Raw genomic sequence first — 72089 nt, 5'->3', positions numbered from 1 at the left:
TCGGGCCGTCGGCTGCCACTAATAAAAATGGCGCTGATGGCCCTTTGCCCTTACCATGTGACAGGGTATCCGTGCCATTGGCCGGCCCCTGTCACATGGTAGGAGTAATGGACATCCGGCGCCATCTTTAAAAATGGCACGGGCCATCCAGTAAAATGTTTTTGGGGGGGTTGGGAGGGTGGGGGAAGCAAAGGGATTAGTTTGAAAGGGTCGGAGTGGGTTTAGGGGTTATTTTTGTGTGCCGTTTTTCCCGCCCTCCCCCAAAATGATAAGAGAACCCCCATGATCAATATCGTGGGGTTTTCCTATCGTTTCGGGGGAGCCCCTGATTTCTGACGATTTTGAAAATATCGACAATATTTTCAATCGTCCGAAGCCCGATTCACATCCCTACTTCCTGATGCTGCTGCTTGATCTTAAAAGCAGCCCTGCGCTTTTTCCCTAATGCTTGCGTATCAGTACCCTGGACCGTAAAAGTCAGGGCCCAGCGCTGATTGTCTCAATCCAATTCCCCTTCCCCTGCCGTTGAAGCGGAGAGTGATGCTGCATTTGCGTCAGAATCATAGAAGCTAATTAGTTAAGGACAGGAAAGGTAGTAGCTGCTGCTACATGCTGGTTACCCCATGCAGCACTCTCCTATTGCTGCTGCTAATATTAATTTAAAAGACTGGAAAATATTTTATGATTTGCTCTAAACTACTTTAAATACTGCAGTTCCATGTTTGCCCTTACCAAGCTGCTCTCTGACCTTCAGAAGGATGGATCCAATTTGTGAGCTGCCCCAGGGAATCTGCTCTCCAGTCTAATTAGAACCCATTGAGCATTTGAGAGTAGTTATATAGTTACCAGATAACTACAGGTCATTGAAGATTGTGGCTTCAGTCCTGGGTTGTTGGGTTTTTTGTTTTGTTTTTTTTTTTTAACTCTTTGGTGCCTAGATTAACATTTTTGAGCCTTTATAATGTATTAGAACTAACTAAAAAGTCTCTAAAGGGTTATTTTTCATATAAGCTACATTTTGGTCATATGCAATGTCATTAGTTTTATTGTGTGGCCTCACAAAATTCTAGCCTAAATACGTCTCATTTTGTGTTGGTAGAATCCCCATGCATTCACTGCTTTCTGATGTTCTGTTGAAAAAAAAACAAAACAGTCTGTGAATCTGAAATTATATTGGTTTGGTGGCAGCATTGATTGTTGCCATGTGAGAGATCCAGGCTGGCTGGGGTTCGGGGTGCTGTGAAGGTAGTGTTTGTGGCCCCTTGGGTGATAGAGCACCAATCATCACACAATGGTGACACTTCTGCTGGTCAGGCTCATGGTACATGTGTACTTATGACCTGTGGACCTTGGCCAAGGACTGTCGCTTTGATGATTCGGCTAAGACAAATGAGGGGGAGGGGGTTAAAAATGTGAGGAAAGAAGCCTAGTTAGTTATAAATGAAAGCTCATGGTGCACAACCCCCACTAGAAGCCAACTCCATGTGAGATGGAAGACCAAGGGAGCAAGAGAAACTTTCGGGCTGATACAGTACAACACGCTAGCATTACCCCTTATTCAGTAAGGGGCCGAAAACGCGCGTCCAATCCCCCGAACCTAATAGCGCCTGCAACATGCAAAATGCATGTTGCAGGCCCTATTAGGTATTCCCGCGCGATTCAGAAAACCAAATGTGCAGCCAAGCCGCACATTTTACTTTCAGAAATTAGCGCCGACCCAAAGGTAGGCGCTAATTTCATCAGGCACCGGGAAAGTGCCCTCCGACTTAATATCATGGCGATATTAAGTCGGAGGTCCCGAAGGGTAAAAAAAGTAAAAAAAAGAAAAATTTGAAAACGGCCCGCGGCTGTCGGGTTGAAAACTGGACGCTCAATTTGCTGGCGTCCGGTTTCTGAGCCCGTGGCTGTCAGCGGGCTCGAGAACCAACGCCGGCAAAATTGAGCGTCGGCTGTCAAACCCGCTGACAGCCGCTGCTCCGGTCCAAAAGGAGGCGCTAGGGAAGTGCTAGTTCCCTAGCGCCTCCTTTTGCCCGTTTTTAAATACAGAATCATGTGCACAGGAGAGTGGCCTGTGCGCGCGCCGGGATCGGGCGTTTGCTTGCTCTCCCGCTGATTTTACTGTATCGGTCCGTATGAGATAAAAAATAAATATATGAGAAACTCTCCCAAAGTCATAAATAGGGAACAAACAAGTGGCTAGAGGATGGAAATGAAGAACCATTGAAACATAGTAACTTTTGATGTAACATTTCTGCATGGCGGCAACTTGCATGGAGCGGCATTTACAACCCTAAACAGAAGGTGAGCGGCAGTTATAAACAGTTAGTGGCGCATTCAAGGTATCCATCTGGGGATATCTTATAGTTAACATAAAGGTTTAGTTATCTAACTGTTTACCTTACATCAACGAAATTTCATCAAGTTCATACTCTTGATGGCGGTTTGGCAGGGCAGTCAGCTCTTGTGCTTCTATGGCTGAGGCAGGTCTTCTGTGTACTGAATGAATAAAGTTGAGAGTTAGAAGGTCTGGCAATCACCTGTTTTTGTGGCTCAGATGGAGCGTCCATCTGAGCCATCTGTTTGAACATACAAACAGTTGAAAAGGAAGGAAGGTCTGACCTTTATTTGTTTTTATGGCTTGGATGTGACCTTCTAATCCTTAGGACAACTTGCAAGGAGCAGCAGTTACAACTCTAAACACCTTGCTGGACAGGCTAGATCAGTGATGGAGAACTCCAGTCCTCGAGTGCCACAAATAGGCCAGGTTTTCAGGATATCCACAATAAATATGCATGAGAAAGATTTGCACGCACTGCCTCCATTGTATGCAAATCTATCTCATGAATATTCATTGTGGATATCCTGAAAACCCTGTCCTGTTTGTGGCCCTCGAGGACTGGAGTTCGCCATCCCTGGGCTAGATGGAGCAAGTTTGTCTTTGTCTGCCATCATTTACTATGTTGCAATGTTATTATATACAAAAGAATTGCTTATCTAGATATGGAAGCATATATTAGAAAAATTACAGACGGTCAGTTTTGAAAAGAACCAAATACAGTCAAACCATTACATATTTTTGTGTGGCACCCCTACCGGGCCTGGCCACTAGATGTCACTATCCCTGTCCTTAGAAGACACTTAGAAAGGGAGCCATCCATACCCTTCAGTCCCTCCCCACCTGGAGAATCTGACTGGATGAGTAAATGCTATTTAGCCCAGCCATTGTAAGACTCAGGGGTTCAGTTAGAGGAAGCAGGTGCAGAGTAAAGATGTATTTTTTCCCCAAGTCCAAAGGACTTTTCTTTTAGCAGAGACACCTCCCTGTGCACTCCCTGCCAGAGGGTCCTTCTTATAATTTATAGTGAGATAGACTTTTAAGCCTGATAGCCTTTGGGGCAAGAGGCTCTCTTCAGGGAACCAAAGTCTTGTGAGCCTACTCTACTCCCTAGGTAGGCAAGCACCAGTAATGGATCCTGCTGCGAGAGACAGTGAGGGCAGAGAAGCTATCCAGATTAAGACTTAATGTATTTTTTGGAACTTAAGAGTAGTGGGGAAGTTTTTTTCCATACCCACTGGGGCTTCAGTGCCGAGAATAGCCTGGTCCCCAGATTTTTCCACCAGAGAAATAATTTGCAATAATAGCTAAGGAAAATGAACAATTGAATGAAAGGAAGAAAGGAAAGAGAAGGAGATCCCATCCAGATTTCCACCTAAGGGATCAGGACAGGCTCAGTGTCCACGAGAAAGAAGATCTCTAAAGGTAAAATGGGAACTCTCTCACTTGGATTCCATGGGACAGCCGCCGGGAGAGTAAGCGCATTTAAAATCACCATGGGCTCCACCCAGAGGTCTGTAATAAGGACACCTGCCTACAAAGAAAGAAAACCCTGCAACTACAGTCAGATGTACACTCATCATTTTGGACAAATGGACTTTAACTTTAAGAATCGGTAAACTTTATTTTAACACCCAGACCTGGTCCTGTCTGAGTTCATACAGCCTCTCACCTCATGGGAAACACTTAAAGTACAGCACACACACTGGTGACCTCCTTTCATCGTCTGGGCCATAAGTGAGTCCCTCCCTTCAGGGATTAAGAGTCAGCATGGGAGTGAATGCTTAGCTGGAGCAGCCCTGGAAGATATAAATAAGATTGTGTGCCTTTGGGTCTTATCACACCCCACTAAGGGTTACTTTTGTTAAGTAAATGTGGAGCAGAGGATTAACCTAGTGGTTAGAGCAGCTAGCTGAGAACTAGAGATGCTGGATTAAAATCCCGCTGCTGCTGCTCCCTGTGATCTTAGGCAAGTTACTGCACCCTCCGTTTCCTCAAGTACAAAGCTGTGTTAGACAGTTTAATATGTGGTAAATGGCCTAATGCAAATATAACATAAGGTATTTCAAATGCCTCATGCTATTCTGCTGCTGGCACTGCAGGTATTATAATGAGCTGATATGCATGCTAATTAACTCATTAATAGCCTAAACAGTGCAAATCAAATAACGTGGCTTGCTTCAGAAATTGCAAGCCAAATTATTTGATTTGAGTTATAGCTAACTTCCTCTGGGAGCATCAGGACACATCCTGATGCTCCTGGGGCCTAGGTTTAAACCCCCGCCACCACCCAAAAGTTAAGAAAAAAATCCTTAGCTGTTACTGCAAGTGTCCCCAGTGGGTCTATGGATCTAGACCAGTGATGGTGAGTGCCAGTCCTTGAGTACCATGAACAGGCCAGGTTTTCAGGATAGCTACCATGAACATGCATGGGAAAGATGTGCATGCACTGCTTCCATTAAATGCAAATCTATCTCATGCATATTTTTGGTGGATATCCTGAATACCTGGCTTGTTTGTGGCAGTTGAGGAGTGGAGTTTGCCATCACTGATCTAGACAATCACCTAGAGCACAAACATTTTGGGGTGTCAAAATCCTGCTAGCAAAAGGTCCAGAGGGTGCTGTGCCAGAGTCAATAATGCAAAGAAGGGAGTACTGTATAACCAATGTCTCCAGTAGGAGGGAGTGCTGTACTGGAGCTGCCACTAATAAGTATGCTGGGGGAAGGGGTCATGGTCAAAGGTTTGCCTAGGGTGCCAAACATTCTTGCACCACCCCTGCCTGTCCCCTGTCACCCTGGTGGTGGTAGTAAGACAAAAAAAAATGAAAACAAATTTTAAAGATACTCAGTTGGATGCAAAAAAATGCCACTTTGTTGAAATAAGCCTTTGTGTAGCAGCATGCTTGATTATTTAATTCATTTATGCCATAGATGGCTCTTTTTTCAGTAGCTGTGCGTCTTCACTGATGCAAGATCGTTCCTTTGCACAATATGAGGCGAATGCGTCAACCGTAATGACTTCCAACAACTTTTCACTTACAGCCTCCCTTAAAACAATTCCACTGAAATTTATACTTTCTCAGTGGGGATTATTTCCTGGATATCTATATCTTGCTGAAAGAACTTAATTTTCTGGCCATAATTCCTGTACCTCTGGGACATTAGCAGGATGGAAGTAAAAATAGAACATCATTACAGTGTCAGGTAATGCGGATGAGTGTGACTAATAACCCCAGTGTCATTGAGTTAATAATGTCTCTGCACGCTCACCCGGCACTCAGGATCGTTGTCGATTGCAGATAAAATCTGAAACCCAGCTGCTGCTGCTGAAGATTAGAATCTGCAGCTCAGCTTTAGAGATCACTGTCAGATAAGGGCTGCTGATAAGCAAGCAATGGCCGCCATCCAAGAGATGAAGGATAGGAAAGAAGCTGGCTGGGTCGGACAGCCATGAGGGAAACATTTCCTTCCCCCATAGTGGATGGCAGGAGGTGATCACATGCAGCAGCTCTCAGATGAGCCAACTGCTTGAGTTGAAACGCCAGACCTCAGCATTCACCAAACCTGTTCAGAATGATGTGAGCAACGGTCAGCTCTTACGCAGCATGTCTTCTGAACATCTTTGGCTTTCACTGCTTTGGCCTGGTTGGAATGGAACTAAATTAAAAAAAAAAAACATTTTCCAGGGTTTGTACTTCATGGCCATTCTACATGAAGCGACAGTCATTGGGGCCGATGTAATAAGATGCTCTAAAGCTGCCGCAGGTTTTGCACGCGTTTTTTCCCCACGCTAGTCATACGTGTGTATGTAATAACAGTTCGGTGTGGGAAAAATGCACACATAAAACCACTTAAAAACCCACGGCTGGTTTTGCGCAAGTGTATGCAAATGGCATGCAAAGCAGGCAATTAACTAGTCATGGACTATGCAGGTTAGTGTGGGTTTTTGTACATGGACGTTTTAGCACCTGGGTCAGGGCAGGAGTTAAGTTAAAGTGGGTGGCTAGAGGCCGGTTTATTCCATTGTTAATATTAGTGTGGTTGTGTGTCCGTGCATTATTTTGGGAAATCATGGACTGCCTTCACTTTTTCCGGATTCTATGGTACATTTTGCGGATCGGCTGAAGAAATCTCTGCTGCATTCCCTGCAGTTATCGGCATCTGCTGGCACAGCTGCCACGTGGTCAGAGATGGAACATGAAGGGGACAGACAATGCTCTACCCACCTGCAGTCCCACTCCTGGACCACAGAAATACAGAAACATAGAAGTGATGGCAGAAAAGGTCCTAATGGCCCATCCAGTCTGCCCAGCAAGCTCCCAGAGTTATCAGTTTCCCACACTTATCAGTTTCTCAGACTGCCAAGGTCAGGGCTCTTGTTAGTTTCTGTTTGAGTCCAATTTTCTTTCACCTCCTGTTGTTGAAGCAGACAGCAATGTTGGAGTTGCATCAGAAGTGTAGAATCAGGCTTTTTGGTTAAGGATAATAACGCCGCATGAAGCAGGTTACCCCCATGATTATTTGTTTTCCCAGACTGTACAGTTCAATGCCCTTGTTGATTGTTGCTGTATCCAACTCCTCTTTTCCCCCTGCTGTTGAAGAAGAGAGCAATGATGGAGTTGCATCAACAGTATGAAGGCTTATTTGTTAAGGGTAGTATCCACCACACCGGCAAGTTACCCCTATGCCTCTTACTTCATTCCCCTCCCCCTTGCCTTTAGGGATCCACAGTGTTTATCACATGCCCTTTTGAAATCTTGTACTGTTTTTGTCTTCATCACCTCCTCCAGAAGGGCATTCCAGGCATCCACCACCCTCTCCGTGAAGAAATATTTCCTGACATTGATTCTGAGTCGTCCTCCCCGGTGTTTCATTTCATGACCCCTAGTTCTATTGGATTCTTTCCAGCGGAAAAGGTTTGTTGTTGATCATGCATCACTAATAGGTTCGAAGTTCATACATCATTGAAACCTTTTAGGTATCTGAAGGTCTGTATCATATCTCCTCTGCTCCTCCTCTTCTCCAGGGTATATATATTTAGGACCTTCAACCTCTCCTCATGTCATTTGATGGAAACCGCCTAACATTTTGGTCGCCTTCTCTGGACCGCCTCCAACCTGTCTCTGTCCCTTTTGAGATACGGTCTCCAGAACTGAACACAGTACTCCAGGTGAGGCCTCACCAGTGACCTGTACAAGGGGATTTTCACCTCCTTTTTCTTACTAGATATTCCTCTCTCTATGCAGCCCAGCATTCTTCTGGCTTTAGCTATTGCCTTGTCACATTGCTTCTCATATTTAGATCGTTAGACACTATCACCCCAAGTTCTCTCTCCTGTTCCGTGCACAGCAGCACCTCACCCCCATCACATACAGTTCCTTTGGATTACCGCATCACAGATGCAGGACTCTGCACTTCTTTACATTAAATCCCAATTGCAATATCTTTGAGCACTCTTCAAGCTTCCTTAAATCACGTCTCATTCTCTCCACTTCTTCCGGTGTTTCCACTCTGTTGCAGATCTTCAGCTTGGAGAAGAGACGGCTGAGGGGGGATATGATAGAGGTGTTTAAAATCATGAAAGGTCTAGAATGGGTAGATGTGAATCAGTTTTTTACTCTTTCGGATAATAGAAAGACTAGGGGGCACTCCATGAAGTTACCATATGGCACATTTAAAACTAATCGGAGAAAGTTCTTTTTCACTCAACGCACAATTAAACTCTGGAATTTGTTGCCAGAGGATGTAGTTAGTGCAGTTAGTATAGCTGTGTTTAAAAAAGGATTGGATAAGTTCTTGGAGGAGAAGTCCATTACCTGCTATTAATTAAGTTGACTTATATAATAACCACCGTTATTACTAGCAACAGTAACATGGAATAGACTTAGTTTTTGGGTACTTGCCAGGTTCTTATGGCCTGGATTGGCCACTGTTGGAAACAGGATGCTGGGCTTGATGGACCCTTGGTCTGACCCAGTATGGCATGTTCTTATGTTCTTAACTTTACCTTCTATCCCTTCTGCAATGTCGCTCACAAAGATGTTAAACAGAACCAATCCCAACACTGATCCCTGCAGCACTCCACTTAACATTGTTCTCTCTTCACTAAATTCCTCACGGTTTTATGAAAGAGGAAGGCTTTCACCCCATGAATCACTCGCGGGTCACTACAGTAATGTGGGTTACAGTGCAGGTTTCTGCGCAGTCTGTTACATAGGGCCTTGACCGAGTGTATTTGCATGCGTTTACTTCTGCGTGGGTTTCCTGCCTTTGCCGTGCACACTAAAAAAAAATATGTACAGACAACTAGTGCTGATTTCATCGCGGGGTCTTATTACATTGGCCTCATTATTAGCAAACAACACAAACCTTTGATTTTCCTAGAGGGGTAGGGTTGACAGCTCAGCTTCCCAATATCATACCCAGTTATGCATTTCAATCTCCCCATCATGTGCGCCTCCACTTCTTTCTCCCACCTCCAAACTCACTTCATCTTTTCTAAAGCAGGGAAGCTGCTGGGTTCAGCTACTAAGAAAACAGCAGCAGGTTGCCAGTTAATGCAGGGACTATGAGCCAGCATGTGCTCACAGCCCCTGCAGCAGCTGTTTCTTCCTCAGCCATGGTCTTCTGTGCAGGAAGAGAGGTCACTGTGAGGCTTGAGTGTGCGCACCGGCTTACGGTCCCCAGCACTCACTGATAATCTGCCACTACCTTTCTCTCTCTCTCTGTCCAGGGGCTGGCCTCAACAGCTTCAGGAGTGATAAGATGTGGGAGGGCATGAGGAGGATGGTAGAGTGGGAATGGAGGCAGGAGGTGAATGTTTGCTGCTAAGGAGGCAGGCGGCTAGCAATGTCACTTACTTAAAGTCAGCTAGGTTGGCCAGCTGGTTGGGAATCCCTGTACAGAGGACTGAAACCCAGGCCAAACAAACTCTGCTGAACGAGCTGACTTTCTTCAGCTGCCCTGGAACATGTCAGCAGACAAGGAAATGGGCTAAGGAGGCAGAATTTAGAATCGCAAGTCAACTTGCTTGTACAGATTTGAAACAGTACATCTTTTACCCATGGCTTTAATTTTCTAAAACTTCTGGAAGGAAAACATTCTATAACTAAAAAGTGGAAGTGAGCTGGTCTTTCGGCTCAGAGCAGAGTGCTGCAGTGCAACATGTTTGTCTGCTGTTTGATCAAGCCAACCTAGCTCAGGCATTCTGGGAAGATGGGGGAAGGGAGGAATATGGAAGATAGTTTCTGCTACTGAGGTAGTTCTTGTCAGTCACACAACTGCACTGAGTAATAGTCTCATAGGAAACAACCCTCCAGCCCAAAGGATAGGTAAACCACCTAGCTAGTCATGCAGTCTGGGCAAGGACAACAAAATGTGGGAAAAGGGATGTAAAAACAAATATGGAATCCAAATTGTCACCAGGGGGGGGGGGGTGGAAGGGTTGGCTCATTTACTCAGGTCACAGTGCCACATGCTGCAGAGTGGTACACCAAGGTTTAGATTCCCCATCCACTGGGGCCCTTCAGACCTGGATACACCATGGAGGCGGTACAGTCAAGCCCAGCTTCTGTTATAATGGTGGTTCCCACTGGTCAACCAGTGATGTTGAGGATGCACTTTAGAAGAGGGAGCCCTCGAGTCTTTCCTCCATTTTGTTCTACCTGCTGTATGCTAGGAGGGGACCTGATCCACAAGACATTGTTAATCCCTGGGATTGTTTCATGGCAGATGACCTGAATAAAATCCCTTTGAAAACGTAGAGTTGGAATCCAGTTTTTAAAAGACCAAGGCCAGATTAATTACGGGTTGCAGTATTTATGAACATATTACCCCTGTTTAGAAACGCCTGTATTGGTTTCCAATTCTTTGGTAAGTTTAAAGTTATCCTGTTGGTCTTCAAGTGCAACCATGGCCTTGCTCCTACACATTTAAAAGTGAATTTAAATATCTACCACCAACCTGTGAGGAATCTACGATCTGCTTCCCTGATGCTTTTAGAAGTTCCTTCTGTTTGTCAAATAAGACTTTGTGAATCCAGAGAGAGGATTTTTTTAATGTGTCTGGTCCTTCAATCTGGACTGATATGAAAAAGGCCTATTTATTTAAGCAGGCATTTGATAACTAGTCACTGACTAGCTTTTAAAGTGCTCATAATTTTGTAAGTTTTTGAAGATGCCTTAGGAAGATTCTCTTTTGAAGCTACACTGATTTTATTTAAAGTAAGCAGTTTTCTACCTTTGTGGAAATGTTATTTTTTAAGCAGCTTTTTATGTTTTTATTTTTATTTATTATTTTTATTAATTTTTATTAAGATGTTTTTAGCCTTTACCTATTTATTTAAATTTTTAGTTTGGATTGATTTTGTCTTTTCCTATTTTGTCTTAGAATGTTTTCCTTCATGTTTATGATATTTATGATTTATGCTATTTATTTATTTATAATTGTCGCCAATCTTTACAATTAAAATTTCCAAAGCAATGTACATAAATAAAGTCAAATAAAACAATAAAAACAATAAAATAAAATAAACATAGCACAAAATATTCAAAAATATTCCAATGCACTTAACATGTTACATTGCCCTACCAACCTCATATTGTCAACCCATCCATTCCATATACTACAGGGAATACAATATACCACAATCCCTCCAGCCTAGTCTTCCACATATCACAGGGACTATGGAGACTCCCGGCTTTAATTTGGGAAATTCTGGGCATCACCATGTTTAAGAAAAAGCTCTGACACCATTAACCATGTTTTTAGTAGATGACAAAATCTTAACTAATCAGTTTTCTCTCTGATATACAGAGGGAGCTCTTTCCATAGTAAGGGAGCCTTCATGGAAAAGGACAGATTATAAAATCTTACATGATGGAATTTCTTAACCGGGGGTACTGAAGCATTGAGGCATATTAAGAGTGAGTTGCTTTCTGAGAATATTTCCAAGAGATCTTATTTTGCAAATGTAAAAGACCTAGACATTGTAGGATCTTAAATGTTAAAACCAGGACTTTAAATTTACATCTCAGCCTAACCAGCAACGAATGTAATTTCTCCAGCAGTGGAGCTGCTGATTCATGCCTAGATCGTCCCAAGACCAATCTTGCAGCCAAATTTTGAACTACCTGTAACTTCCAAATTAAAGTACCTGGGAGTCTCCAATACACCAGATTACAGTAGTCAATGACTGAGATAACTAGTGCATAAACTACAGATTTCAGCGCCTTCATATTTAGAAAGTTTTTCAGTTGTTGTATCAATCTTAACCTATAATAAGTGGAACTTAGTATCACATTGATTTGGCTCTCCATGGACTAGTTAGAATTCAACATTACCCCAAGTGATCTTACAAAGAAACTAGCTGCCATGAGATGCCTTTCAATTTGAACATTGCACTGTTACCCACCTGTAAAATTTCAGGTGTTTTTCTCATTCAGCACTAAACCACGCTCACTCGACCATTTACCCACTGCATTCATACAAACACTAAGAGCAGAAAATCAAAGATGGATCTTTTCCCAAAGGTACAACAATTTGATCATCATCAGCATAAATCAATGGGATAAACCCAAAAGAATGAATAATCCCTCCAAGGAGGGACAAATAAATATTAAACAGAAGTAGAGACAATGATGAACCTTGGGGGACTCCACAATTTACAAGACACAGAAGAATATTGACCCTGATAAAACACAGTTTGTAATCTATTCTCCAGTCCAAAACACTGATAATCCGCTTCAAGACTGAACCTTCAGTCCCCAGTGCCTGACAACGAGAAATCAATCATGTTCAACCAAATTAAAGACACTGGAGAAGTCCAGTCAAATTATAAGGACTACAGCTTTTTTATCCAACTGTGGCAGAACCAAATCTATTAGATTGACCATAATTATCTCAGTAGTGCAGCCCTTTAAAAAAAACCTGCCTGAGCAGGGTCAGTTTCACTGTTTGCTCCAAAAAATCCAAAACCTGCACCACTCTTTCTAAAAGTTTATGAATATTTTGTTGTAACCTGCCTAGTTTTTTTTAGATATGTGGAATATAAATGTAATAAATCAATCAATAAATAGAAGGGGAGAGGTTAATTTGCAGGAATGTGTGTGCACATGGAAGGGGTGAATCTCTCTCTATGCTGGAAATGCTGGAAAAGTTCTTACAAGGAAGATTTAAAATGTCTCTATTCATGTATAGTACCAGAAACTTTGCAAGGAGAAAGTTAATAGAATGATCTCTTTACAATTAGCCTCATTTAACATGTCAGGGGAAGACAGCAAGGTGAAGCCAGTTATACAAGCAAGCCCGTTGTTTAATAAAAATACCATCCGTGATTTAATAGTAGACACCACTTTAGCAAATGGAAAAAGAGGAGAACACTATGCGTAGGTCTCCAGATTTAAGTTTCAGCCCATAGAGAAACATCCAAGAGGTCTCACTTTCTTGAATAGTGAGAAACCTATCATCTTGGGGTTTAGACAAAGCCTTAACACATGCCTGTTTGGATTAGCCTTTTAGAATGTCATACTGATCTTTCCAAGTTGTACTATGGAATGCAGAGTTGTAGGAGTTTTAGTCCTAGTTGGTTTTGGATGATATTTGCCAGGTCAGTAGTGGTTATCTTCAGATGGAATGGTGCTAGGGAGGAGGAGGGGGGGGGGAGGAATATTTTCATGGCTTGTTTCCTGGTATTGTTTGTGATTGTGATGCCTGTGTGTATTTTATTTTGTGCTTGGTCTTTTGATCATTCCATTCTGCTTTGTATTTTCAGTTCATCTCTCACCTTCAGCAGTCCTTTGTACAAGTGAGAAAAATATGTTTAGATAGATAAATAAAATACAGGTACAGTGGTCAATATTATTTAGCCACCGGCCAACAAAGGGCAGTAAGCCATTTTGGTAACAATCGTCCAGGAGTTGTAGTAGAGATTTCAGTTTCTAGTTGATTTTCACTGCCATTCACTTGAAACTGTGCCCTTAAATAATTCACAAGGTAGGAGGTTGGCAGTTAATGAATATAAGATATATGATCTAATATTGCCATGGGGCAATCACAGTTATATGAAACCAACAATCCCCCCCCCCCTAAAAATATTAGGAAGGTGCTCTAAGCATGGACTTTAAGTTTTGAAAAATTGTTTTAACATTGAAAGCAATGTAAGTGGAGTAGCAAAAGTACACTTATATGTTAGAGTTAGGAGACTGGATTTTTTTCCAGTTTTGTATTGTTTATAGAATATCACCTAGTGTGGTGGATTTATTTTGGTGTGACATCAAGAAAATTATACAGTCAAACTTATCATGCTAACTTTGCCGAGATATTCAGCGGCAGGGGTACACCGCTGACTCTACCCGGCCATCTCAAAGTTAGCCGGATACGTTTATCTGGCTAACTTTAGGACTGTTCTTTAACTGCCCTAATGTTTTCCGGCTGCCTTCACAGATAATGATGCTCTACCCTGGAATGCCTTCGCCCCACCCCAGCATAGCTGGATAACTTATTAAAAGGATAACAAGCTATTCGGCAATATCAAGGGGTGCTCAGACTGGCAGGATTTTTAAATTCCAGCATTTATCCAGGTAAAAGCCAAATATAGCAAGACCAAACATTCTGAATATGGACCTCTAAACATTTGGAAGTCAGTTTGCTTACACAGTTTTTTAGGGGAAGATGTGATAAAAACACAAAACTATAGAAAGACTTACCATGAGTCCAACAAGTGCTCATGTATTGTTCTTGCACAATTTTGAAAGAGTGGATCCTCTGTGCATGGATTTCATTTCCTGAAACTTCAGGTACAGAAAAATATATCCACAGAAAAATACTTTGCAAGCAAAATTACATGCTAAAGGCACCATAGGACTGTCTGATTCTGAAATGTAGCTCTTTGATGGAAAAGTCTCAAAAGTGGCAGAAGTGGCACTGCTGGAGAGCAGCTCCTAGAATCTCAAAAGTGAAGGTGATTAAGAAGGTGAGCGGGAGCATCTTAATCATAGAGCGTCAGTATCTGCTTGGTAAAATCCTATATCCATTCCTATCAAGAAGGGAAATTTCAGTAAATAGCAGTGAAAGAAACTAATACCTGTATTAAAAGCAGAACAATCAGTGAGTCCAAAAAGATCTGGTAGCATGAGCCTTACTCCCAGCAAAATGGACCCCATAAAGGAGTTGCTTAGAGATAATGAAGACTGACTGGTGTGTTTGCTATCTAACAATTTAACAACCTAGCAGCCTGAGGAAATACAGGAACAGAAACCACACTGTACTTCAGGTATATAAAAAGGCAAATATTTTATTGCAGGAGCTAATTAAAACTACAACCAAAGTTATAGCTACTTGGCTAACAATGTCCAAAGCTGCCTTCCAGAGAGAGAGAGGAAACGACTCTTAGCAGCATGCTTATTAAAGGTGCTGTAGCAGACACCAAAGCTTACAGATGATGAAGACTGCTCGGACGTGCCAGTCTCCACCAGGGCAGCTGAGACAATCTGGCAGAAAGTGATCAAGGTGTCCAAAAAAACTGACCTCAAGCCTGGATGTTAGGCTTGAGGCAATTGTGAATGATATTTTACAACTGATGGCAATGGTCCAAGAAAACACTAACTAACCTCTGAGGAGGGTGCAGAGGTGCAGGTTTGGTGAAGTGGAAGACATGCTGAAGGCTCACAGCAGGAAATTAGAAGCTCCTCTTTTATTGAGAGACAAGAAGATACGGAAAATAGGAACTGGTAGAATAACCTGAGAATTGTGAGAGTACCTGAGCAGTCGGAAAGTAGAGACCCGATTGTCTCTTCTCTGCATGAATTACAAAGATCCTGGACCTACTGTATGCACTACCACTTAAAAGTTTAAGATCTTAGCTTTCAAGATGAGTCTAATATTACAGAGGACTAGTACAGGGTTTAAAGAGGTCTCAATTCTGTGTTTTTGTTTTATTTTATTTAAGGGGAAATGCTGGAAAAGCTCTTACATGGAAGATTTGAAATGTCTCTATTCGTGTATAGTACCAGAAACTTTGCAAGGAGAAAGTTAATAGAATGATCTCTTTACAATTAGCCTCATTTAACATGTCAGGTATTTCTTCCCCTACTAAAATGCAACAGGATTTTACAATATCTCGCAAGCCAACATGTGCAGCTAGTTACAAGTGTTTTCTGGAGCAATTCTAAATGTGAGGCTATTAAAATGTATTAGGGAGTGGGTTGGTCAGGTGTCTCATACTTCTTTAGCTTTCTCCAATTCTGAAAGAGGTAATAGGAGCTGGAGGCTCAATCTTTCTATTTTTGGTGGTACGGATTTTCAGAAGTTGATCTCAGACATGGTAGAAGATTTCAATTACCATGACCCTTCTTCTATATATAATCTGTAATTGCAATGGGAGACTTTTAAAGCAGTTTTGAGGAGCAGAATAATTGCTCACATTAGTCACAAGGAAAGGAGATAGTTGACTCAGCAACAAGCGTTAGTTGGAAAGGACCATAAATTAGTGCTATTGCACAAAAACATCTTAATACACATCTGTAATCATGCTCTAACACATGCCAGAGCTAAACTTAAATCTCATCAAACATCATGGATGGGAAAAATCTGTGAGATACTTGAAACAAAGGTATAACAAGCCTGACCTGTGGCCATTCTTGCTAAAGAGGTGAATAAGGGGCGGGGGATAAGCTCTACCATTATAGTATAAGGGATAGTAGGAGTGATATTAAAAACTGAATAAACAAAAATCAGCTCTATTAAGCTTTTTACTGCTCCATACTCTGCAGATTATTATGATGTATGCTTTCTATGGAATCCGCTATAAGCAATGGAATATACAGAGTACACATTTTTGTAAATAAATAAGTAGATGAGGAGAGAAAAGAAAGTAGTAAGTGGAGGGAGTGGAAATTATTTGATAATATTTTGGATTGCAGGAGTTAGAGGAAGAAAGAGGTTAACTGGGGCCCTGGAGGTGGTAGGTGGACAAAGGAGGATTTTGGAACAGGGCAGGGTCTAAGCAAGCATTGGGTGGGGTAATAGAGGGACTGGGGATGTGGGGGGTGCGTGATACATAATAGGTTTCAGGATTTTGTTCCCAATCAGGTTAAATTGGACAGCTTTTTTTTTTTCAAGGTAATTCTCTCCCTAAATTAACAGTGAAACAAACTCTTTTGCGCCGTATGATATTGAAGTGCAAGTTGGAAAAGTAGTGAAATGTTTGCCTAATGGCAAAAGTCCTGTCCCAGATGGGTAATAGCAAGACCTCTACAAAAAGGATTTTGCCTAAATTTACATCTTCTTAGTGACTTCTTCACTCATCTTCAGAACCCAGACAAAGGATAATTTTCAAAAACACTTACGCGCATAAAATCTACTTTTATATACATCAGTGGCTCTTTGACATTGCCCTGGATCTGGTCTGCTTGTAAAAGTAGGAGCATTTCGTGATTTCACATATACTTCTACAAGCATACTAAATGGGGAGGGGGCAAAGTTAGGGCAGAAGGGTATTTACATGCATACTTCTATTTTTGGAATTATGCGTGCAAATCTACATGCACAAAGTTGCACTTGCTTTCGAGCAGGTATGTTTGGTGCAGATATGCCGTGGGGGTTCTGCATTCACCTGCAAGTTTTTTTGAAAATTCTGGCTGGGTCCAGCACAACCCCCTGTGCAAGCAGTGCTCTTGCATGGGGCAGTGGCCTGAAGGGGGTGGTGACCTGGGGCGCATAGTCAGCCCCAAGATGAAGACAATGCGTCTGATGCTGCTACCACCAGACTCCAATCCACCAGAAGGCCAAGATTAGGAAGAGGCCACTGCCAATGTGTTGGTCGCAAACCCGCCAGGCGGCAAGAAGATGGCGGTTCCAAATCCACTGCATGGCCAAAAGGAAATGCCACTGACGCCGCCACCACTGGACCCTACTAGGAGGCGATTCCCAACCCACCATGTAGCTGAGAGGAAAGAGATGTGAGGTCAAAAGGAAGGAGTTGCAGTTTCACCTGGCAGTCCCAACCTGCCGTGTGGCTGAGAAGAAAGACTTGTGGGCTGCTCGATAGTCTCAACCTGCTGCGCAGCTGAGAGGAAGAAGCTGCAGGGCCGCCCAATGGTCCCAATCTGCCAAGCAGCCAGAAGAAAAAAATCCACAAGGCAATTCCCAATCTGTCCCATGGAGGAAATGAAGAAGAGAAGGGACCATGGCTGCCGAAAGAATCTTTGGGGTGTGTGAGTGAGCCGATGTGTGTGTGAGCATGTGTTTATGTGTGTCTGAGTATAGGTGTGTGTGAAAGGGAGCATTAAGATAGATGCAGAGACCAAGCTCTAGAGATGGAGTAAGAGTCTAAATAATAGTTCTTTTTGAACAATAAATTATGCAGATTTCAGGAAAGGTTGAGGTATCCAAGCATATGGTGTTCTCTGAATGGGTGGGAGTCCAGGTCTGACACTTCTCTTTGTGTGTGTGTCTGAACATGCATGTGTGAGAGGGATCATGTATGTCTCAGCATGCATGTGGTGTGTGAGAGAGGATGTATGTGTGTGTGCCTGAGCATGCATGTGTGTTTGTGAGCATGTGTATGTGAGCGGGAACATGTGTGGGAGCATATGGGTGTGTTTGAGAATGTAGATGTTAGAGAGAGATCTTGTGTGTGTGTGTGTGTGTGTGTGTGCGCGCGTGTGTATAAGAGGGAGCATGTGTGTGTATGAAAGGGATTGTGTGCATGAGGGAGAACATATGTATGTATGTATGTATAGATATATGTATATATCTACGAGAGAGGGACGAGAAAGCTTGTACATCCCTCTCTCACTAATCTATGACAATCCCAGAGTGACTGGAAATAAAAAATTCCTTATCCTTATTAGTTATTAGTTTTAATTTTTGGATATTATTTTATGTGTCTGTGGTTTTGAAATATTTTATTGGTATTTGGGCTATTTAAAACAAATTTTATATGAGTTTTTAATTATTGGGCCTTCCATTCACCAGCTGTTTTGAAATAATCTTTTTATTAGTATGTTTATACTAGTATGATTTATGTATTTATTATATTTCTTGATTTTATTGTTTAATGGCTGAGGATTGGTGATGGTTCTGTTTTTCCATTGTTGCACTGCATACAGAGTCTGACTTGTGGTTTCCAATTCAGTTTTTGCCTGCATGTTTCTATTTATACTTTATGGTTTCTTTTTTCTGTATTTGGTGAGGGTTTGCCTGTGTTCTGCATGTGTGACCAAGGAGAAGAATTCTGTTAGCATTTAGGGATCTATATTAACTTGATTTGTTCTGTTTTCCTGATAGGAAGTGAATTGCTGTTTTAGGGCTTAGTGTAATATTTGCAGTGCTGCCTTCTCATTGATAGGGTTCTTACTTTTTAAGTGCTGGCAGTTAGTGCTGTTTTGGTATGGGAGATTTATTATATTTTAATTGCAATTTACTCATAGCTTTCTAAGGGTCAAGCCCACACCCAACACGTTACAGTAGTCCTAATATACAACTAGAGAGTTCCAACATCTTTAGATATCTCATGATTTACTTTTTCTCCATTCACACATAATTTCATATAGGCTGATTGTTGCGATGCTGCTCATGGGCCCAACTGCAAGCAGCCTCTCACCTCCCACTGGCCAACACAGAGATCTTCCTGCTCCTTCCCGTGGCAAGGAGCCGCTTTTCTCCCCTGTTTCCATGTGGCTCGGAGGCTGCCAATGCTGCCGATCTTCTTGCGGCGAAGGGCTGCTGCTCTTTCCTCTCCGCGGTGGGCAGAGCTGCCGCCGATGTTGCCTTCCTCCATGGCGTGGAAGCCGCCGACTTCACCACTTGCCTCACGGCAGGAGTATCACTGATGTCCTTTCCTTTGAGGACTGGAGGCCTCCTACATAGCTGCTCTCCTTCGCAGTCCAGGGGCCGCTGCCGACCTCTTTCCTCTCACGGCAGAAGTGCCACTACCAGCCTCCTCTTCGCGGTTAGGATGCTGCCGCCATTGTTCATGGCCCTGGCTTTCCCCTAGGCATATAGCCGCACCTCTCTTCAGTATTTAAAGGGCCAGCAACGGGAAAAGCCCCGCGGCCCTGTTGGAGGACGTCACTCCCGTGTCGCCTCTGCAGCCCTATAAAAGGGCTCTTCGCCAGTTCCTTGTCACCTTCGCAAGGAACTGTCTGCTCCTGGATGTTCTGTTCCAACTTCCTTCCAGGAGGCTCCGAGGTCCATCTTTGCTTCTTCAAGGTCTTCCGTTCTTCATGGGGGCTCCCTTGTCTCGTCCTGTGTTCCTGGTCTCTCGACGGATCCTGCATCCTTGTCTGTCTCATTGTCCAGGTGTTCCAGCCTATTCGGCTCCTGCGTCTAGTTGTTCCTAATTCTCCAGTTCCTGGCTCTGGGTGTTTCAGCCTTGTTCTTCCTGCCGGATCCAGTCTCCAGATGAGCATCCTGTGAGTTAAGCCTGAATCCGTGTCTGATTCAGTGTCCTGTTTCCGGTCATTGGAGCCCTGTTCCGGTTTGAATCCTCTCTCAAGTCCTGTGCTTGTCCCGCTCTCCACATGGTCTGTGACCAGCCTCTTCAGGTTGTGTAGGGCATGCAGTGGGGTGCGCTGAGGGGCAGTGCCTTGTCTGACTCTTCAGCCCTAGTGCCTTCGTCTCATCCAAGTCTCCAAGTGCCTACATCTCGTCCTTATTCCAGAGTCGTCATCTGCCCTCGACCTCTGTCCATCCTGTTGCACTTGCCGCTCCCAGGTGGCAGGTCCAATAGGGCTATCGAGTGGCCGGAAGGCTACCCCAGAGACCAGCATTGCATTGCTGGGCCTCTTCTTGGTGTGTTCAGGTTTCAGCAGAGGTTAGAGTGCTCCGAGCCTTCAGCCTGTCCGCCTATGCTCGGATATGTCTCGCCTGCCACGGCGCTTCCCCAGGGTTCTCCTCTGGGGCCATGCTATGGTCCAAGGGCACACACTCTCCTGAACAATTGACTGCTCTCCCACGCATTCAACACTGATGATGTGTTTCTGTTTTTGACAAATATAAAATTATCTGCTCTGGCTCTTGTCAGAATACTAAAAATAATTAACTTGATATATGGACATAACATTAATTATACAAAGTTGATTCTATTCCTTCAGAATTATCTGACTTTTAAGTCAGCAAAAGATGGGTTTATGTACTTGAGAGTAAGGACAATATTCAGATTTTTGAGCATTTTTGAAAGCCAGTTTTGCTCTGGTTCTTCACAGTAGGGGGGGGGGGGTTAGGGTGACTGCTGAAGTTGGCGGTGCATCAGAAGAGTTGCTGCTGCCATGTGACCATCCCTTTGATCTGCATCCCCAGCTTGATATCTTCAGTAGAGGCCAGGCCCAAAATGTTTCTTGTGACATGCTAACATGCACATTCAGAAACTTCTTGAAAATGATATATAAAAAAGTGGGAAAAACATCATATATGAATAATAGGTGCTATTTTTAATGCTGTCTCTTAAATAGAACTAGCATTCACTTATTTAGGTGAAAACATATAACCATTTGTCACCGAAGTGATTATGCAACCTTTAAATATAATCATTGGGTTCCACACTTTTTTTTTTTTTAAACTTGATGATATTCTTACATTATATGCCATAATGCCACAACTAAATGTGCTCTAAAAAGAAACAAAAAAGTGCTCTTATGTTAGACAGCTGCAGTGCCTTATCTACTCAAATTGGAAACAATGACACTCATATGGTTGGTTTCATAACACACGGCCCTTTAAAACCCTTGTATTTTATAACCCTCCTCAAAACTAGCTCTCAACCAATCAGTGACAGACTTCTAAATGAAGCCATGGAAAGGACCCGCCAACCCCTTCAAACTAGCGTCATCCACTCAATACTATCGTTCATCCCGTAGGGATATGGAGATGATAAAATGTAGATCCATCATTGTTCAAAAGAGAACGTACATCTCCTCCCCTGTTTGACATTTGTACCATTTCTAAAATGGTCCATCTTAATTGTTCAAAAACATGATTGCTTTGCAGGCAATGTTTAACAATTGGAGCCTCTAGATTTTGAATGTGTAAGCGACTCTGATGCTCCCTTAATCGAATTTTATTTACTCTAGATGTACATCCAATGTACAGTTGAGGGCAAAGACATTGCAAAAGATAAATCACATTAGAAGAATTACAATCTGTTTGAGATTTTTTCTTGTATGTTCGACCAGTAACAGGATGCTGCCACATGTCTTCCTGAATAGTATATGGACACAAATCACAGTTCCTACATGGTTGATGGCCCACAACAGTTATAGGCTCCATATCAGGGTGCAACGCAGCACAGTCCACTTGATTTTTAATATTTGGTCCGCGTTTAAAAGAAATTAATGCTTCCTCGGCAAAAACTGAATACAGTTGTAGAATGTGCCAATGGCGGTAAATACTTTGTACTATCGCCGATGATTTATCAGTGTGTTGTAACACACAAACTTGTTTAGAAATAGACTGGCTCGATTTTCTAGTAATGAGGAGCGGAGCGAATAAAAAGCCCTCTTGTACGCTGTCCGCACTACAGTAAAGGGATATCCACGTTCCAAGAATCGCATTGCAAAGTCATAAGATTGCTTTTTAATCTCCTCAGTGGATGAACATAGACGCTGTATGCAAAAAAAACTGGCTTACAGGCAACCTATTTTTAAACACCCTGGGATGAAAACTATGGTACATCAGGAGATTGTTCCTATCTATGGATTTGCGGTATACCGTAGTTTTCAATTGAAGATCTTCTTTAACAATCAATATATCCAAAAAGGAAATCTCTTGATAATCGAATTGAAATGAGAATTTTAAATCTATATCAATGGTGTTTATCCACTCAAAAAATTGATGTAAAATGTTTTCACTTGCATCGCAAAAAAATAGTAAGTCGTCTATGTAATGAATCCAAAATGTAACTGATTTAAAAAAAAGGAGATTTATAAACGTGAGTTACTTCCACATGATTCATTATCAAATTTGCAATAGATGGCGCTACTGATGACCCCGTGGCGCTACTGATGACCCCGTGGCAATGTCATATATTTGCAAATAAAATTGCAAATAAAATTGATCCTTGAACTCGCCAGAATGATGGCTATTGACACAATACCCTTATTAAATAAACATACACATGCTTACTGTGACTCCTACATCGCTCTAAGCTTCAACAGCAAGAGGTAATGGAAAAAAGGATTTGCACTCACAAAGAGGGGAGTAGCTGGCTTGTTACGGCGGTTACTACCCCAAACCAAATATGCCTGATACTTCACTTTCAATGCATATACAGCATAGCTCTCTGCTTCAATGACAGGGGAGAAGAATAACTGATACTTCACACATCCAGCAGAGCTCTCTGCTACAACGGCAAGGGAGAAGAAAAAGGGTTCGCACTCAAAACGCGGGGAGTAGCTGGCTTGTTACGGCGGTTACTACCCCAAACCAAATGTGCCTGATACTTCACTTTCCATGCATATCCAGCATGGTTCTCTGCTGCATCGGCATGGGAGAAAGACTGATACATCACGCATTTCCAGCATAGCTCTCTGCTTCAACGGCAGGGGAAAAAAAAAATTAACAAACAAACAAACAACAAACAACGGCAGGGGGAAAAATAAAACAAAAACAAAAAACTGATGCTTCACGCATATCCTGCATAGCTTCAACAACAGGGGTGAAGAAAAAAAGGATTCGCAATCACAAAGCGAGGAGTAGCTGGCTTGTTACGGCGGTTACTACCCCAAACCAAATGTGCCTGATACTTCACTTTCAATGCATATCCAGCATGGCTCTCTGCTTCTACAGCAGGGGAGAAGTAAAAAAAAAAAAAAAAACCAACAAGAGCTGTACAACATAGTCTAGGTAAAACAAATAAGCATGGGTGTAGCTTGCTTATCGCGGCAGTTACTGCCCCTACTACCCCTAACTAATCAAGCTAGATATTTCACTTGCATGCAGCTCCATCACTGCTCTCTACATTAATGGTGGGGGTGGAAGGGGAATAGAACAAGGAGCTAAGAGTAACAGATAAGAATGAGAGAAAAAATGTGTGAGGCTTGCTGGGCAGACTGGATGGGCCATTCGGTCTTCTTCTGCCGTCATTTCTATGTTTCTATGTTTCTATGAAAAAATTATTTTGTAACACCAATTGAGTCAAAGACAGCAAAAAAGACACTAGAACTTGGTGTGTATGTAGTTGGGAATTGAAGACTTCCATTATGGTATCCATAGCAACTGTATGTGACACACTGGTGTACAATGATGTTACATCCATTGATGCCATTATCATATGTTTTGAAGGTACCGTAGCGTCCTGCAATTTCTTAAGCACATGTGTTGTGTCCTGCACATACGAACGCATTGCTCTATCATGTTCTTGCAAGAATTTGTCCAAAAAAATAGCTAATGGCTCTAGCAGTGATCCATTACTGGAAATAATAGGTCTTAAGGGTGGATTTTCCAATGTTTTATGAACTTTAGGAACCCCATATAAGATGGGAATACGTGGATAACAGACTCGTTGGGCCATGTGTAATGAAACCAATCATCCACATCCACACTTTATCCACTCAAACCAATTTGAGTGGATAAAGCACTGCGGCTGTCTAAGATAAGAGCGCTTTTTTGTTTCTTTTTAGAGCGCGTTAAGTTTTTTTAAATTTATTTATTTTTATTTACGATTTTTATATACCGATGTTTATTTCAAAAAGAGATATCACATCGGTTTACAATAAGGTACAATAGGTAATTCACTATCCCCTAAAAGGGCTTACAATCTAAAATTTTTGTACCTGAGGCTAAGAGATTACAAAAATAAAATCATCAAAATCAAAGTTCTTAACAATTAAGCAAAAGGTATAACAAGGAGCATATTAAACAAATAACACAAAGGGTTGCCGAAGGGGTGAGGGAAACGTTTTTGTTTCTTTTAGAGCACATTTAGTTGTGGCATTATGGTATATAATGTAAAAATGTCATCAAGTTTAAAAAAAAGTGTGGAACCCAATGATTATATTTAAAGGTTGCATAATCACTTCAGTGACATATGGTTATATATTTTCACCTTAAATAAGTGAATGCTGGTTCTTATTCATATATGAGGTTTCCCCCCACTTTTTTATATATCATTTTCAAGAAGTTTCCGAATTTGTGTGGTTCTTTTCATCAGTTTGATTATCAGATATACCATACAACTCTTCAGTTTTGGGTTTTGTAATGCTAACACACACACACACACGACATGAGCCAGCCTTTGATGATGATGTCGGGCTATGGGAGAGTTCAGAGTGTTGGCAGCCCAGAAGAGGAGCAGTGCTCTACTTTATCAGTAACTGGTGCCAGTAGTCAGGAACTGCTTATGGAAATCTGCTGCCTGAGGTGAGGGATGACATACACCCCCCCGCCCCACCGCCCCTACTAAGGTACCCAAAAGGAATACACTCTCCAAAAGGCAGGCCAGCATCAACTCACCAAACAAAAAAAAAATATATATATAATAATTCAAATTCTCATGTCATATTGCTAACAGCCACACAAACACCTTTCACTGCCAAAAGCTTTTTGAAGTAACACAAAACACTTAAAAAAACAAACCCCACTTCAAAAAAGACATTCAGAACCTAAATAGAAAACCTGCCAAACTATAAAAAAAAACTCCCAGGATTCAAACAGCAACTGTACCTGGGAAGAGGCAGCACCACAAATATTACTATAGGCCCTAGAACACCAATACACTTTCTATTGGAAAAACAGAAAAGCCAGATAGCAGAACCCCTCATCTCAATCACATACACACACAACACAAACCACCCCTACCTAATACAAAATAAAGGATCACAAATTAAAAACATAAAAATGCAGACAATAACTGAAATGGAAACCCTAAGAAGCTCAGCTCTGCATTTCAGTGCAACACCAGAGAAAAAGAAACAGAAATGCATTTCCTCCATTCCTCATTCAATTTCTTCTCTCTTCCTGTCTTCTTCCCTTCTTTCCCTAATCTATCTCAGGTATTGATCCTTTCCTTTCAGCTTTTTCTCCATTTATATCTTCTTTGCCTGTCTATCCATTCTTAATTAAATTTGACCCCTCTTATCCTCTCTCTAACCCTCCAGTTCCAGGCTCCCTCTATTCACCTCTCATCTATCTACCAGTTTTCCATCTCCCAACCCCCCTCTAGTCCTCCCATTCCCAGTCTTTCACTCCTTTTCCAACATCCTATTCCTCCTTGTCTTTCACCCATTCCCTAGTCCCCCATTTCCATCACTCTCTGTACTCATCCACCTTCCTGTGCTCTCATTCCCTCACCAGGCCCTGCTCCTTCCACGGCCTCTAACCCATTCTTCTGTTTCTCACCCCCTACTGGCATTCTGTTTCACCGCCTACCCAGCCCCATTCCCACCACCTATCATCCCCTTCACAGACCCATCCCTTTCCACTCACCCCTCCACAGACCCCCAATCCTTTTCCACTGTCTTTCACCAGTTCTTCAGTCTTCCAGGCCATTCACACTACCTCTCAATCCTTCCACACCCTTCAGTCTTTTTCTCTTACTCCCATCTTACACACTCACTCAAACTCCCCCCAGCCAATCTAACACTCCCCACTAGAAACCACCCAATTGCCAAGTCCCCAATGCCCCACTAAATCCCCGCTCTCCACCATTCTCAAGTCCCTGCTCTGCCCCCCAACTCTGTCATTCCAGCACTTAATGCTGCCCCCAAATCACAAGCCCGTGCTCTCCCCATGTCTGTTCTTCTCCTGCTCTCCACCCCAATACCTGCTCTCCCTGAGTCCCCAAATCCATCCTCTCAGTCCCTGCCTCCCATTCATTTCCCTGCATTACCCCCCAGTCCCTGATTCTCATTCTTCTTCTATTGCCCCCCCCCCCCCAACTTCCCATTTTCCCCTGATGTCCTCCTCAGTCCCATTCATCCCCCCTACACTGTCCATTCTCTCCCTCTCCCCCAAACAGCACCTCTAAGCTGGTCAGGCTGCAGCTTAAATACGGGTACCTCCTCCTTCCTGTAGCCCCACGATGAAACATTTCTCTTTTGAACTGCAAGACTCTGTATCTACAGAGCCCTGCATGGTTCAATCATCTGCTGTTAGAAATGCACAGGGTCACACAGTTCTAACAGCAGATGTTTGAACCATGCAGGCCTCCCTAGATTCAGAGCCTCACAGTTCAAGCAGGAGGTTTTTCACTGTGAGGCTGCAGGAGGGAGGAAGCACCTGTATTTGAGCTGAAGGACAACAACATCGAGGTAACTTTTGGGAAAAGGGAAGAATGGATTTGGGAGAGCATAGAAGAAACCAGGAGGCAGGGATTTGTGTGTGTGTATGTTAGAGTTGCCAATTTTCTACTATGAAAATTCCAAACACTTGGATGGATTGAGTAAAATTTTCACCGATTGTGCTCTTCTGCTTCCACACAAATCTATTATTCCTGTCCTTGACCCCCATTTCTTCTCCCTAGTGCCCCCTCTTCCCTAAGCCTAAGCCCAGCAGAATTGCAATGCACAGACTTCTCTTCAATGCTCCCCTACCACTCCCACCCCCAGCTAAAGCCCAGCAGTATGGCACTCCCCATCCACTTGAAATCTCAACATGTGTCCTTTTCTGCTCGTCTCACTCAGTCCCTGTTCTTTTTAGCACTTTGTGCGTTCTGGATGCCATGGACCAAGTTCAAAACTGGTTTATCTCCTCCCTACCTCTGTTGGACTTGAAAGGCTCCCAAGGCTGCTCTCTCCCATCTTCTTTATCATTTCCTGGATACTAAGAGATTCTGGCAAGATGTCTGGAGAATGATTTCTCACATGTTGCATCTGACGTGTCCTATGTCATATGCCCTAGTAGTTCTTAAGTCCTTAGTTGTTCAACCTCCCTTATCACTGTCTCAAGATAAGTTGCTTGATTTTCTATTTTCTGTTGCAGTTAAATGGGTGTTACTAAATTGGAAACATCCTGCTAATTTGAATGTTACATTTTGGTGGTATATAGTTTGCTTATATTATAGTTATGAGAAAGAAGCAGCTGGAAGATACCAACTACTTCATGGCTGGCTGGCAATGTGGAGATTTGTTGACCACTACTTTCAAGATCTGCCTTCCTAATACTATATAATTGTATGATTTTGTGTACTGTTATTCATTTCTTTCATCCTCTTTTTATATCTCTGCCTATTGTTTGCCTTGTACCTTCTCGCTTTATCTGGTAGCCCTCCTGCCCTCCCTTTCATCCCCCCTTCTCCTCTATCTCTTTTCCTTGGTCTTCTCCCCCTTTTGATTTTGATCTTTGGTTTGGTTTGTTAACTGTAATATTGAAGCCTGTTTCTGTGGAGCACATAAGGAACCAATGTGCTCATTTGGGTACTTTCCAGGTTCTTGTGGCCTGGTTTGGCCTCTGTTGGAAACAGGATGCTGGGCTTGATGGACCCTTGGTCTGACCCAGCATGGCAATTTCTTATGTTCTAACACCCCCAAATCAAGGCCAAGAACTTCAACACTCAACAGTTAGGAGGAGCAATCCCACCAATAAACCCACAGTATTTATCTTTCTTACTGCAGTGCTAGTGTCCACTCCTGATCCTCAACAATGCTATCAAGCCTTACTGGTAGCTGCAGTAGGTGGTCAGCATGAGAAGGATAGGACTAAGCAAGTTAGGGAGACAAGCTGGGTTACAGGCAGGCAGCAGCGAGACAGGAGCAGCAGGAGTCTCCAGCTCCTATGCTCTAGACGGGGGATGGAACCCAGGGGAGAGAGGGCAGACAGTCACATACATGCAGGACCAACAGACGGGGGAGAGGGAAAGGAACCAGGGGCATTCAGTGGCAGGAGAGGCTAAGGCAAGGCCAGACAGATATTTTGGTGCCCAGGGCAGACTAGTAATTTGGCATCTCTTCCTCCAAATACTCCAAACTTGCCAACAAAAATTGAACTTAAAACGGCAACAAGCCAAATATATTATGCAGTACAACAATGGAAAAACAGAAACCATCATTCCTCACAAATCATCAATAAATAAAATCAAGAAGTGTAAACAAGTATTCATAATATTAAAAGCATTTCTAATTAAAAAAAAGACAAAACAGCTGATTAGAATATCCAATAATAAAAAACTCAGATAAATTTGTTCTAATATTTCTCAAACATAATACAATTTTGCAAAATAGTATCCAAAAATGATTTAAAAATTTCCCACTCTCCATACCTGGAATCTTTTGATTTCCAGTCACCCTGAGATTGTTGTGGATTGGGGGGAGCCACACAAACTTTATTCTCTCTCACACACACACATATTCATTTTTTCATACACTCCCTCACATGCTCTCACCACACTTTCACTTACACACACACACATGCACTCTCTCTCCCTCACACACATGCTCACACACAGATTCCCTTTCTCTCCCTCACATACATGCTCTCACATACACTAACTCTCTCATACACATGCAGGCTTTCACACACATATATGCAAGTTTGCTCTCTTTCATACACATGCAGGCTTACTCTCTCTCTCTCTCATACATGCACACAGGCAGGCTCGTTCTCTCTCTCATATACAAATGCAGGCTTTCACATAAACATGCAGTCATCACTCTCTCTTATACACATATGCAGGCTCTCTCTCTCTCTCTCTCTCTTTCATACCAGTGAAAAAACCAGAACTGATTTGTTTTGGGTGGGCTCAAGGATAACATGGGTGGGCAGTACTAGTTGTACTCATCAATAAATATTGCCTTAGAGTGCACCTGAATTCTGCATGAGTGAACTTAAAAATTATTTAACTCACTTATTTCAAGCACTTACTAACAGTGAAAAATCCTTATTAACATATATTACCTTATTTTATATTTATTGCAGTTTATAAATACACAAGTATAATTTAATGTAAAAAGCAAACAAAGAATATATAACAAAAACATCAAATCCAATCATGTAATAAAACAAATATCCATGTATTCTTTCATGAATCCTCTAGAAAGGCAGAGATCATCATAACTACAATAAAATAGCTATAATCATAAGAAATATAAGAATAGGTGCAGAACAGAATTAGGACAGTTCACATTACAATCAAACATGCAAAACAAATTCTGGTGTCATCTCAGCAAAACAAATTCCCTCCATTGCCAAATATTTTGTGAAGAGACACAAACACCCTCAAAAAAACAAGATATCTAGAATCTTGCCATACCATACAATCACAGCAATAATTCTCAGGATTCAAATAGCAGCAACCTTATCTGGAAAAGGCAGCAATACACATATTACACCAACCCTGGAACACTAATATCCATCTATTGGCCAAACAGAAGAATCTGAACTGCTACAAACCTCTACAGAAAAACTACACCTCAGTCACAAACAGGCAGAACACAGACTAACCCTTACCTAATACAGAGATAAGGGACTACAGATTAGAAACAGGAGCATGTAGATAAAACCAACATAGAAAGCGTAGGATATCAGACTGAATTGTGGAACTTTAAAGAAAGAGCAAAATACAAAAAATATAATAATTTACATTCCCAAAGATGGCATATCACAATTGCTAAAATCTCAACTTTTTTTTACCTTTGTTGTCTGATTTTATTTTTCCAATCAGTTGGTCCCAGTCTCTTTTTTCCACTTTCCCCTTGTTGGTCTTCTAATTCCTTTATCAGGGTCTCTCTTTCTGCTTCTTCATTCTTCTCCCATCTTCTTCCCTTCACCACACTACCTCTCTCTTACAAGCTGTCTCATACACACACACACAATCTGTCACTCACACATGATCTCTCACACATATACACAAGCTCTCACTCTCTCATACTCTCTCATACACACACGCAAGCTCTCTCACATGCTTTCCCATACACACACTATCTCTCATTCACATAATCTCCTGTACACACACACACACACACACATACACACGAACACTCTCTCGTGCTCTCCCACACACAAGCTCCAAATGCTCTCTCACACATACATACAAGCTCTCACATACTCTCCTCCCTCCTCACACATATATGCACAAGTTCTCACACACACTTGCTGGCCTCCCCAATACTTCTGATTTAATTCACTTTGGCCGCGCTGTGCATGGCGGCCCTGCGGCCTTCTGCCATCTTTAGCTGTTGGTGGTTTGTCTCTGCCGGCTGCCCTGCGAGCTCCTGAAATCATCAGCCACCGGTGGTTTGCGCTCTGTCAGTGGCCTCCTTCCACCTTCAGCCACCAGTGTTTTTGGACTCTGCCAGCAGCCCTGCGGCCTCTTCCCTTCTTCAGCCACCGGCAGATTGGCTCTGCCATATGGCCCCACAGCCTGCTCCCTCTTTTGCCATCAAATCTGGAGGGAGGCAACTAGTGCCCTATTGGCTGGCTCCCTGGGCAATTGCCTGATTGGCCCACCCCTGCTCACTGAGATTGGGTAACATGCATGCTGCAGTCTGCAGGCAGAGCAGAAGTTTGAGGATGAAAATCGGGACAATTTCCGTTTTTTCAGCAGGGTCTCTGGCTTCTGAACACAAAAGCATAAATCCTGACAATCCGGAAAAAATCCAGACAGTTGGCAATCCTAGTGTATGTGTGTGTGTGGGGGGGGGGGGGGAGGATAGCCTGTAAAGTTGGTGGTGCATGCCACACCCCTTTAAAAGTAGGTGGTGCCTGTGCACCACTGTGCACTATGGATGCTACACCCCTGCTTCACAGCAAAAAATGAACAAACACTTCAGATCCACTTGAATAAGCTGAGTATCCTTGATAGGGAGCACTTTTCAAGCTGTCCACTCAGGGGCAAAGTCTGTGGGCATTTTCTACTCATACACTTTGCACCAATCTTCCATCAGAAAGTATGCAACTTTTTTTTCCTTTGAATGTTTCTGTGGACACAAATTACCTGCAAGCCTTTGTATCTGGTTGCGATATACATGGATTTTATAAGGGAAATAATGCACGGGCTTGAAAATGCATGATGGGCAGGATCAGAAAATAATGCGCATGGATTGCATTTTCAATGTGACTGAATGTGCTACATGCTAACTTCATGTGCGAAAATGTGCGGACTTTCAACTGAGGTGTGGAAGGGCCATTTTCTGACTCACAATTTAGGTGCATAAATCACTTTGAAAGTTATGCTCCAGAGCTAAAGAGCACTTCATAAGAATTTGTATAAATAAAACAGAAGTGATGGCAATAGGAAAGCAAAAGGAAGCTTTGAATGTAACAATAAACAGGGTACAACTCAAACAAACATATGAATTTAAGTATCTTGCAATGACCATAACAGAAGATATAAAGTTTGATCGAGAAATCAATAAAAGATGCATTAAAGCAAATCAAGTATTAGGATAGACTGCATCCTTGCTCTCCCACAAATATATACCTATGAATAGTACTGAAGCCAATTATATCCAGACTGTTTCTATACCAACAAGGTTAACAGTGCCAAATATGGATTCTAACATCAATCCATGAATGGAAACTGACCACAGTAATGAACGTGTTTGCCATGTTAGACCACTTAAAATGCTAAGATGCTTTGGAACTGATAAAAAAAAAAAAAAGGATTCAGTTTCTTATCACATTATGAGCCATAAAATAATACTGCCTGTCACTGGGTGGGGGGAAGGTTCTGTAATGAGGTAGGGTGATGTGGCTGCTTCAGGAGACAAATTTTGGGAGCGGCAGCAAGTGTGCCCCCAAATACCCCTGCAGTAGTCCCCTCACCCTCAACTTATATTTGGCATGTTAACAACAGCGGGGTTCCCACACCCCACTGACAGGAAGACCATGGCTCCACAGGATGAGGTGCTGGGCAGGATTCACACTCCCCACCTACAAAGGACTCTGCGGGCGCTGCTGGAAGATGTGCTGGTAGGATTCCCACTCCCCATCAGCAATGACAGGACCCTAAGGCTGCACTGGAAGATGTGCTGGTGGGATTTCCGCTCTCTGCCAACAATGAAAGGATCCCGCGTCAGTGGGTGCAACGGAAGATGTGCAGGCAGGCTTTCTACTCCCCGCCAGCAGGAAGACAACTCTGTGGGCACTGCTAGATAAAGTGTTGGCAGGACCCTGTGGGCACCACTAGATGACGTGCTGACGAGGTTCCTGCTCCCCACCAGCAGGGAGATGACTCCAGCATGGCAACAAGGCTGTGTGTGTATGTGTATATGAGTGGGATGCGGCTTGCTCGTGTGTATGTTTGTGAGAGAGAGGCAGCTTGTGCATGTGAGAGAGAGGCAGCTTGCGTGTGTGTGTGTGTGTGTGTGAGAGAGAGAGAGAGAGAGAGAGAGAGAGAGAGAGAGAGAGAGAGAGAGAGAGAGAGAGATATTGCTTGTGTGTGTGTGAGAGAGAGGCAGCTTTCTTGTGTGTGTGTGTGTGTGAGAGAGAGTGAGCCTATGTTATGAGAGAGCCTGTGTGTGTGTATGTGTGTGAGAAAGAGTCTTTGTGCATGCAAGCCTGTGTGTGTGTGAAAAAGAAAGTTTTCGTGCACCCCCCTTCCTCCAATTCACAACAATCACAGGGTGATTGGAAGTAAAAAAATCTCAGGTATGGAGAGTGGGGAACTGTTTTTCTTATTAATTTTAATTCTTGGATGTTTGATGTGTCTGTTTTTAAATATTTTATTGGGTTTTTGAAAACTTTTTAAAACTTTTTTTTACTTTAATTATTGGAGAATCTGTTCATCAGCTGTTTTTGAAATATTTCTTCTTTCTATAGTTTTAGCATTATGATTGATTAAATAAATTTTGTGATTTTGTTATTGTTTTATGAGGTTTGATGGCGTTTTTGTTTTTCTATTATTGCATTGCATACAGTTTGGCTTCTTGTGGTTTTCAGTTCAGTTTTTCTCTGCACATTTCTGTTTTTACTTTATAGTGTTTTTATTCTGTATTTGCTGAGGGACCGTTTGTGTTTGCATTTGTGACCAAGCAAGGTATTCTGGCTTGGTTACCACAATTTACAGGTGGTATATACAATTTTAATAATAAAATAATAATAGTTTGTGTAGGAATCTATAGCAGACTGGCTTATTCTGTTTTCCTAATAGGAGGTCTGTTAGTTGGTTTTTCAAAGACTGAATCTTTATTTCTGACTCTTCTTGCTGGGTTTTAATAGCCATTTCTAATTTCTGAACACAATCTGCAGCTTTGCTTGAATTTATCTACCTATCTTACTCTCTGATCATTTCCTGCAGTTCCTGAATTTTTCTAGGTATGCAGGTAGCTTATCTAAATGAGAGTCTGGGCTGACCTTCAGTGATCTGTTTTTCTAAGGCTTGTATTTTCATTGTTAGTTCTTGATTCTGTGCTGCCATTAATTTTCAATCTCCTTCCTGCAGCGAGCATTTTTCAGTATCATCATCCATTTGTATCCTTAGGTGACTAATATCGTTTTCTAACACTTGATTTAGTGCCTGTGAATGTGAGATCTTTTTGCAGTAATTCTCTTTTGTAAAGTGGTAGCATATTCAGCTAATGTCTTAAGGGTTAATTTAGATTCATTAACCAAAAATGTCAACTTGGTAAGGTAGAAATTAGTAACATTTCCTAATTTTAGGTATGGCTTTTAAAATTCTCACATATCCTAGAGATCTGACATTGCACATCTTCTTTCCTAGTGAAAACCTTTGTCATCTTATTAGCACCTCATCTTCTAATTCTATTAAAACTAACTGTGCATCTGACATCATCTCTGCAGATGGGTGTGGCCTATCCTATCTTGGTGTAACCTCCAGATTATAAGCAAGTTTAGGGGTGCAGGGACCTGTCTGCTACAGGATACTTCCAGTTCCATTCCCACTTCACGATCCTAAATTCAGGAAAAAGACAACGTGTTCTCCTCAGGATTAGACTTATTTATCAGATTTGGCAGGATTTAAGGTTAGAAAAAGTAATATGTCCTCCTAATCTCCATATTTAAAATTTTTTCTAAATGTTTATGGTTATAAGGCTCCCATTATATTTTAAATAGTGCAATAATTGTATAATTTTGTGGAAATTTATCTGTGGGTATATGAATTGCACATTTATTTACTTTGATTTGTTAAGGAAAATTATTAATCATGTAAGAGTGATTGAAAACCCAATAAAGATTAAATTTAAAAAAAAAAAGATTTGGCAGGATTTAGCATTTAGAAGATAATAACAATTCCTGTCTCTAACATCATGGCCATTAAGCACCAATTTAACCTAAATAAAGTTCTGTACCATGGGTGGTTTCAAACATGCAATAAAACGTAGCCTGCCTAATTTATTAATACTTGGGGCTAACTTACTTACCTCTCGTCCCAACTTCAGGTGATTTCCTAGTTTACCTCTGAAGCAGACTCTGGCTAGAAGTCTGGAGAATGTGGGCAGGGGAGAAAGCTTACTTCCTGATCTGTACTGACATATCTGCAGGGCAGTCTGGGAAAGAGGCTTGCTTCTGGGTCTGGCACTGGCAGAGCTGCTGGGCTGCTCTCAGCTCCTCACTGCCTCAGATTGCATGCCAACATCTGACCCTATGCAGGGCATCTCCTCACTCCGGTTTTCTGGTCACACCTAGTCTTTTCCCTCCTTGATAGCAGGGGTGCTAGGCTGCTTCAGGTATGCCCCCTTTTCCTTATTTGCCCCCCCCCCCCCCCCATCTTATACTTTCCAGCTGATAAATATGCATAAGCGTGTGCATAATCATTTATTGGGTGGAGGCTCTTTGCCACATTGCAGGTCTTTTCTCCACTCCCCTTTTCTCCTGCCATGTATGCTAAGCTTTATGCCAGAGTCAGTGTTTTCTCCATTTCAGAATGCTCCCCCTTCATCCAAGGATGGGGGGTCCTTCTAACCTCTGGACTTCCCTTGACCAACACTGGACTTCAGCTTATGAGCATACATTGCTGCATTGTCTCTCTGCTTTGGTTTTATTTACACAGGTTCTTACAAACAGGTAGATCTTGATAAGCATCCTTCAGTTCTGGTTTAAAGTCTTCATCTGGGCAAAGTTTCTTTTCTTTAGCTGTGACAGTGTTTTGGCCTGTCAGTATACTTGCCTGCATACTTCTTGGCTATTATGATTCAAATTTGGTGCTTTCAGTGGCAAAACATGGGATATCTCCCTACAGGCTCTTGGACTTGGCCAGAAAACTATAGACCGGTGAGCCTGACTTCAGTACCGGGAAAAATCATGGAAAATGTTATAAAGAATAAAATCATAAAACATTTAGATAGACATGGTTTGATGGGACAAAACCAACATGGATTTACCCAAGGGAAGTCTTTCCTCACAAATCTACATTTTTTTGAAGGGGTGAATAAACATGTGGGCAAAGGTGAACCGGTAGATGTGGTGCATTTGGATTTTCAGAAGGCGTTTGACAAAGTCCTGCATGAGAGGCTTCTAAAAAAACTAAAAAGTCATGGGATAGGAGGTGATGTCCTTTTGTGTATTGCAAGTGGGTTAAAAGACAGGAAATAGAGTAGGATTAAATGGTCAGTTTTCACAGTGAAAAAAGGTAAACAGTGGAGTGCCTCAGGGATCTGTAATTAGACCGGTACTTTTTAATATATTTATAAATTATCTGGAAAGGGCTACAACAAGGGAGGTGATCAAATTTGCACATGACACAAAATTATGCAGGGTAATTAAATCTCAAGCAGATTGTGATGAATTGCAGGAGGGCATTGCGATTGGACTTCCAAATGGCAGATGAAATTTAACATAGGTAAGTGCAAAGTGATGCATATAAGGAAAAATAACTCTTGTAGTTACACAGTATTAGTTTCTATCTTAGGAGTTACAACCCAGGAAAGAGCTCTAGGCGTCATAGTGAATAATACATTGAAATTGTCAGCCCACTAAAGCCCACTAAGCAAACAGAATGTTAGAAATTAAAATGGGAATGGAAAATAAAATGGAGGTTGTCATAATGCCTTTGTATTGCTCTGTGGTGAGACTGCACCTTGAATACTGTGTGCAGTTCTGGTCACTGCATCTCAAAAAGGATATAGCTGTACTGGAGAAAGGGCAGAGAAGGGTGACGAAAATGATAAGGGGCATGGAACGGCTGCCCTATGAGGAAAGGCTAAAGAAGTTAGGGCTGTTCAGTTTGGAGAAGAGATGACTGAGGTGGGATATGATAGAAGTCTACAAAATCATGAAAGGACTTGGTTATTTACTCTCTTAGATAACAGAAGGACCAGGAGGCACTTCATGAAGTTAGCAAGTAGCTCATTTAAAACAAATCAAAGAAAATTATTTTTCACTCAGCACATAGTTAAGCTCTAGAATTCATTGCCAGAGGATGTGGTTACAGCAGTTAGTGTAACTGGGTTTAAAAAAGATTTGGATAAGTTCCTAGAGGATAAATCCATAAACTGCTATGATGGTAATTAATAAGCAATGGTAGCTTGTGATCTATCTAATGTTTAGGTACTTGCCAGGTACTTGTGACTTGGATTGGCTACTGTTGGAAACAGGATACTGGGCTTGATGGACCCTTGGTCTGACCCAGTATGGCATAGCTTATGTTCTTATGTTCTTAGGAGGTAACACTGGTAAACAAAGTTTTTGTTTCCTTCAAGCTTTTTGGTGTTCCAAATAGATTTTTTTGATGCTGATCACAGATATTACTTTGAAATTTGTACATCGCGTAAGGTTTTTGAGAAACGGCCAATTACAATAATTGTGAAATTTTAAAACATAATCTCGCATACATATATTTTCTTGCTGGACAGTAGTTTCTATGATTTTTAAAATTAATGTCATATTTTGATGGCCATAAGTAACGGCCATAAGCAATGTAACATGTAACAGAGATTAACTTTTTAAAAAATACACCAAGAAACTCTGCCTGATCATGCCAGAACTTGCTCGGGAAAGCCCCAGCTCGGCTGCAAGATTCCAACTTGTTTCCATGACGACGCAGCCATATATAAGCAGCAGCAGCAATGAGTAGTCTCCTATGCAACGTCTGTGTGAATGAGCAAATCGTATTGCTAAAACTGTTGAGTTTAAACCTTGTGGACTTAATTTCATATACTTTATGAAATGTCGCACCAATTTCGTAATAGCCGTGACATGTTTTGTTATATCTGTGGTGAGTTTACTCTGAAAGCACAGAAAAGGAGTATGACTGCACTCATTAAGAAGGCATACGAGTTATACTTCGGGTGCAAAATTGGTGACCAGGACAGAGCATGGGCTCCTCATATATGTTGCGCATCTTGCGCCAGTAGTCTGCGAGCTTGGCTGAAAGGTGTGTGACCATCCATGCCGTTTGCCATCCCAATGATATGGAGGGAATAGAAAGATCATATAACTGACTATTACTTCCTCATATTTTGTTTTCTGATGCCAACATTGCCATTATAGCTTATGCTGCTATAGACACGTAACAATGCTTAATGTATATCTCATTTTTCTGGCAAACGGAGCGTGATACAGACATAATAAATGCATATTTGTGTTCAGCTTGTTAAAATCTACTTACTTCACCGAAGGTTGTGGAGGAAACAAAATATTCACAGAAATTTGTTTACCAGTGTAATTTGATGTTTTATGGCTTGTGTCACCACTCGGCGAGATCCGGCGCTGGCTGCCCCCCTTGGTGCCACCACTCCACGGCATTTCCAGCTGTAGCGCAGCCGGCACGAGCTGCATCATGACTCCTCCCACCATGCCGTGTCATCAGCCCCTCCTGGAAGTCCCCACGCTAGTGCGGGAAATTCGGATATTGAAAGCCTCACTTCCAGCACAGCACTGCTTCGGCTACAGGCTTGCTTGTGCTGATGCTCTTGTGGGCTTGCTCTTTTGATCTTCGTGTTCCTGACCCCAGACTGTGTTTGGACCTTGCTCCCTTGCTGCCTGCCTTTGGATTCAGATAGTACTTGGACCTTCTCTTGCCTGCTGCCTGCCCTGACCCCGGACTGTGTTTGGAGCTTGCTCTCTTGCTGCCTGCCTCTGGATTCAGATAGTACTTGGACCTTCTCTTGCCTGCCGCCTGCACTGAACCCGGACTGTGTTGGACCTTGTTCTCTTGCTTGCTGCCTGCCTCTGGACCGGACTGTTCCTGAGTTCTTGCCTCACCCAGGTCTGGTCTAAGGTAAAACTGCTATTCTACATTGGGATCCACCGTCAGACCCGTAACAGTTAGCTGAGGCCATGGATCCTGTAGATCTTACAGCCTTACAGGCCATTCCTGGACAGGCCTCACGAGTCCAGCAACAGCAAGGAGTGCTGGATCAAGTGACAGGGGTCTTGGAGAGATTGGCTGCTCACATGGATGCCTTGGCTGTTGCTCCACCAGTAACCCCGGCTCCTTTTACACCACCACACACTGTGCTACATCTTCCACCTCCTCCTCATTTCAATGGAGATCCTCAGCAGTGCCAGGGCTTTATACATCCATGTCGTATGCACTACTCACTCCAATCTTCATTGTTCCCCTCGGACAAGATCAAAGTCACCTATATTTTGTCCCTACTGGAAGGACCAGCCTTGGCTTGGGCATCACCCCTCTGGGAACAGGACAACCCTCTGTTGAATAATTTAGATCAATTCCTAAAAGACTTCCGGCTAATCTTTGATGAGCCCAGGCGCTCGGCTACTGCAGCATCAGATCTGCTTCAGATCCGCCAAGGCTCCTGTTCGGTAGGGAAATATGCCATCCAATTCTGTACCCTCACTGCCGAACCTCACTGGGGTGAGGACAGTCTTACGGCAATGTTTCGTCAATGTTTATCAGAGGCCATCAAGGATGAGTTAGCTGCTCAGGAACCACCAGAATCTCTAGAGGAATTAATACGTCTGGCAGTTCATCTGGATCTCCGCTTCCAGGAGAGGTCTTGGGAGCGGGCAGCTTTCAGGTGACCTATTTGGCTGGCACCCATCTTTCAGCAACCACTTGTTGTTCCCAAAACGTCTGAGGTTCAGCCGAGCAGTGTGAAGCCGATGCAAATTGACCAATGTTGAATCTCGCCCGAAGAGCGGCAGCATCGAAGATTGAACAATCTTTGCCTGTACTTTGCTGGAGCTGGTCATTTTGTCAATAAACGCCCAAACAAATTGGGAAACTCCCGGGCCTAGGACGGGTAGGAAAGGCCTTCCTGGGTCATACCACCTCCTCTCCACAAATCCTGATTCCGGTAACTTTAGCCATCGCTGAAGACACTACTCATTTCCAGGCCTTCTTGGACTCCGGTGCTGCTGGCAAGTTTATAGAAGAAGATCTAGTTCTTCGATATCACATTCCCATGGAACCTTTGAAAACTCCTCTTACTGTATCCTCAGTCTCTGGACAGCCACTAGGGAATAAAATTTCTCTTATCACCAAACCAGTCAAAATGACTATGGGGTTACTCCACCTGGAAACCATTCAATTTTACGTGCTTCCTTCTTCCGTAAACCAGGTAATCCTAGGTCTACCCTGGCTACATCAACCCCGGGTGGAATGGGGGTCTTTATAGTTAGTTAGCTGGAGTTCTTATTGTCATCAGAACTGCTTGTTTAGGGTTAAGCTACCCATGCCTTGAATCTCTTGCTCAGTGATTGTGCCTTCTGATTTACCACATCAGTACACCAAATCTGTGGACGTCTTTAGCACACAACAAGCAGAGACCTTACCTCCACATCACACTTATGACTGTGGAATAGAACTACTTCTGGGAAAACGTTTTCTCAGGGGAAGAGTCTACACCTTCTTGGAACCAGAGTCAGAGGCCTTGACTCAGTACATCCACGAGAATCTGGCTCGGGGATTTATCAGACCCTCCTCCTCACCAGCAGGAACTGGATTTCTTTTTGTCAAGAAAAAAGATGGGTCCCTTCAACCATGTATTGACTACAGAGGCTTAAATGCCATCACAGAAAAACCCGGTATCCCATTCCGCTTATTTCTGAACTCTTTGTTCGATTGAAAGGCACACAGATTTTCATGAAACTTGACCTCTGGGGGACCTATAACTTATTTATTTAACAGCTTTTTTATACTGACATTAAAATACACATCATATCAGTTTACATTTTAACAAAAGGTGGAAATTACAATAAATAGGGGAGGGGGAAAACAGGACAATCGATAAATAGAAATAGGAAGCAAGGAAGAAGCAAACTTAATAGAAAGAAAACCAGTAAAGAGTGATAAACTATAATGGGATGGAGAATTTACAAAAGTGCAACAGGGTTGCAATAATTGGAGGATTCAGCGGGTTACATTGGAACCATGAGGATGACATCAAGAGATCAAGGGGAGGAGGTAAGGAGTCAGCAAGGAATTAATCTGGGAAGGCCTGACGGAAGAGCCACGTCTTCAGCATTTTTTGGAATTTGAAGGGGCATGGCTCCAGGCGGAGATTGGGGGGTAGAGTATTCCAATGAGTGGGGCCAGCAATCGACAATGCACGATCTCTAGTGGCTGTAAGTCGGGCTTTCTTAAGTGGGGGGGACTTGTAAAGTGCATTTACGATTCATTCTGGTGGGGCAGGAGGATTGTGTAGGTTTCAAAGGTTCAGTTAGCCATGAGAAATTATCTTTGTGAATGGCTTTGTGTATGATGGTAAGGATTTTAAAAAGTATACGGGGTGAAATGGGGAGCCAATGTAGGTCCTTGAGGATAGGGGTTATGTGGTCTAATTTGCGGGCATTGCTAATTATCCTTGCTGTAGCATTTTGTAATATTTGTAGAGGTCTAATGGTGGAGAGGGGAAGGCCAAGATAAAGGGAGTTGCAGTAGTCAAACTTAGAAGATAAAGTGGCTTGGACAACAGTTTTAAGATCGTGTGTGTGGAGTAGAGGCTTGAGCTTTTTAATAACCATGAGTTTATAGAAACCTCCTTTAATGACAGAGGAGATATGGTTTTTCAAGTTCAGATGTGTGTCAACTAGGATGCCAAGGTTTCGTACAGAAGGTTGAGATATGAAGGCGATCATAGGGTCGTCGGAGGGAGAGAGCTTGAAAGTTTGTTGGTTATGGATGAGGAGGAGCTCAGTTTTAGTGGTGTTGAGGGAAAGCTGAAGGGAGGTCAGATAAATGTTGATAGAGGAGAGGCATTTTTCCCAGAAATTTAAGGTGGCAGTTAGAGAGTCCTGGATTGGAATGATGATTTGGACATCATCTGCGTATATGTAGAATTTGAGGCCGAGATCTGATAGATGGTGACAGAGAGGGAGGAGGTAGATGTTAAAAAGGGTAGAGGAAAGGGAGGAAACTTGGGGACACCTTGAGAGAGGGTGAAGTGGGTGGATCAGAAGTGCCTAGTTTTACAGAAAAATGTCTGTTAGAAAGTTAGGATCAGACCCATAGTAAGGCAGTGCCGGCGATGCCGATGTCGGCAAAGCGTGAGATGAGTAGGTCATGGCTTATAGTATCAAACGCCGCAGAGATGTCAAGGAAAGCAAGGAGGAAGTTTTGGCCTTGGTCAAGGCCCATGAGGAGAAAGTCAGTGAGTGAGAGAAGGAGGGTTTCAGTACTTAAGTACTTACGAAAACCAAACTGTGATGAATGAAGAATGTCGTTGTCATCTAGGTAATCCATGAGTTGGTTATTTACAACCTTCTCCATGATTTTAGAGATGAGTGGGAGATTGGAAATGGGACGGTAGTTAGCTGGGTTTTTAGGGTCTAAAGAAGGCTTCTTGAGTAGGGGTTTGACGACTGCATGCTTGAGGGGATCAGGAACTGATCCGGAGGAAAGGGAGCAGTTAATAATCTCTGCTAGAGGAGGGGCAATAATGTTAGGGATGGAGAGTAGGGTTTTTGTGGGAATGGTTTTGGAGGGGTGGGATGCAGGCTTGGATTTCTTAAGGATTGTCTCGATTTCCTTAGGGGATGTAAGTTCTATGGTGTTGAATGAATTTTTCAGGGGGAGGGGAGGGGGTGTGTGATTGGGCTGGGAGGAGCAGGGGGGAGGATGTTGCAGGGGGGAGAGAACGGAGAAGGTTGGCTATTTTGTTATGGAAGAATTGCGCGAGTTCTTCACATTTCGAACTTGCTTCTTCATCAGTGCTGGTGGGAGTAAGGAGAGTAGTGAGGGTTGCGACATAGGAGAAGAGGGCTTTGGGATTGAACGTGTATTGGTGGATCTTTACAGTGTAGTAGTCACGTTTGCTGTTTTGAAGGGCATGGCGATAAGAGTGTAGGTAGGATTTGTAGGCAGCGGAAAGCTGTGGGCTTGGGTCTTTGCGCCATGCTCTTTCTTTAAGTCTAAGATTGTGTTTCATTTGTAGCAGCTCTTTGGAGTACCAGGGTTTGTTGTTAAAGGGGGAGGTGCGTTGCTTGTGTGTGATGAGGGGGCATAAATTGTTGGCGATATCATGGGTGAGGCTGACCCATGAATTGAGTGCAGTATCAGGGGATGGAGCAGTCAAGTTTGTTTAGTGATTCGGAGAAGGCTGTGGTAAGCTCCTCGGTAGTACAAGTTTTACGGTAGGAGAAGGATGTATTGTTTTGAGTACGGTTGCAGGTGTTAGTGGTGTCAGCAGTGAGTTGAGTCTCAATGAGTGCATGATCAGACCACGGGATAGGGGTGCAGGTGGGGGGTGAAGTGACCTGGAAGCAGGAATTGATAAAGATGAGGTCAAGTGTATGCTCTGCCTTGTGCATGGGGGCTGAAATGATTTGGGTGAAGCCTAGGGCATGAAGGGCATTTATGAAGGTTTCACAGGATGGTGAGGAGGGTGTAGAATCAACGTGGAGGTTGAAATCACCCAATAGGATGGCAGGTTTTTCGTTGTTTATGTTATTGGAAACGAGTTCTATGAGAGGTGAAGGATTATGTTCCAATAGGCTGGGGGGGGGGGGGGGGGGGGGGGAGCATAGATGAGGCAGATTTGTAGGTCGAGGGATTTAAATAGGCCGACTTCGAACTTGGGAGGGGGACTGATGTTTATAGGTATTAGTTTAAATTGATGGTAATAATTGGAGAACCCCAGAAACGCTGTAATTCCATGAGACCCACTGGTTAGGGCCAATCTACAATTGCCTTGAGTTTCTCTGGGTCCGTGCGTAAGCCATTCCGAGAGACAATGTATCCCAGAAAGGGTAATTCCTCTTGATGATCCGAATTAGGGAAGGGGGCGAGTGGAAAACCACCTTCAACACCTGCGATGGGCATTATGAGTACTTAGTAATGCCATTCAGACTTTGCGATGCCCAGACGATGTTTCAAGCTATGATCAACAATATTTTTCGAGATATCCTTTATTCGCACGTCCTTGTCTACCTGGATGACATCCTAATTTTTTCTAAAACAGAGGACCAACATCAGATCCATGTACAGCAAGTGCTCCAATGCCTCCGAGACAACAGATTTTGTGCTAAACTGAAGAAATGTCTGTTTCATCAAGAGGAATTACCCTTTCTGGGATACATTGTCTCTCGGAATGGCTTATGCATGGACCCAGAGAAACTCAAGGCAATTTTAGATTGGCCCTAACCAGTGGGTCTCAAGGCATTACAGTGTTTCTGGGGTTCTCCAATTATTACCGTCAATTTATTTCAGGATATTCTACCCTGGAGCCCCCCTCACTGCGTTGACCAGAAAAGGAGTTCAAACTCATAATTGGTCCCCCGAGGCTACTCATTCCTTTCAACGTTTAAAGGAGGAATTTGTGAGAGACCCTTGTTTGCAACACTCTGATCCTACTAAACCCTTCACCCTGTAGGTCAACGCCTCAGCCCTAGGAGTTGGTGCTATCCTGCTGCAAACTTCGGAGTCGGGGAGACCACTAACTTGTTCTTATTTTTCTAAGAAATTCTCTCCAGCTGAAAGGAATTACGCCATAGGAGATTGAGAACTCTTGGCAATTAAGTCTGCCCTTGAGGAATGGCGACACCTCTTGGAGAGGGCCAAGCATACTATTACCATTTACACTGATCACAAGAACCTGGCATATCATCTATCAGAAGCTCAACATCTGAACCCATAGCAAGCCCATTGGGCACTCTTCTTCAGTCGATTCAATTTCAATCTACATTTTCGACCTTCAGAGAAGAATATACGTGCAGATGCGCTATCTAGATGGTTTTTACCTGACGACACCCCTGATCCACCTCGTCATATCATTGACCCGGCTCGAATTGTACTCGCCGCTACCTTTACGGTTCCCTTGGGGAAAACAGTGGTACCCAAGTGTCTGAGACAAAGGGTCCTTCATTGGGCTCCTGATTCCCACCTCGCTGGACATCCCAGAATACTCTGAACAAGAAATCTTATCTCTCGTCATTACTGGTGGCCGCAATGGAGATCGGATAGAGATATGTTGAATCCTGTCCCACCTGCATGGCTCAAAAGACTCCATGACAGCGACCCTGTGGGTTATTACAACCTTTACTCATTCCTGAAAAATCATGGACTCACATAGCCACAGACTTCATTATAGATCTTCCTCACTATGTCACAGGGGCTGATCAATGGCACCAGTAGCCCCTGTGACATAGGAGGGCAAAGGTGATTGGCGCCATTTTGAGTACTGGCATCCAATGGCTGGAGTGCAGGAAGTCGCTCCCGGACCCCCGCTGGACTTTTGGCAAGTCTTGTGGGGGTCAGGAGGCCCCCCCAAGCTGGCCAAAAGTCCCTGGGGGGTCCAACATTGTATTTGTGGGGAAGCAATACGTTTCGCTTCCCCACGAATACAACGAATATGGCAACATCCGTTGCGGATTGCCAATACGTAGGGACCGAATGCACACTCCTAATTCTGCCAGTCTGCCCAGCCTAGTTCCACATGTGCTCAGCCCTTGCCTCAGTCTCCAGTCCTTGTTTTCAAGTTCTAGCCTGCACCTTGATTCCAGCCTCAGCCTAAATCCTGCCGGCCGCCAACATGTGGGGGAGACAGCTGGTCCAGGTGGAAGATCTGTTCTGCCTTGCCTTGAAGTCTGAGCCCTGTGGGGAGTTCCACAGCCTTAGCTGGACCCTCAGTTGTGATACTTACACACAATGAAAAATGGATGGAAAGCCATGTAAAAGATGGATAGATGACATTGAGCTCAAATTTAAAGACAGTTGATGACCCAAACGTTTTTAAAGTACTAATCAATCCAAATTAAAGTGTATTGGATCTCAATGATTAAGAGTTCTGCATAGCCAAATAGAGATTGAAGCTTAAAGTTATGCATGTACTTATAATCATAGCAGACTTGTAAAATGTGAAAAGCATCTACATTAATTCACATAAAATATAATGTCCAAAAATAGGAGCAGTAGGAAATAAGGGAGGTCCAGGATCTTGGGGGATATAATTCAAGATCAATAAAAAGGAAGGGGGGGGGAGGAATCCAAACTGCTGTGGGTGGGGGTTAGGGTGGGGGCTTCCTATCCCTGCTTCAGTCCTGCTCTATTTCCTTCCTCTAACCTCCCACCCAATCTGGCATATGACACACACACCCACCCAGCATGATCCCTACTCTCTCTCACGCACACACACACACAAACACTGTCTCCTCATTCCCCCCAGCTGTCATCCCCCAGTCCCTCCTTACCCCCCAATAATCACTTTCTCCTTCCCCAAAGATCCCTTTCTCTCAGCTCCTCCTTCACCTGACCAGAATAATCTACCTTCCAGTCCCTCCTCTAGACCATCACACCCATGATCTCTTTCTTATCCCTATCTCATATCTCCATCAATACTATTAACCTGGCAGAAGGAGAAAAACAATAGTAGTGTCTTGAGCCACATTCTTCTCCTTTGCTACCTGGATCCTTACTCCTGCATTGAATCATGCAGCACTATGGTATCCTACATAGTAAAGCAGTAATTGGGGCCCCTGGTGGCAAAGGAGGACATGGTCCAAGGCACTGCCACTGCTTTCCTTCTCCTGCCAGCCTGGATCAGCAGCAATGACAGGAATCTCCAAAGGGAATGGGGGAACAGGAATCAAGGAGAGTGGCCAGTAGGACTAATGACTTTGGCACTCATGGATCACTTATAGAGGGAGGCAGTGGAGGGCAGTGCAGGCTTCACTCTTCCATAGGCCACAATAGGCCACATTGGAATGGAGCATTGACTACAGTGACAGGTAATGCTAGGTACTTAATAGATATGGGACTAAGGTCTTGGGATTTTGATAATTAAACTCAACAATCATGATCAGTCCCTCCTCAATCCCTAGGAACAAACTTGTATAAACCACAGTATCACCGAGATTCTTCTGTCCTTACAATGTGCAGACAAACAAACTACATTGGAAGAGCTAAAGGGATACCCTATAGTGGTTGATTCTTACAGGATCGAGAATAGGCTGACAATTTATTATTAAAGAGCTGTCAGAGAACCAGCAGCCAGGGCTGGTCTCTAGGAATAGCCCTCTGGCCATTCTGAAAGGAACTTTCAGACTAAAGGTATGCGTGAGCTCCTGTGCCACGATACGAATGACATAACCCCGGGGTTGGCTGTGGTTCACATCACTGGTTGGTAAACGTATCCAGGCATGGGCTAGGTGATGACAATGATCCTCTGAAGATCGAAACAAAGACTGCAGCCTCACCAAGCTGGAACTGAAGACTGAAGTGGAGCTGTGCTGGAGATGCAGGACCAGGATCAAGGCTGAAGACCATAGCAGGCTGAAAACAGAGGTTCAGGTGACGATGCGGAACCAGATGAAGACTGAAGACAAGGATCCAGGCAAGGACAAGAAGCAAGGCAAAGACCGAAGACAAGGACCAGGTGGACACTGAAGACCTGAATGGACCACAGGCTAGAACAAGCTCTCTGAACACCAGGAATAGGACTCAGGAACTTGGAACTCTGAAACTTGGAACAAGACTCTAAAACCAAGAGGACTGTGAATACTTAATCCAGCAAAGATGGATCCAGGTCAGACAAGACCTCAGGAGACCTGGACCAGATCAAGGACCACTAAAGACCTCAGGAGACCGGGAACTGATGACCACAGAAGACCAAGACAAGTGACTAAGAAGCCTTGCGAAGTCCCCGAAGGCAAGACTAAAGAGCCCTTTTATAGGGCATTCAGCAATGACATCATCAAAGGGCGCCTGGGCTTTCCCACCATGGGCCTTTTAACGGCAGAGATGCGTGCGCGCCTAGCAGGACACTGTCGGAAGCGGTGGCATTGGGGATTGGCGAAGTTTCCAACCGCAACGACTACAGAGGCAGAGTCGGGACTGCAGTGGGTAAGCGAAGCTACTTGCGGGGCCTTCCCGTGAGCAGTAAACCTAAAAGGAGCTCTCACTAACTCTGTCCCACTTGATCTGTCTGCTTCAGCCTTGCCCCTTAAATTCCTGTTCTCTTCACAGGTCAGGAGGGGCAGGGGAAATGACAGATGGAGAAGGGCTGAATTAGGCAGCAGAGCTGCTCTGTACTGTGTGCTCTAGTCTCACTCTCTCCTGTGTAGGCTGTCTGGGAGAAGAGGGGTTGTAGCATGAAGCAGAACGCTGTTCTCTGCTGAGTTTCAGTACAGCTGGCAGGCGGCAAATCTTCAGCAGACCTGCCACCCCCACATTTTTGCCACTCTATTGGCAAATCCAGGCCTGATTATTATAGTTTGCAAAATTGTCTCCAACACCGGCTGTGTTTTGCCAAATTAGCTGTCTCTAGGGGATACATTCAACAGCAGGCATTCCACTGGAGGGATTTATGGTGGGACAATTCCAATCATTTTTATAGTAGGATTGTGCTTTCATTTGAAATAAATAGGAACATTTTATTGAAGTTTCTTTTTTCATTTCATTTTGAAAACAAAACAAAAGAAAAAAATTTTGTTTCCCAATTGCAGGCTGCCAGCCTCGGACCCTCATCTCCCTCCCCCACTGAAAGAATCCATGCCATGAAATTTTTGTTTAAAAGTCTAATGGGCTTCCCACATTCTTCCCCATTGAGCCCCTCCACTGCCTCAAGTAACCCTTTCATATCTTAGTTATCCATGGGTAAAAAGCGGGCGGGGATCATTAGCCGGTGCCTTTTTGAAGTATGGCATTTACATGGCCAAAACCAGTGGGAATCGTTTCTGTCCCCTTTTCCCCTACGGATGGGGTAAGATACAAGGAAGGGGCCCAAAGAGGTCTGGGGAAGGCCCATGGGGTTGCTTATATTTCAGTTTGGTGGCAGGGGGCAGGTTGTGGGGCTTGGATCTGACATTTTTTTCATTTTGCTTTTTTTTTTTTTTTTTTTAATTTGATTATTTCATTTTAAATTAAAAAAAGAAAACAAACAAAAAACAAAAGAAAAAATATAAGGGGAAAAAATTATCAATGCACCCTTCTTCCTTACAGCTGCTTCATATGGCTAAAACAAAAAAACAGCAAATTTTATAATGTGTGTGACTTTATGCTTCAGTGGCTATTCGTCTGCTTGAAGTATGTCTAGTCATTGATTGATTGAATTGAATGGACCTGTTGTACATTAATTTGTTTTGATTAGTACTTTGAAAAAAAAACTTTGGGACATCAACCTTCTCTTTAAATTAAGCTTCACAGATACATTGAGCATTTTCACTCTGATTTATTTTTAGATAACATCAAGGACGTATTGAACCAATATCAAATAGGCACTGCAGAAACAACATCAAGCACTAAAAACCATTCTTGCACTTGCCCTTGACATCCAATGGGAAGAAGAAGATAAGAGAAAAAGAGATTCATAAAATTAAAAAAGAACATGGTTTATTGGTAGATCTTTACTTAACATGGTCAGGGAGAATAAATCAAATTGCTAAACTTTTTCCAACTTATGCTGTTATATTCCCGCTGAAACTTTTGAGGAAATGAATAGTAGCATTATTAGTTTTGTATGAAATAAAAAGAGACCTAGGATTAAGTTACAAACACTTTGTCTCCCTAAAATATGAAGCAGTAGGGGATTGCCAAATCTGCAAGTGTAATTTGGTCGGTTAGTCTACAAAGTTTGCAATGCATGGCTAGGAATTTGGTTTTCTCTTGAGAGACACCAAGCCAATGATACTAAGTTGACTACTCTTTTCAACCCTCACCCAAGCATCAGGAACATTAGCCACAACAGCCTAGTTATTTCACATGCACTGAAGATTTGGCAATTGGTTCATAACGATTTACAGATAAATAATGAATAGCTGATTGCAAACTCATCGCTAAATAAAATCTTAATATCGCAATGTACACATATCTCCCAGAAAATAGTGGTCTGGTGAAAGGCTGAGCAAAGAGATGTAGCACAATCATGAATTAGCTCTCTAGATTAATTGCAATCCAACAGACTAATTTTTAAAAAAGTACGCGTGCACATACATAAACACATATGTGGGCGCACTCGGCCAAAGGCAGGAATTTTATTTGACCCACCAACTTTCAGATCCGCAGGGGTGTTGGACACAAAAATGCAGCTGGCCTGTACAACAGCCAAATCTTTCCACCAGGGATGTCCAAAGGCTGCTGTTCCTGGTGGTAGCTAATAAAGCAAACTTGTTTTTTGTGCCAGGGGACGCTGGGACCTCTGGAGGAACAAAAATGGCTGGTGGTGCCTCCTACCCACGTGGGATAAGTAAAGGGGGGGTAATGGGGGTGGAAAGGGTCAGGTCATGCATGGAGGGGGCTTGAGGGGGGTGAGGGCATGGGTAGAGAAGGTCAAGCTGTGCATGGAGGGGGGTTACTAGGGGAAGGTTTAAGTGCCCTACAGCTATTCATATCTTAACAATTAATAACCCATAGTAACATACCATTATGCCACTCACATTGACAGTAACAGTGCACTGTTAATGGGTATCATCTTTTTTTGCCCTATAGATTGAAGACTTGAAGAAGCAGCCCCGGGAACTGTGCCTAAAGAAGAGGCACTGGTTAGACCAGTTGTGCACTCGGCAGGATGGGGCTGGAAGTAAGATGTTCCTCGGGCCAACTGGAAATTGTCAACAAGTTTCATCTATGTCCTCTCCGTGTCAAGTACCACACTAATCGTTCACAGCTCTGCCACACTTGGTCTCAGCCTTCACCTTACACTAATCCTCCTTCACACATCTCTCTATCACAGGCTCCATTATCCAGAAATAGTTTAGGAAAGACACCCTCTAGCCTAGCTGGCATGCTTTCAGGAACTTTACTCCTACTCCAACATGGATGTCCATGGAAATAGGGCTCTGGTGCAGTAGAACAATGTGTAACATCTCGACTCTACATGTCTTGCTATGTACATCTCTAGAGGTCACTGTCAACTGTGCTGCACATTTCTTACCCTTACCTCCTAACACATAGTAGGTTCCATCAATTGTCATCCTGCTCACATCAGTCATCTGGATGTCCATTCACCTATCAATATGGAAGCTAGCATCTTGATGACTGGGTTGTGCCATACCTAACAACGCTTCCCTTTGCTTTTACCTCTCCCTTAAAACGCAATTCTTCTGCCAACTTGTGCATCATACGCTGAAGCAGGTGAGCATATAACATGATACACATTTGCTTTTATCTTCACAGATACCAGCTCTTTGTTGTCGTTGTTCTCCTCGGACGAGGAGGAAGAAGATGGAGCAGATGGCGGTAGTGAGGACCCAGCCCTAGATCCCATGGAAGCAACAGCAGCCACCATTGGGGAGAGCAGGATGCTCCTCCCCCACCCCATCCATCACTCAAGAAACTAGCAGTGATGGTCCTGCGCCTCCGCCCCAGCAGGCACACCCCGGGACTCAAGAGCCCCCAGACCCTCTCCCCATCTCCATCCCCATTGGGACTTCTCCCCATTTTGCCCATGGAGTTAGGGATTGGCCAGCCATTGCTGGCCGAGGAAGACCCGCATTCCCCTCTGCTTCCTCTGCCATCATCCACTCCACAGTGGCTGGAAAGAGGCTCTTCGACAAGAGAAAATGCTCCCAGTGAAGAGTCTAAATGCCAATTTGAAGCCATGATGTAGATGCTAGCAGAGAACCAAAGGAAGATGCAGGAATCCCTTGGGATTCTGGTCAGATTGGCATATGCCAACGGTCAGGTCCTGCAGAGTCTGGCTGTGGCAATGCAAAATATTGCTGCTAGACAACAGCCATCCTGAGCAGACTCCTAAATCTTAGTCTGTGGCTGTCCCTAATTCCCTGGGGTTTTTGGTTTGGTTACTTGCTTGCTCCCTAGTTTGACCCTCCTCATCCCATTTTTGTTTTTAAATTTGTAAATAGCTTCGCACAAATTTTTCTGATATGTTAAATAAAAAACATGTTTACTTTTTGAAAGACTTTGTCTGAGTTTACACCTGTGTGCTGATAGCTTCCATGAGGTCAAAAATCTAAAGTAAGCATTTCAGTGGATAATTTGGAGCTACATGGCTAACTTGTGAGTTCACCCTCTAAATGGCTTTGATTATGACTTTTTGATGTGAGAATAGCCATAATGGAAATGAACACATTTTCCTTTCATGTTTAAGAGGTAAAGCAGAAGAGGTGCTCTTCTTTTAAGCACTTCCCTCAGGTTCCCCCCCTCTCCACAATCTTGCATTCTGCATATCTGAGCCCAGAAGAGGAATGGGGTTAGAGAGTGATGCAAATGACAAAGGACACATAGTAGATACCAAGGGATAGTTTTCAGTTTACTCTGCAACTTTGGAGCAAGTTAGAACATGTCAGTTTCAGCTAATCTTGGGCATGAAGCCTACATGTTTTTCAAGCTACCATATGAGGCCCTGTTCCCTATGTTGCTGGTAACCATGAGGTTGAGAGTGAAAACAGAAGAATAGTATTTTGGGGGAAGAGGGCCTGGGAAAGCAGATAAGGTATCAGAGGGAAATGTGAAGTAGAACACCAAGTTGGGTTTTTTTCTATGCTTTAGGTCATGGGAGTGATTAGAGGGAACAAGATTTAGTGTTGTGGTGAAGTGGTCAAGCAGACAGATTAGGAAAAGAAGGGAGAGAACGGAACAATTGACCAGGGATATGGGACCACACTTAGGGGACTGTAGATACACTATTGAGATGGATGAAATCTGAGATATGGACAGTTATAAGTGGTGAAGGCTGGGAAAGCAGATGCATGCCCAAGAGGTATTAGAGGAAGAGGAGTGGTAGAAATTAGGGATGTGAATCGTGCTTCTGACAATTGAAAATATCGTACAATATTTTCAAAGTCATCAGAAATCGGGGGCTCCCCGAAACCGATAGGAAAAACCCACGAAATTGTTTGTGGGGTTCTCTTATTGTTTTGGGGGAGGGTGGGAAAAACGGCACACCAAAACCCACCCCAACCCTTTAAAACTGATCCTTTAGCTTCCCCCACCCTCCCAAACCATACCAAAACTTTTTACAAGTACCTGGTGGTCCAGTGGGAGTCCCGGGAGCGATTTCCCGCTCTCGGGCTGTCAGCTGCCACTAATCAAAATGGCGCCGATGGCCCTTTGCCCTTACCATGTGACAGGGTATCCGTGCCATTGGCCGGCCCCTGTCACATGGTAGGAGTAATGGACGGCCGGCGCCATCTTTAAAAATGGTGCGGGCCATCCAGTGCTCCTATCATTCCGGTTCCGATTCACATCTCTAGTAGAAATCACACAGCACCTTTCTCCATACTGTCCTTCTCCCCCTGAACCTTGCATTCTCATCTATCAGCAGTCTTGCTGGTGTATAAAGTACAGTCAGTGTCCCCTGAGCGACACATTTGACAAGAAATCAATGCAATAGTTTATTTTCCATTCTTTAGCTAGGCCTAGTTGCAATAAAGGAACAATATGGAGTCTACTTCACAAGGGCTTGCCTTCATGTAAAGGTCTAACTATACAGCAGACGGATGACAACAGGAAATCCCTTCAGAGAGCAATTAAAACAATAGCTGTGAAAAACCTACCATACTAGAGTAAATTATGCGGCCTTTAGAGCTTTGGTTGACTTGTTACAGCAGCTATTCCTTGCTGGTCTTGTGATCTGTTCATCTGAAGCTCTTCCATATATGATTAAAAACAAGGTGAGTCCAAGTTCCCATACTGAAACCAATCCTGACAGCAAGCCTCAAAGCTGGAGGTTGATGTGAAGTGCAATTGGCAGCATCTCTTTCACATCCTAACATTTGAAAGAGGCAAGAGGAATGGGAAGGAACAGGAGCACATACATTTGGAGAGAACACAAGGTGGGCCGCATATGTCGAGGGACACCATTCTGTGTTAAAAGGCTAGGAGACACATACTCCCACCATGAGATTATATTTGCTGATATTCAGAAAGCATAGTTTTCTCACGAATTGAATCCTGTGCTGGCAAGCAAAGTGGCACAAAAGATGCATATAGTTTGCATCCCGCCAATTAACTTACCACTCTTCACCCTGTGAGTTTTTGCTGTAGAGGCAAAAACTCACAGTAAAATATTTTTTAAATATATCCGAAGCAGAAAGCCTGTGAGGGAGTCAGTTGGACCGTTAGATGATCGAGGGGTTAAAGGGGCATTTAGAGAAGATAAGGCCATCGTGGAAAGATTAAATGATTTCTTTGCTTCAGTGTTTACTGAAGAGGATGTTGGGGAGGTACCCATACAGGAGAAGGTATTCATGGGTAATGATTCAGATGGACTGAACCAAATCACAGTGAACCTAGAAGATGTGGTAGACCTGATTGACAAACTGAAGAGTAGTAAATCACCTAGACCGGATGGTATACACTCCAGAGTTCTGAAGGAACTAAAAAATAAAATTTCAGACCTATTAGTAAAAATTTGTAACCTATCATTAAAATCATCCATTGTACCTGAAGACTGGAGGATAGCTAATGTAACCCCAATATTTAAAAAGGGCTCCAGGGGCGATCCGGGAAACTACAGACCGGTTAGCCTGACTTCAGTGCCAGGAAAAATTGTGGAAAGTGTTCTAAACATCAAAATCACAGAACATATAGAAAGACATGGTTTAATGGAACAAAGTCAGCATGGATTTACCCAAGGCAAGTCTTGCCTCACAAATCTGCTTCACTTTTTTGAAGGAATTAGAAACATAGAAACATAGAAATGACGGCAGAAGAAGACCAAACAGCCCATCCAGTCTGCCCAGCAAGCTTCACACATTTTTTCTCTCATACTTATCTGTTTCTCTTAGCTCTTGGTTCTATTTCCCTTCCACCCCCACCATTAATGTAGAGAGCAGTGATGGAGCTGCATCCAAGTGAAATATCTAGCTTGATTAGTTAGGGGCATTAGTGGTAGTAACCGCCGCAATAAGCAAGCTACACCCATGATTATTTGTTGTACCCAGACTATGTTATACAGCCCTTATTGGTTGTTTTTTCTTCTCTCCTGCCGTTGAAGCAGAGAGTTATGCTGGATATGCATGAAGTATCAGTCTTTCTCCCATGCCGTTGAAGCAGAGAGCCATGCTGGATATGCATTGAAAGTGAAGTATCAGGCACATTTGGTTTGGGGTAGTAACCGCCGTAATAAACATGTGGATAAAGGTGAACCAGTAGATGTAGTATACTTGGATTTTCAGAAGGCGTTTGACAAAGTTCCTCATGAGAGGCTTCTAGAAAAAGTAAAAAGTCATGGGATAGGTGGTGATGTCCTTTCGTGGATTGCAAACTGGCTAAAAGACAGGAAACAGAGAGTAGGATTAATTGGACAATTTTCTCAGTGGAAGGAAGTAGGCAGTAGAGTGCCTCAGGGATCTGTATTGGGACCCTTATTTTTCAATATATTTATAAATGATCTGGAAAGAAATACGACGAGTGAGATAATCAAATTTGCAGATGATACAAAATTGTTCAGAGTAGTTACGCGCGTATGTTATAAAATCCGGGTTCGGCGGGCGCAAGGCTGCGCAAAATCGGCAGCCTGCGCGCGCCGAGCTGCACAGCCTGCCTCTGTTCCCGCTGAGGCCGCTCCGATTTTGGAGCGGCCTCGGAGGGAACTTTCCTTCTGCGTCCCCCCACCTTCCCCTCCCTTCCCCTATCTACTCCACCCCCCAGCCATACCTAAATTCCCCCCCTACCTTTTGTTGTGCAAGTTACGCCTGCTAGAAGCACCGTCTCAGCATCCCCCGGCACAGGCCGCAGTGCCGGGGGACTCGGGACCGCCCTCCCGGCCCGCCCCCGAACCATCACCATGCCTCCGGACCCGGTCTGGACCGCCCCTGACCCCAGACACGCCCCCTCCCGCCCCTTTTACGAAGCCCCGGGACTTACGCACGTCTTATGCAAAATAGGTGTGCCGGCGCGCGAGTGCACTGCACGCATAAATCCAGCAGGATTTACGTGCGCAGGGATTTTAAAATCTAGCCCATAGGGAAAAATAACCCATGCTATAGTTACACAATGTTAGGTTCCATATTAGGTGCTACAACCCAAGAAAGAGATCTAAGCGTCATAGTGGATAACACATTGAAATCGTCAGTTCAGTGTGCTGCGGCAGTCATAAAAGCAAACAGAATGTTGGGAATTATTAGAAAGGGAATGGTGAATAAAACGGAAAATGTCATAATTCCTCTGTATCGCTCCATGGTGAGACCGCACCTTGAATACTGTGTACAATTCTGGTCACCGCATCTCAAAAAATATATAATCGTGATGGAGAAGGTACAGAGAAGGGCTACCAAAATGATAAGAGAAATGGAACAGCTCCCCTATGAGGAAAGACTAAAGAGGTTAGGACTTTTCAGCTTGGAGAAGAGACGGCTGAGGGGGGATATGATAGAGGTGTTTAAAATCATGAGAGATCTAGAACAGGTAGATGTGAATCCGTTATTTACTCTTTCGGATAATAGAAAGACTAGGGGGCACTCCATGAAGTTAACATGTGGCACATTTAAAACTAAATCGGAGAATTGTACTCAACGCACAATTAAATTCTGGAATTTGTTGCCAGTGGATGTGGTTAGTGCAGTTAGTATAGCTGTGTTTAAAAAAGGATTGGATAAGTTCTTGGAGGAGAGGTCCATTGCTTGCTATTAATTAAGTTGACTTAGAAAATAGCCACTGCTATTACTAGCAAAGGTAACATGAAATAGACTTAGTTTTTGGGTACTTGCCAGGTTCTTTTGGCCTGGATTGGCCACTGTTGGAAACAGGATGCTGGGCTGGACCCTTGGTCTGACCCAGTATGGCATGTTCTTATGTTTTTAATCATACTGGATATAGCTAGGTGCTCAAGTGTTCTTATTTAAAACGTTTCATTAGCAGGACGTTAACTATCAGGCAATGGTCCATTGATTGGAAATGCATCATCTCTCCTTAATACTTACCGCAAAGCTACCAATAAAACGAAAAGAGATTTCCATGCTCATAGAATTCACCAATACCAATTCAATGCACACTCCCTCTTTGAATTTGCTACTAGCCTAACCAAAACACACACCCCAACTGTTTCTGACAATGACAACCAGGCCACATGTGAAAAGCTCTCTCGTTACTTCAACAACAAAATCCAGAATATCATGTCACATTTTCCTCCTCTCTCACCCCTCTCAACTCCGCAGGTATCTCCACCCCCTTCAGATATCTCTCCCGACACTCCTACCTTTGCACAGGCTCTCAAACCCACCCCGAACCTCCCTTTCCTTACAAACACCACGGAAATGGAAATTGAGTCAATCCTTAAGAAAATCAAGCCTGCAATGCACCCATCTGATTACATCCCTACAAAAAGCCTCCTCACCATCTTGAATACAATTGCCAAGCCTATCTCCCTCATACTCAACAGTTCCATCTCGCTCGGACATGTTCCTAACCTATTAAAACAAGCCATTGTTAAACCCATCCTCAAAAAACCCTCCCTAGACCCCACTGAACCTGTCAACTTTCGCCCCATTTCTAACTTTCCATTCCTTGCCAAAATCCTTGAAAAAATTGCCAACCGCCAATTAACAGACTACTTGAATGACAACCACATCCTATTCCCCTCCCAATACGGATTCCGGAAACTCCATAGTACGGAAACCCTCCTCGTCTCCCTGACCGACCACCTCCTAAAAGCCCTAGACAAAGGTCAATCATACATCCTTGTTCTACTTGATATCTCTTCCACCTTTGACATGGTCAATCATAATATATTGCTCAAACACCTTCAGGAAATCGGAATTACAGGAACTGCCCTCCTCTGGTTTCAATCCTTTCTCAGTAACTGCCAATACAAAGTTAAAATAGGGAGTCACGAATCTAACTCATATAACTTAGAACAAGGCGTTCCCCAAGGCTCCTCCCTATCTTCCACCTTATTTAATATATATCTCCTCCCCCTATGCCGACTCCTGTCTAACCTTGGTCTTCCACATTTTATATATGCTGATGACATCTAGATTCTCATCTTCATCACCGACACACCATCTAATGCCCTCAAGACCTGGGAGTCAGCCCTCCCCGCCATTAACTCCCTGCTCACTGACAACTTTCTCACCCTCAACACTGCAAAAACAGAGCTACTTGCCATCTCCCCAAACTCCAACAACCTTCAACCCTCCAGCTTCTCTACACCACCTACACATCCTACTCCACCCAATCCCTTCTCCCCCTACGTTCGAAGCCTCGGTGTTATCTTTGACACTCATCTTAATCTAAAAAACTTTATAAAATCTACTTCAAAAGAAGGCTTTTTCAAACTGCACACACTAAAAAAACTCAAACCCCTTCTACATCTAAATGACTTCCGCACCATACTACAAGCCATCATTGTAACAAAAATCGATTACTGCAATGCTGTTCTCCTAGGTTTACCAAAAAGCACGATCCAACCCGTACAAATCCTACAAAATGCTGCCACCTGCATCCTTACCAATGTACACAAGAATGAACATATCACCCCTGTTCTCAAGCACTTGCTCTGGCTGCCCATATCTGCCCGGATACAATATAAAACACTCATCCTCATCCATAAATCCCTCTACGACAATGACATGCAATGGTTCAAAGAACACTTCTATTTCCACGACTTCGGTAGACCCTGTAGAAAACAACACGCAGCCACTCTTCACACCCCATCCTACAAAATGACAAAACTGAAGTCCACCGCAAACCGTGCTCTATCTATCGCTGGCCCTTCTTTATGGAACAATATGTCTCACACCTTACGACAAGAAGCATGCTATAAAAAATTTAAGCAAAACTTCAAAACTTGGCTCTTCAAGCAAGCCTTCAGTTAACCCCCTTTATCCCCTCCTCAAACTTTTGCTAAATCCGCAATGCAACTATTTGTCACACGCCATTTGTAAATATATGTATATATTTTAGAAATAGCTACTTCCCACTCTGAATGCTTTCCTTGCTCTTGCTGTTCACCCTTATTTCTTCCTACTGCCTACTTTGTTTTATGATAAGTTACATGTAAAGCCTGTTGCTGAATTTTTTGCTGTTATACTGTAAACCGCTCAGATGTTCCAAACGATGAGCGGTATATAAAAAACCACAAATAAATAGTTTAAATTAGAAATCCCAGATAACTTTGGGAGGCAGGGGTGGACATTGAGGAGTAAGCATTTGCCATCACTACACAGCCATAGAAGTTATATGGGCAAGATTGCACAATAATGCGAGCAGCCATATACATGCATTACAATGCTTTGTACTTTAATTTTTTATGTATGTAACATTTACCTGCGTAACTTCTGGCCACTCTCCCACGTAAGTGCATGCATTTTATGCTCTTGTGCACATATGTATATGATCTATGTGCCTTTGTGGGGAAAAAAGAAGGGAGACAAGTACTATTTTTTTCTCACCACCATGTCTCAGGACCGTCCAAGCTATATATGGAAGCAAATCTTTATGCTGAGGGAGGTTGACCTCCTTGTGAAGTAAGTGATGAGAACTCATAGCATTCTGTATTGTGCAGAGTCCAAATGAGAGGGCTCATACCAGAAAGAACAAATATGGGAGCATATTTACCACAAGGTGAATGCGCTATTCAAGAATAGCAAAAGTATGGCTGAATTGTGCCAAAAGTGGTGTGACCTGTGGCGTGTGGTCAAACACAAGCATGCCCGGATGCGGGCTGAGGGGGCAGACACATAAGTGACATTGATGGTGGCAGAGTGGATAGTGTTGTCCACCATTTCTGAGTGAGCTGTGACTGGGGTGATGGAGATGGACACCCAAGAAGGCCAGCAGCAAGTTGAGCATTGTCTATAAGATACCTTGTCTTAGTAAATGTAAAGAGATTGGTTTCTACATTGCATATAGTTTGTGTAGCTATAGCAGGTCTTTCTAGTATAATGATGCAGGGCAAATGTGCTCAGAAAGAAGAGCCCGAATCACCTTTTGGCTCCAGAGCACCAGGTCTGAAGTGTAGGCCACTGCACTATATGAGAGGTGGATCCGACTAAGGTATGTACCATGATACTATAGTAGGACCTATGGTCTGCAAATCGAGAGCATGCCTTCCTAGTTGTAGACAGGCACATGGTGTTTATTTTGTTGCTGCCATATCTGTATGAATACATGACCTAGTGCTGTCCACTTTCCTCTTACCTCTGGCCCCAACTAAATGGACAGTTCATTGGCATATTTCCTATTCCACCCTATGACTTGAATGTGAGAGCTGAGCTTTCAGGATGCCACATCTTGAGCCAATAAGCAACCCTTTTAAAAAGTGTATGCAAATATTTGATGCCCTCAGCATCGAAGCAGGATGAGTAACAGCAGCTTGTGCTTCCAGAAAATGTTTCGAAGAGGTACACTTTTGAAATTTTCACTGGGGTATCAGGAGGTGCTGAAAGAGTGCTTGGGGACCTGTACTTATTGAAATTCTTCAGATACATACACATCTAAGATGTGAAACTAAAACATGTATCATTTTCACTATTACAGGTGGTCGACAGGAAGAACAGGCAGGGCCAAGCGGGACGCAAAGACATTGTTGCCGCATACACCAGTTGCCAGACACATCGTCTGAGGAAGAGCTGCAGGAAGGTCACCCATGGGGAAACTGCAGCAACAGCAATCTGGCGAGCTGGAGGAGGAGACAGAGAAGGAGGAGGAGGAGGAGGAAGAGCAGCAAGCTGGGCTGAAGTCCTCTATAGAGGAGGAAGGAGCTGAACATCCACGGGTGGAGGCCAGGCCAGCCAAACGCCTCCTCATCGAAATGAATGGCCAAATCCTGGAAGAGGTGGCTGCACTATGGCCAGAGCTCCAGGAAGGTCAGGCTCTAAGGGAGGAAATCTAGGGCCTTTGAGTGGAAATGCATGAGCAAACAGGGAGGGAGCTGCTCCAATGAATGCTCCCTTGGCAGCCACAGCCACTACCAGCAACACCAGCTATGCCTTCCCCACCTGGCAGACCCTCCTGCAGCCATCTTCCAAAGGAGCCAGGTCTTGCGCCCGCTGAGGGACCTGCTCTGAAGAGGAACTCAAGACAAGGGCAACTTAATGCCCCTGCACATGGCCCACCAAAGGGAAAATGAGGCAGAAGGAGCCATTAACTTTATTTTGTACATACTAAGACATATTAATAAATGCACTGTCACCAATGAAAATAGCTTTATATCAGAGTGTTCCTTTCCTCTATAGCCTGTCTTTGACTGAGGCAATGTATCACTTGCAATTCCTTCTGACTGAGCTTTTGCTCCTGTTCCTTGTTTGTATATACAGTCCCTCTGGAGGAAGCATGCATCTGGTTTTGGCCAAGTTATGTAGTATTGGGGGCATCCCCAGATCTGTCCAGATAGGAGAAGCGTGTTTTGAGTAGGCTGAAGGTTCGCTCGTTGACTGCTCTGGTGCAGAAGTGCTCGAGCACATGCACATATGTGCATACTTTGTGTTGTGCTGCGATGGAAGGGAGTAATAGGGGGCGCTCCCCATAGAGGGACAAGTGGTGTGCCCCCTTGCGGTGAGACAAAGCCTTGTCTGGGAATGGAGCTTGGAACTCAGGAGACAAGACATGGAGCTTGTAACTCTGAAGACAAGATGTGGAGCTTGGTCCCTCAGGCGCCCTACCCAGCCCGTAGGTTGATCGCGGACCACACTGTCTTCTAAGCGCCCTACACAACTGGAAGGCTGGTTGCAGACCCCGAGAGGAGCAGGCAAGCTCTGGACACAGAAACAGGTCAGGAACAAGTTACCCCTTGGATCCTCTGGAGTCGGAACAGGATACAGTCTTTAAAACACGGAACTTGGAAACTCGGATCACTTAAAAACAAGGAACCTCTGGAGGCACGGGTACTCAGGTCCTGGAACATCAAGTCGTGGACATCAGAACATGGACATCAGGACGTGGAAATCAGAATAATCACAAGAAGACAACAACGGAAGCCAGGCAGGAGCAGGACGCAGCGAAGTCCAATGGAGGAGAAGCTCCCAGGAGGACTAGCTCTTTGCCAAGGTGAGGAGTGAATGAGCAAGGAGCCCTTTTGTAGGGCTCTGCAGGAACTGCCCAGGGAGGAGTCCAAGGAGGAACACACCTGCACTGGCCCTTTAAGTGCAGGAAGAAGATGCAGCTGCGCCCCTAGGAGGAGCAGGAACAGGGAGCAGGACCCTGGACAGCAGCGTCCTGCCGCTGTGGAGAGCAGGAGGAGGAGAACCGGCTGCAGGCAGGCCCCGACGAGGGAGGCGGCGACCAAGCTGCAAAGAGGGCGCAGGAAGTGGCTTCCCTATTGTAGGTGAGTCCGGGGACTGCGGCCTCCAGGCCACGAAACATCGGTGACATCGGTAGCTCCAGCCGTGAAGGTAAGTGCCTGCTCGCAACTAGGCCCACGAGCAGGAGCGCAACACTTTGCAGGTGTTAAAACCATGCTGTTCATGTGCGGCCCACATATGTGTGTATGTGGCCATTTTCATGCGAGCAACGCTTTTAAAATTCAGTACTCAAAGTTCAATCCCAGGACACACTGATTTTATATATTTTCAAAAAGAAGGTGGAATAAAACATTGTATTAACCAAGGACTGAGCCTTTGAAATCTTAATAGGGTTGACAGGATGTTGACTTTGATTATCTTTGTTTTATCGCAACATTATGGGGTGGATTTTAAGAGCCCTGCTCGCCTAAATCCGCCCAAATCCGGGCGGATTTAGGCGAGCAGGGCCCTGCGCGCTGGTGAGCCTATTTTACATAGGCTCACCGGCGCGCGCAGACCCCGGGACTCACGTAAGTCCCGGGGTTCTCCGAGGGGGGCGTGTCGGGAGCGTGTCGGGGGGGCGGGCCCGGTCGTTGCGGCGTTTAGGGGGCGTGCCGGGAGCGTGGCCGCGCCCTCCGGACCCGCCCCCAGGTCGCGTCCCGGCACGCTAGCGGCCCGCTGGCGCGCGGGGATTCCGACAAAGGTAAGGGGGGGGGCTTAGACAGGGCCGGGTGGGTGGGTTAGGTAGGGGAAGGGAGGGGAAGGTGAGGGGAGGGCAAAAGGAAGTTCCCTCAGAGGCCGCTCCGATTTCAGAGCGGCCTTGGAGGGAACGGGGGTAGGCTGCGCGGCTCGGCGCGTGCCGGCTATACAGAATTCATAGCCTTGCGCACGCCGATCCAGGATTTTAGCGGCTCCGCGCGTATCTACTAAAATCCAGCATACTTTTGCTGGCGCCTGATGCGCCAGCAAAAGTACGCCTATTCGCGTTTTTTGAAAATCTACCCCAATGGGGATAGGACTCCACAACATTTATTTCTGAAGTGGAACGAGAACCTTGGATGAGGACTGGCTGCAAATCTAGAAAAATGCTCATGAAATGTCCATTTGCTGTAGGAAATCTGGATTCATCTGTGACAAACATTTGAGAATTGTCCTCTCTTCATCAGGTCAGTATAGCATCAGTGCTATATATCTGCTAAAGCGAGGATAACTCTGCAGCTAGGCTCCTCACCAACACCAAAAAGAGGGAACACATCTCCCCTACTCTCCAGAACCTACACTGGCTCCCAGTCAAATCCAGGATCTTATTCAAGGTACTCTCTATTATCCATAAAGTTATCCACAACCTCACTGTCCTCAATACCTCCACCCTTCTAAAACCGCATACCTCCTCTAGACCTATTAGGAGTGCCTACCCAGACACCCTATTCGCTCCCCAAGCTAAAACCTCAATCAGAAAACGCGCCATCTCGACAGCTGGCCCACACCACTGGAATGCGCTACCCCACGACCTCAGATGAGAATCCTGCCCGACTGTCTTCAAAAAGAGACTAAAAACATGGCTATTTAGCCAAGCCTTTCAGGACATTTAACTCATTTTCCATACAATTTTTCCCCCTGCTAGCTATCTCTTCAGCTTAACCCTCTTACCTTCCCCTCTCTCTGCTATTTACTCCTTCCACTTTCCTCATCCGTCTCTTAATGGATTTAAACTTATTCTCATCCCTTAGGATGAGTATTTCAATTCCCTTATTTTTGGATGAGCTGATTATCTGAAATGTTTAAATAATCTCCCTTGAGCTTATAAGGCTATGTTTAGTCCTGATTGTTACTTTTTTCCTGTTAAAAGTTTTGAATTTCTAACTTGTTTACTGTACCGCTATATGGCGAAATTGATGTTAAATGTAAACCGGTTTGATTTGTATCTCTACAAGAATATCGGTATAGAAAAAATAAAAATAAATAAAATAAATAACTCTCGAAAGATTGGCTTAGATGCATTAAGTTAGTCCAGTAAAATGGTATCACCTACAACTTGTTGGTTGAGCCTTAATGCCATATCCAAGTGGATTAATATGGCAACCACAATTCTTTGCTGTAGGACAAAGGTCCACAAACTCAGTCCTTAAGGGCCGCAACTCAATTGGGTTTTCAGGATTTGCACTGTGAATAGGCAAGAGATCTATTTGCATACAATGAAGGCAGGATATGCAAATAGATTTCATGCATATTCATTGTGGCAATCCTGAAAACCTTTGAGGACCGAGTTTGGGGATCCTTGCTGTAAAAGATTGAAACTGCTTATTAGAATATTTACACCATTCTTTAAGATATTCACTTTATTTCTCAAGATTCATTTGCAACAGCAAGCTCACTTTGTTAAAGGGGGCATAGAGGCCAGTGTACTTATTTACATATGTGGCAGAACTGTAGATTTGTCCTGTACTTTTGGAAATTAATTAAAGGTCAAATCTGCGCTCTTATTGGGTATCATTTCATACCAGAAGTATGTCTGATTGGATGGAGGAAGGCACTCATCTCTTCTCATTTCAAAACACTGATTTCACAGATGGTTCTTGCAGCTAGGTTCTGGAAGGAAACCACACACTTTAATCAGTGGAAAAAGCAAATGATAGAAATAACTTCTATAGATATACAGGGAAACTGTAAAATATAATATCATGTGCAAGTCTTTATGGTGAAAATATGGTACTGCTAAAGAATTATTATATGGCATTCTAGGCAAAGTAATGTGTTTTGGTTTTTTCCTTTTTATATACATCATGTTCTAAAATGTACCTGGGTACCTTCATTCCTAATTTGCATGTGACCATGTGGATGGAAATTTTCAAAGTCATTTACCTGGCTAAACATTTACATAGGTAAATTGATTTGTCCACAGATTGCCCTCTTCTGCCCAGCTGACAGTGCGAGTGTGCTTCCGCAGCATGGTGCGTATACTGTTAGATGGATTTTTAAAAAGCCATTTCCAGGAGGGGAGGGGTAAAGGGGAGGAATCAGCGGGCCTACAAGGGATTTTTAAAACTTCTCCCACTGTTTAACTCCCCACCCCTCGCACAGATAGCAGCGGCATGGGCACTTTTAGTTCAGGTACTTTACGCTGGCTAAACATCAAAGAGAAGCCAGCCCGGTGGTTACTCTTAGGAAATTAACCGAAAATAGCGGAGCAAGTACCCGTCCACATTCATCAAGGCCAGCTTGTTTGAAAATTGCCTCCGTGAGGCTTTAGTAGAGAGGACTGTACTTTTTTGCTAATGCATTGCACTGGTAGATGCCTTACCTGTTTGCCTGAGTTTGTTACACAAGGTTATTCTGGCTCTGATTAAATAAAGAGCTTGTTTGTTGTTGGGTTTTTTTTAAGGGAAAAATGACTAAATGTTAACATTTTGAATTGATTTAGAACATATATCACTGCTTGTCAGGTGTACTTTTGAAATATTGCACAATACACAGAGGGAACAGCTTCCTTTTCAGTCTGGAGGACACTTTAGTTTATTGAAAGCGAGCCTAGGCCTCCAGGGAAGGCATAGTCCTTTTTTTCACTTCGGCAGAGAGGAAAGCTGCCAAGTATTTTGTGACTCTTTCTGTGGCCCTTTTCTGTATTGCATTGCACACTGTGTCTGAAACCCTGCTGTCCTGTCTTTGAACTGCATCCTGTTTAGTGACAGATAAATAATTAGAAGTATGTAATGCAACCTGCTAAGAAATTAAATAATCAGTGAATAGGGCTACCCTTCTGTGCATAGCTAAGTGCTCCCTGCTGTGCCAAATCACTTCTGAAAAACAGATTTGTGTCACTTTTATAAAAAATTATTAACAGAAGGTTTAATCCTCCCAGTTTGGCCAGGATCCAAACAATTTTTTGTTCCCCGGTGGAATCGGTTTGGCAGAGCATTAACCACCCTGTCCCCATATTGTACAGGTTTTCAAATCTCAGCCAAAAAGCCAAGAAGGAACCATTCCTCAGCTCCTGAATCAGACCACACAATTTGATCTTAGCCAAAATGAGGCATATTCTGCACGGACAATGGATGTGTGAATGGTGCTGGAAGACCAGAAAGGAAGAAATCGAAAAAGACATCGGAGCGTCAGTGATCACTTGTCTGAAGAAGACATACAGAACCTGAAATAGCTTTCTGAAAAGGTTTGGTTCTTTATTCATTCATGCATGCTTAAAAAACAATTACAGGTGAATTTTAAAAGCTGGCTATGCGCTGAAATTGGGAGATGGGCGCATCTGGCACTAGCACATGTCCACCCTACTTTGTAAAGCGGGCAGATGTGCGCAGAAGTGCCAGTGCGCACACCACTTGCCTTGGAAGAAAAACGGATGTGGTGTGGGCGTTCCAGGGCCCAGGCACCTACGCACCTGGGTGCGCACCCAGGTCCAGAGCTGCATAACTTTACTTCTGCTTTGGAGGAGGTGTAAGTTTATAACAAAAAAAAATGCAGGCATCTGTGTGGGGTTTGAGGGGTCTGGGCTAACTGGGGAGAGTGCAGGCTCTAAAACCAGGGGGTTTGGGAGGACCTGGGAGAGCACTGGGTGAACTGGTAGACAAACTGGTGAAACTGGTCCTCGGCTGGATGCGCGTCTGTTTTAAAATAGAGGCAGTTGCACGTCCGTAAGCCGATTTACACTGCTGGGCGCGCACATGCGCACACCTAGGCTATTTTATAGCATGCATGCTTATGTGTGCGTATGTTATAAAACTGGCACACACAGACGCTCACGTGTATATGTGCACCCGCCTGCCTATTTAAAAGTTACCATCTTATTTTGATAATTTATACCCTCATGTAAAATCATTCATAAAAATACCATAGACATTCCATTACAATGCAATGTCACTCTAAAATATAAATTTACATTACAATATTCAATTATTACAATATTTAAAAAATTAGACTGTAGAAATCCACATCCATCCAAGTACAACTATACTAAAAATAACTTACAAGCTTGTAATATGCACTCCCAGTCAAAATCTGATGACTAATCATTTATAAATCCCGCTCACACATTGTTAAATCCTAATAGATAAACATGCTTTCACTTCAGTTCTATGGAACTTTTCTCTATTGCATTGCACACTGTGTCCGAAACCCTACTATCCTGTCTTTGAACTACATCCTGTTTAGTGAAAAATTAGTAATACAACCTGCTAAGAAATTAAATAATCAGTTTTGCCTATTTACAGCTTCATCAGGGGATCAAAAATCCAAAATGTTACAGAGAGTAAGTGAGGCGTGAACTGGTGACCTGGAAGTTAAAGGATTTTCCGTTCTGTACCAATTCACAGAGCCATCCAATTTTCCCCAGCCCTTTCATTCCTGCTTATTATACCACTGCCCTTTGGGATGCCCTCAGACTCAGTTCTGTTGACAGGAACAGAATTAGATCATTGGGCTGATCATTTGGGAACATCTGAGTTGAGCAAGTCGCCCTGTCAATCTTCTTTTGAACATCCCTAGCTGCTCTCGCTTCATTGCATTTATTTTAAGGCATCTGCTCAATAAAATTCCTGGTGCACTTTTGAGAGAAAAGCAGGATTATTTTGTTGAGGATGTACACAAAACACAAGCAGATATTACAAGTGTATTTTTATATTTCACTCATCAAATTCCTTATTAATAAAAAAAAAAGTTCATTTTTCAAGCTATTCTTTAGAAACATTTTTCAGTCTAAATCCATTCGGTGGTTATTTTAAAGTGTAAAAGGAATCAATGTCTATAAAACTTCTCATTACAGTGAAAATATGTAACATAAATCACAGTTATGCCGCTCTCCCTGCTTTCTGACTTAAGGAAATAAGAATGGTTTTTCAACTTGGGTGGACTTATGGCCTCACCCTTGCCAAGCTCTGAAACATACTTTCTTTAAGTAGAAAGCACACTGCTGTACCAAATTGTGTTGAGTTTATTTAGGGCTGAGAATGTATATTGAGCACTATATTAACTTCATCATGATACTTACTAATGTCCTGTTCCCAATGCCCCAACTACCCAACTGACAAATGGCAGCAAAAGGGCACCACTACTGTTTTAAAACTAACAGAGTAGCCACATAACAAGCAGTACATGTGCATTTTCCTTTTCGTTTCCTTCGTCATGGATTATGTCAGTTGCTTCTAGGATGAAACAGAGATTATCAGCAAACTTGACCTAGATATTCTGTCATTTCTTTTAAAAACAGCTTTAAAATAATTGTCTTACTAGTTTCCCTCGCTAGATTAAAATTTTTGGCCCAGTCAGCTCCTTCTCTCCTTCCCTATTGTTCCATCTCAGTTGGAGCCAGTGCTGCATGGAGTATTTCACCCTGATTTTACTTTCCTCTCCCTCCCTTTAAGCCGCTTTGAAGTTTGTGAAAAAAACAATATAGCAAGTTAATGAACTAAACTAGATCATTTCCATGATGCTCTGTGGCTAGGGGTCACACAGCATACAATCATGGCCCCTGAATCTGGCTGCTGGGTGTCACTGTCACTGTTGAGTGATGGCCGAGGCGTCCCTCCTTCAGGGGCTATGACTCGGTGGCAGGCAACCCAAGCCACTTGAGTTTTCAGGCTGTCCCTAATGAACATGTTCGAGATAGGTTTGCATACAGTTGCATCAGTGTGCATGCAAATCTCTCTCATACATATTCATTTGAGATATCCTGAAAAACCTGAGCAGATTGGTGTCCACGAGGACAGGAGATGGCCCACTCCCTGCTCTGCATGTTGCTTCTACAGCCTCCCCAGTTGGCCTGGCGAGCAGAGTTCTGGTCCAGGAATGGAATTTGGGTCCTTCTGCATGTCCGTGTATAGCGGTACCGCTGAGCCACCGGTCCAGCCCTTCCTCCTAGGTTTTAATTGCACCTTCTATTTTAAGAGTAAGGCTTCTGCCATGGTATGTTATTTTGCTTTCAGCGATTCTCTGGTTGGTTACACAAATATATACCCTGCCGTCGCTGTAACGGCTAATTAAAATGTATTCAGTCACACAGTGGCTGATCTGACGGGTGAAAAGGGAAAGGAAGCAAGGGTTTGAACTGCAACACCTGCATCATCACAAGGATTTGATCCATCTGGAGCTACCTCCAGGAGCTAAAGATGAACTTTTGGATTGCTTTACTGTACTTCTCGAATTTCTTCTCACCTGACACTTGCCTGAAAGCCATATTTCAAGCAGTTAAGAACCTGCCTTCATAGCTTTCATTATACATCAATATAACAGATATAGGGAACTCTTATCATCCTCTTGCATACGTTCATTCTGCCTGGTATTGTTATCTCCCTACCTAACGCTAGATAGGCGTGATTATTTACACAAGAGAGTAAAGCAAACCGCCAGCAGAGATACAAAACCTCAGCATCTACTATAAATATTTCTGATTATGGGTACTTTCTCAGTGCTTAAAGATGGGGGTGGAGAAGAGAAGAAAAAATATCCATTCTGTGAGTGATGAGGTGGCAGCCCGGTAAAGACAAAAGAAAGATTAAGTCATCAATTATCTTTCAGCCATTACAGGAAGTGCATATTAAGTACTAATTTCCATTACGAATACTCTTAGTTTGTGTAAAAAAAAAAGAAAATCCCCAACTGGAACGAAACATGATCTTTTACATTGGAAAGCAATATACTGTACTGCAATTAGAAGTTATATTCTCAGGACATTACCAAGCTTGCAAGGGAAACCCTCCATAATTGATCATTAATTTAACTTCACAGGAGCAAATGGTTAGCTGAATAATTTAATAGTGGGAGATTGCTGCTAGTTTTACAAACAAAATCTTTATGCAGCAAACCCAGTAAAGCAGATTATTAAAACCTCAAACTCATTACTAAATAATGGTACAGAGTAATAAGATCCAACAAAATCTATCAATTAAGACAGCACCATATATTTCAGCTGTGCTGAATTCCACCCTTTGACTATTACGTTCTAGTTGTAGTCTTTAGCTGCATCATAATTTTGAATAGTTATAATTTAAAGCAGCAGTATCGTACACAAGCTCAATTCTGATCAAATTGGAGTGAGATTGTCCAGAACTGGGGATGCTGCAGAGGCACCTTTTATAGCCCCTGGGGGATGGTAGCCCTAGCAATCAAGCAACGGTGACATCATTAGCCAGGTGCTGAATGGAGGTACCTTTTCTGGCACCTGGTGTTCCGCTGGGAGGTGGATCCTTAACCTAGTGCAGGATTGGTAGGCTCCCTGGTTGGACCCAGAGAGCGCCTGCCACCAGGAGGTGGAGCACAGGAGGAGACAGAGACTAGCTGAAGCTACACCACTGGCAACCCGGGTTCCCTTGGGTTGAGCCCTTGGTTACCCAAGCCGCCTGGTTTTAGGTCAGCCTTGCAGGATCTCCTTGAGAGAAAGTTCAGAGGTGTGCCCACCACGATCAAGGGTTCGTGGTCGATGTTCAGGCCAGAAGTCCAGGGTACCTGAGAAGGCCAGAAGAGAGTCTCTGAATGTATGGCAAGGATCAAGTCCAGAGTCAAGGTACCGTGGTCAGATAATACAAGGTTCAGTGCCAGTGATCAGTCCATGGATAGTCAGCCAAAGCAGGGGTCAAATACCAGAAGTCAGTCCTTGGGTAGTCAGCCAAAGCAGAGGTCAGGTTCCAGGCAGCGTGCAGACGTGGTCTGTAATCAGGCAGAGGTCAGTTCCAGGCAGCGAGTAGACGTGGTCATAGAAACAGGCAGAAGGTCAGAGGCAGGCAGCGATCAACATAGTCAAGAAGAGGCCGAGGTCAGTACCAAGAAGACAGTCCAAGAAGTACTACCTGGGGAGACGAGGAGACAGGAGGACGCTGGAACAGAAGGACACTGGAATAGGACTGGAACGAGACTGGATCAGGACTGGAAACACAGAGGCAAACTAGAAATCACGATGTGATCGACCCGATTGCCAAGACAAGGAAGTGATGGCAGGAACTTCCTTTTATGCTGAGACTAATCAGGGCGTGCCGCGGTGCTGGGATCCGCCCCTGGCCCTTTAAGGGGCTGGGCAGTCTGCACGCGCGTGCCTAGGGGTGGGGCCGATGCCATGGAGGACGCCGAGCACCGCCGTGAGGCCTGGTTGGAAAAGGAAGGCCCAGCGACCGCCTCTGCGGGACGCCGAGCTCTGGCTGGATTCACTGCCGCTGCTAGGGAGGCTGACCCGGGACCCACGGAGGTCTTAGAGAGGTGAGCAGGCCCGGGTGCAGGCCGAGCACAGATGGGACGCGCAACACCTGGGCCAAAGATTATCACTATGATGGCTGACCTGGTCTCAGTTTATTTATTTACAATAATTAAAAAAAAACAAAAAACTAATACATAAATCAACAAGCATTAAAAATAATACTACAAAAAACAACAGGCACAATGAATAAAAACAGATCATAAAAAATAAATACATGAAAATACAAATCAGACATTACAAATCAAACATCATAGATTTGATGTTAAGAACCATACATAAACCCGGACTAAACATATTAAAAATCATAAAAGTCCATTATGATGGTACATAATCCATACATTATTTTGCTTGTTTTTAAAGCTATCCAGAGTCTTGTGCATGTATGTTTTAAATTCTTTTTTAAAGATTTACCAACCTCTTCGAATTTGAGATCATCATCACCGAATCTTTAGGTCATACCTTCTGTTCGCCAAGTGTATTTAGCTGTTATGGGAGTCTCTGTTTAGTGGACCCTTGGGCCGACCCGCTGGAGACTGGGAAAAGATGGTCAATGTCTCTAATGAACAGCAGGCCGGGAGGCAGATGTTCAGGCAGGACGTAGATGCTCTTCACCCTGGAAGCTGGTACTCCCCCGGGAGGAGCCCGTAGGGGCCCAGCCGCTGGGACTTAGGCGGGTAGTGGGTCAGGTCAGGTAACTGGAACCAGACTAGGACAGTAGCAATACTGTAACTGGGTTCGGGTTCTGGAACCAGGCAGGAACTGTAGCAAGACTTGGGTACTGGAACCAGGCAGGAACCGTAGCAGGCAAGCAGGTACTGTAGCAGGAACGGAGCGATGAAACAGGGCGAGTCGCTCCGGGGCACAACGCAAAAGGGAACCAGGAGGCTAACCCGTTGCAAGGCATAGACTGGATGGCCGCAGCTGGCTTATCAAGGCCGCGGCGTCTGATGTCAGGATTTGGGCGGAGTCAGCACTGGTGGGAAACGGCCTAGAAAAGCGCCCAAGTGGCACGCCCACGCATGCCTAGAAGCAGGGCGTCCATGGGAGAGCTCACAGCAGCGCAGCCCCAGTGGGGACGCCGCCAAACAGGCCGCAAACCAGCCCTCTGAAAGCGGGAGCAGGACCGGGAGCCCGGAGGTAAGGGCCTGGCCGCGGTGCTCGTGGCCAGAACCGCAACAGTAGCTGAGTTTAATGATTGTCTGTTTTATGT

At 43.7% G+C, this 72089-nt stretch overlaps 1 long non-coding RNA gene across 1 annotated transcript; it reads left to right on the top strand.

Moving 5' to 3' along the window:
- Positions 1-26514: 26514 nt before the first annotated feature.
- LOC115093272 lies at positions 26515-51007 on the top strand. Its single transcript, XR_003857262.1, has 3 exons — positions 26515-26582; positions 49994-50084; positions 50681-51007. It is a non-coding gene; the product is annotated as an uncharacterized LOC115093272 (long non-coding RNA).
- The last annotated feature ends 21082 nt before the right edge of the window (positions 51008-72089 follow it).

This window comes from Rhinatrema bivittatum, chromosome 6 (genome assembly GCF_901001135.1).
Source record: "Rhinatrema bivittatum chromosome 6, aRhiBiv1.1, whole genome shotgun sequence".
NCBI lineage: Eukaryota > Metazoa > Chordata > Amphibia > Gymnophiona > Rhinatrematidae > Rhinatrema > Rhinatrema bivittatum.
Note: the sequence above shows the minus strand (reverse complement) of the source record. Positions and strands in the feature narration are given on the sequence as shown.